Source organism: Phoca vitulina, unplaced genomic scaffold (genome assembly GCF_004348235.1).
Source record: "Phoca vitulina isolate PV1807 unplaced genomic scaffold, GSC_HSeal_1.0 scaffold43, whole genome shotgun sequence".
Taxonomy (NCBI): domain Eukaryota; kingdom Metazoa; phylum Chordata; class Mammalia; order Carnivora; family Phocidae; genus Phoca; species Phoca vitulina.
This window is the reverse complement of record NW_022589746.1, coordinates 10,498,571-10,570,659: the sequence shown is the minus strand read 5'-3', so window position 1 is coordinate 10,570,659 and position 72,089 is coordinate 10,498,571. Positions and strand designations below refer to the sequence as shown.

The 72,089-nt window shown below is 44.5% G+C and overlaps 1 protein-coding gene across 1 annotated transcript; it reads left to right on the top strand.

Annotated features, from left to right (window-relative positions):
• Positions 1-12,232: 12,232 nt before the first annotated feature.
• On the top strand, positions 12,233-38,148 carry FAS (Fas cell surface death receptor). The gene is made up of 9 exons (XM_032430357.1): positions 12,233-12,375; positions 24,653-24,818; positions 29,076-29,213; positions 30,416-30,524; positions 33,310-33,368; positions 33,523-33,591; positions 34,750-34,811; positions 35,237-35,261; positions 36,004-38,148. Exons 1-9 carry the CDS (start codon positions 12,346-12,348, stop codon positions 36,288-36,290), a joined length of 945 nt encoding a protein of 314 aa, XP_032286248.1. The 5' UTR covers positions 12,233-12,345; the 3' UTR covers positions 36,291-38,148.
• The last annotated feature ends 33,941 nt before the right edge of the window (positions 38,149-72,089 follow it).

Here is a 72,089-nt window from a genome sequence, read left to right as displayed (position 1 = left end):
GGTCCTGTGCATTAGAACACCAGCTCTACCTCTGGCCAGGAAACCTGCCAAATCCAGGGTATCCCAGGACCACCCTGTGAAGGGCAGGTGGTCAACGTGAGTCTCCTCTCCCACTAACAGAGGTTAAACTGTTCCACCCCGAAAGGCAGCTTCTCCATAAACCCTTCTACGACACCTGAAGCTAGAAGCAACCCTCAGGCTCTTGGCTCTCTTAGCAGTTTTGCCTCGCTTATAGTAATAATAACACTGGTAGGAACTGATATTCATCCAGAAATTCTGTGTCAGATACTGTGGGACATCCTTTTCATGAATCACCTATATCCTCATAGAAGCATATAAAGTACATTCTGTTGTTACCACCTCTTTACAGACGGGAAGCCAAAAGCTCAGAAAAATGAAGTAACTGCTCCATGCCCACATCCTTAATGTGTGTGGAGCCAGAAGTTGATTCCAGGGTCCATGCTGTTAGCCCATAGATTCTACCTGCCTGCCTGCATTCTTCTAGTTGACGGGACCCATATCCCCTTCATCACTGTATCCTAAATCTTTCTTCTCTCTTGCCACTGCAACGATAGTGACTTGCCCAAAAAGTCAACAAATATTTTTGAAATGAGAGCCCAGGAGAGAATCAGTCTTCAGGTGCACGCTTGGACCAGAACAGACTGGCGTGTCCCGGCTTCCTCGCTGAGGGATATGAATGTGGCAGGTAACCGTGCGAGCTCTTTGAGCACAGAATGAAAGATGAAAAAGTTGTCTCTGTAGACCTATACCTTCAGAGTTATAACCCAAGGGAAGAGCAAACTGTGGGACAAGCTCCTCTTGTCCCTCACCCTGTTTACTAAGCCACCTCTGTTTTCGTCTGGCTGCCCCACCGTTGGCACCCAGAATCCTACCATCTTCCATAAGATAACAGCAGAGAAGGACTTTAATGCAAGAGAGCAGTCAGTGAGGGGAAGCGTGGCTCCCACAGACAGAAGTATGAGGATCGGGAGCCCCGCGACCTCTGCAAACACACGTGTGCACACTGTGCTCCCCTTGTCCTGATCTACAGCCACACGAAGCAAGTCATTCCCTCTGTCTCCTCTGTTTACTGGAGGAAAAAGTAGGATGAGTGGAGGCAGGGAGAAAAAAGAAGTAAAGAATTGATGTGCATCCAACAATGCACATCAGGGAGAAAGGCATCAGTGATCCCATGTTGTTCTGTGTTCAGGAACAGGGTCCTCTGCCCGCAACACAGAAACACCAAGCACCATTCAAACCACAGATCCTTTAGCTGCTATGAATTTGGTGCTAATGCGCCACACGGGTGCAGGGGACGGGGGGAGGCAAGAGCTGAAACAAAGGGAAGGAAAAAATGGGGTCAAGAGAGTTTCCAGGCTCTGCAGCAGGGAGAGCTTTGGCAGCCCTGTGTCCTAAGGAAGCCAGGCCTTGTGATTCATCACGGACCAGATGCTTGCTGACTTCAAAGAGAGATGTTCATGGAACATGCCAGCATTCAGAAGGGATGACAGTCTGGCTAAATAATTGTTAAGAACCCTTAAAATGTAGCCTACTCATCTTGAGATGATATTAAGCTCTGGTTAGTGTAGGTGGCACTAACCCTAATTTAAAAAAAAAATGGGAAAGCACACGTGATGGTCTCAAGCTGAGGCTAATGTCTCTGTCTCTCTCTCTGTCTCTCTCTCTCTGCCTTTCTATTGTTGATGATGACACCGTTGTTTTTCTGAACACATCTGCCATCCCTAAGAGATGGGGAAGGGCAGCATAGATGTAACTGTTTTGATTTGTCTATCAAAAATCAGGACAGAGCGCCTGGGTGGCTCAGTGGGTTAAGTGTCTGCCTTCAGCTCAGGTCAGGATCCCAGGGTCCTGGGATCGAGCCCCACATCGGGCTCCCTGCTCAGAGGGGAGTCTGCTTCTCCCTCTTACTCTCCCTCTGTGCTCTCCCTCCTTCCCTCTCTCTCTCTCTCAAATTAAAAAAAAAAAAAAATCTTAAAAAAAAACCATCAGGGCAAAATTCAAACTCCATTCAATCAGAAAAGGTTAAAAATGTTTGATCTTGTAATTTGCTAGCCATCTAGTCCTGACTCCACAATCCAGTGTCAGGTGAGTCCACACAGAAACAATAAAGGCCATTTCCAGCTCTGTGTCCTTGTCACACACCTCCTCAAATGTGTACAAAGCTCCTGTAAGACTTTGGAGTCGGCCCTGGAAATATGGAATGGTAGAAGATGTGCTCCCTACCTTGAAGGAGCTTCCAACCTAATTATGAAGATGGACAGACACAGAAGAAGCACAGCACGGTTGCTAAGTCTGTGGGTTCAGAAAATGGCCAGATGGGCCCAAAAGTCCAACGTGGACCTCTTTCCACTTGAAATTTCATTTTATCTTTTATTTTGTTCACTGCTTCCAATCTAGGATGGAAAGGGAAGAGCTCAGTTTTAGACACACGAAGAGTTTGAGGTGATAAACAGAAATGGGCAAAAATTAAAAATGGCGCACTGAAAGTGTAAACGTAAGTCCGAGGGCACTAAATAAGCAGTGGGGCATCAGGCATAACCAGGCTGAAGACACAGGGAAGGAGAGAACCCCAACATGAGTGTCTGGGGAACCAAAGAAGAGAAACGTTTCCCCAGGCAAGAAGAGGTCAAAGCTGACTATTGCAACCAACCACTCTACTGTGTTGTCCGCACTGGCCTGTGGAGCCCAGGGACAGGGGCCATGCCTGTCCTGCTCACCACTATTCCTAGGGCCTGGCTCAGTCCACACCACAATATAAGCACTCATAAATTTTTATTTAATTAAGGAAGATCGTTGAGATCCAGACTTAAGCTCAAAGCCTCCATTCAAAGACTGTGGAAGATAATGGCCTCTTTTCAAGCAACTTGCTTCCTGATCAGTATCTAAAGTCAAGGGTAGCTGGGGGGCAATGATGAGTAAGAGTGGAGTAGTTCAATTCTAAATCCGTATGGATTTATCTGAAGTGGAAATTTTTAAAGAGAGAGCTACTTTTCGGAGATTCCAAATAGAAAAATCTGTCTCACTCACTCCTCAAGAGTGCTGAGAAAGTTCTAAGTTTGGAAAGGTCTCAATGGGCGGAAGCCAGTCAGGGAAGGCTCCGAGTTCTTAATTTTGCTTTATAGGAAAAGTGGGAGTTGGATTCTCAAAGTGGAGGAAGAAGGTCCTTCCAGAGGGACGGTTTGGATGACAGGGTGGGGACAGGGTGTGGGGAGGCGGACTGTGAGGAAGTCTGCCTAAGCAAAGGGCAAAATGATATACCATCAAAGTGGGAGTGGGGCCAGTTGGCAGAGAGAAAAATTACGAGCCAGGCTAGATGGTTCCAGAGAGTGTCCCAGTGACACTGGTATGTGCAGTATTCTAGGTTGTGCTTTGCAAAGCTTTCAGACTGGCTCTCTGTTAAAAGAAAAAAAAAAAAGCATGCGGCCAACTGTCTCGATCACTAAGAAGGTGGCGATACCAAGATATTGTGCAAAGAACACAGGCTTTAGAGCCAGAGCAGTTACCTGTGCATGTGAATAAGAAAAGTAATTCTCTCGTAGGTGTGGATATCAGAATTAAATGAGATCCTACACGTAATAGGGTTTGGAAGAGTGAATGCTCAGTTAGTTAGCACGTGCCGGCTCAGGAAGCAGGTGGCCCCTTGTCAGATGCAAGAAGCAATTTACTGTCTCAGTTCAGACACCAGCTCTGCAACTTACTCGCCGAGTGACCGGATCCTTTGCGGCTTGGGACCTCAATCACCGCACCTCTGCAGCGGGTCCAAGGAGACCTACCTGCCGGGATTTGTGTGGGAATTAAATGAAAGCATATTTATAAAGCCCTTAGAAGAGTACCTGGCTCATTTTAAGTGCTCTAAACATGTTAGATATTATTACAAAGTGATCAAAACCTGCATGTACATTAATATCTTTTAACATAAAAGACAATGGACTTTTAGATGAGAGATTCTATCGAGCTTAATTTTTTTGGTTTTTTTGAGATTTTATTTATTTATTTGACAGAGAGAGAGCACAAGCGGCGGGGGCTGGGGGGAAGGAGAAGCAGGCTCCCCTGATGCGGGGCTCGATCCCAGGACCCTGGGATCATGACCTGAGCTGAAGGCAGATGCTTAACTGATTCTCTTTTCTTTTCTTTCTTTCTCTCTCTCTCTCTCTTTTTTTTTTTTGAGAAGAGTAAAGATATAAAAGGCAGAGTCTGTGGCACAAACAAGATACACATCCCCACAACAGAAGTAAAGAAGGCAGAGATTCATGGAGGGGGGAATTTATGGACATTTATGGTCACATTATTCTGATTGGCTGAGGGAATCAGCAGGCTTCTGGTCAGTTTTCTTACTGTTCACAGAAATAAAAGCTCAGCCTGTTTGAAAATGAACTAGGTTTGCTTTTGTTTTTCTTGATACGAAGAACTTATTTATATAATCAAGGCAGACACGTTTCTGCTAAGTAAAAGTTTGGCCTGAGTAGTATAATATTAAGGTAAATGAAAACTGGATAGAAATACATTTATTAATTTATTATGACATCATTTAGTTTGAGATTTTCCTAAATGCCCCACCTAATACCATAAAAGAGGTACTCGAATAATAATACAACTGGCCAAAATGGTAAAAGTAGACTCAGCTTGTTTTTATCTGTAGATCAAACAACTGGATGTATGGGTGGTTTCTCTGAGCTGGCTGGTCCATCGCCAACTCAAGTCCCCCTTCCAGATGGTGTTACTGACGTCAACATGGGAGCTTGTGAGAAATACAGGATTTCACGCTCCTCTTCAGACCTACGGAATCAGAACCTGAATTTTTTAAAAAGATCTTTTATTTATTTATTTATTTGAGAGAGAGAGAGAGCAAGCATGAGGGGTAGGGGAGGGGCAGAGGGTGAAGCAGACACCCCGCTGAGCAGGGAGCCTGATCATGACCTGAGCCGAAGGCAGAGGCTTACAGGACTGAGCCACCCAGGCACCCCCAGAATCTGAATTTTTATACCACAGCCCCGTGAGTCACATTCATATTAAGATTTGGAAAGCTTTGAATTAGAGGGTGGAGTTTTAGGGCCACACAATCTTAGTTGAGTCTTTATTTCAGTACAATTTGCACAAGCAAGTGCTGTGGTTTTTAGAAGGGAAAATAGATATAAACACAGCAAAATTTCTTACTTGATTGATTTATTCAGCACAATAAAGAGTTCCCTTAGCTCACGAAATTACAGTCTTAGTAAATAAAGCCTGAAATTTAAGCAAATAAAATGATAAATGTGTGACATTTATCAACAGGAAACCATGTGTTCAAGAGAACAGCAAAACAAGTTTGACACTTCCTCAGGGAATTTATGTCTCAATCATAAGGGCACTGATGTAACTTTTTTGAAGAGGAAGTGGATTCAGCAGGGACTTTAAGGGATTTTTCTTGGGCACCTAGTAACCAGGTGACTCTGGGCAAGTTGTTACAAATTGCTCGTGTGAACTGGGATGGTCACAGGACCTAGTTCATGGGGTAGCTGGGAGGTTTGGATGAGTTAACAGGTATGCAAAGAACACGCCAAGGTCCCCAGCACTATGTGACTATTAAATGTTACTTCTGGTGATACCTCATTTTTGTTTCATTTCACAATTCCTGTCTCCCTAAACAATTCCTCCCAACCTCCCCTTTTCAGGGTTTAAGTAAAAATAAATTCGAAGAAAAATTTTAAAGAATTTTGATAAACCCCTTGGATGGCTTGGAGTTTCCAAGGGAATTTCAAAGCCGGGGGTGGGGTGGGTTGGGGAATACCTGCCTCGTATCGTTCCTCCATGGGAAAGCTGCTGTAAACATCTGTCTCCCGCAGTGTGCTATGATCAGGGAGTCAGGCTGACTCATTGTCCTTGTTGCCTGGATAAAAAAAAAGTCTCAAGAACACAGATTCGCGAAGGAGGAGGTTTGGGATGATAAAAACGCCTCTTCCAACCTCTCGTTGAAGGAGGGTTACTATCAGTCGTGTTTCATGGAGCTGGTCCTTCTCTGTCTCTAAGTAGTGCTCTTTGGATAATGATGTTGAGCAAACACTTGTCAAGCTCCAGGAAGCTGTAACGTCAGGGAGAAATTTCTAACCATTGGAAAGTGTTCTAAAATGGAATGAGCCACCTCGGGAGGCAGTGAGAGCCAGCGCTGCTGGAAGGATTCAAGCCAAGCCCGGGGCTCCAGAGCAGGGGCTGGGTTCAAATGGGAAGGACCAGTCTGGAGTCCCATTGGGTTCTCCCGCCCGAGATTCTGTGACTGCCGGTCTGAGGCTGGGAATGGGTCAGAACACCTATGAAGGACCTCAAACCTAGATTCTTGACACTAGCTCCAGATGAGATTCTGCATTGAAGTTTCAATATACCCCCACAGTTTTTGCCAACCCGCTTTGATATTTGTGTTGATTTTCACTTGGCTTTGCACTAGCAGAACTTCTAAAGGCAGATAGGGCCCAAGTTCTCTGAGCCAGACCTCTCTTGATATGTGTACATAAATCTCTGGGGTCCTCTGTCCCCTTGATCCATGCTTCTGTTCGGCCCCTTCACTCTTTTATAAGAAATCCAATCCGACCAAGCATATTGTGATTGTCCACAAAGAGAGGATCCTTCAAACAGGGCTGGATGTAGAGTCTTTCTTTGGGGAAAAAAAAAAACCTCATTGGACAAGTCTTTTCCTAAGTCATTCCTCCTGACCCCACATTGATTTCACCTCCCTGACTGCTACCTTGACCCATCTCTCCCCTCCAAAGGTCCTCACCCTCTCTGTCAATCTCCCAGTATCTTCTCATGTAAGGCTAGCCCCTCTGAACCAGCAGACTCCTACCACAGGACGGTCATGAGAGTTTCCAGAGAACCATCCTTCCTAGAAGGCACTGTGTATATGGGGGGAGGGGGTGCTCAGAAATTTAAAAACAATTTTAAATCTTATATCCATGCCTCTCTCCCTTTTGGGGGGGGCGTTTCTCCTTATCATTTTGAACTATCTTATAATAATCATTTGGGCACCTCACAAAGCAGATTATTAAGATATTTGTTCTTTTCTTCATCGATACCCATTTGGTGGAACTGAACCAGTAGATGACCCAGAGAACACAAACTGGGTGTGCGGCTTGCATTTAGCTTCTCCTGAAAACTTTGGGCTTGTCTGAATGGTCACATTATGTATAGGGAGAGAGAGAGAGAGAGAAGCATCTCTGCATCTTCAGACCAGATCTGATCAGGAAACAAAAGGACTGATACTGGTAACCGTGGGCAGGGCCCACACACCTTGTCACCTACAAATGTATTGGTGACCCACAGAGTCTGGAGTGGACCATTTGCAAATTGCAAAAATAAAAATGAAATTACAAAACGCAAGACCAGTTCCCAGGCAAATCATCAATACTCAAAAGGTTTATGTTAAATTGAGGCCGAGAGAGGTTAAATTATTAGGCAAAGCTTCTCCCAGTTAGGATTTAAATCCATGGGCCTATCCTTGTCACTATTCTGCATTCGTTGACTAAGACCGCCTTGTGCAGAAAAGCATCTACTTCTCCTTCTGTGCAAGTGATGTGCGCTCTCGACTGGCCTCCAGCCCTTCCCCCCCGCCCCCCACAAAGCTCTCTCCCCCAACACCCCACTCTCTCTCCTTCTGGCTCTGCAGGACTCACTTTCCCCTTTCCCCACCCACTGTCTCCCTTAAGCTGACTCAGCCGTTCTAACAGGGAGAGGTGGGTGCCTGGTAGAGGGTCCCCCCTATCCTCACCCCCCCTACAATGACTGCCCCTCCCCCCACACCGTGTGACACCTCCTCGGGCTCCTACGCCTCCCCTCCCTTCCAGTCTCCCGGGCAGGGCCTGAGGCCCAGACTGCGGGTCTTTTCCCAGCAGTCACCCGAGGACAGGCAGGAAGATCAAGGCAGGCAGAAGGCACTTCTGCTCCCTCAGTCAACTTCTCCAGAAGTACCTTGGCCTTACCACGGGCTGGTTTGGGAAATGATTTCTAGTGGCACACAGGCAAATATTTTATCTCAATAGTTGTCAACTTCTTTTTATGGATACCCTCTATCTGTGGTAAGGAATGCGGATTTTCCATTTATGGTAATATTACAATATAATGTTTTGGGGTCCCTATTTTGCCATGGGCTAGTTCTGGACAGCAGGAGGCGATCAGGCTTCTCAAGTGTGCTTCTAGGGTGCCCCATGGAGAAACAGCAGGAGAGGACTGTCCCCGTGTCACAAACCCACGCCTACGGAGGAGCTATTTCTCCAACCCCTTGTTGCCCACATGGTCCCTGCATCGTGGCTAGTACTCTCTAAATGTTCTTTAATCCAGTCCTCAGGTTTTTGCTCAAGAGATAGGCTAGGATGCCACGGTTCTCAGTGGGAGAACTTGGGAGCTTGAACAACATGTTTCCCACCTCTGTGGTCAAGCTTTCCGACTCTGTCCCCCCAGGCTCCAAGCACGTTGCCTTGAGCTGCACTTTCAGGCCCCTGAACACATTCCTACAGGAAGTAGTGAGGGACAGGCCCTGCAAGCCATTTAACTTGTCTTTCTTTCCATCTGAACTTTGACCCCAAATTAGCAACCTGCACACCTCATTTAGGAAGGGCGATGGGAAAGTATTAACTGGTATTCATTGAGCATGCCAGGAGCTGTGCATCTGTTATTTCTTGAACCCTGTAAGACCTAATATGTTCTCAGGGAGATGAAAATGTCTATGTGATCCGGTTCACAGATTACCTCTCTCTTCCCTCGCGCAAGAACCAAAATATATTTCCATTAATTGAGAGAAACAGCAGTTTTGTCACTTGACTGATGTGGTATTTGGGGCCCTCTACTGGTCAAAGTGCTTTGGTGGCATGGAACGTCTAGATCTTGAGCCATCCTCCAAAGGCTGCTTTAGGCCATTATCCTGATTTGCAGCTGAAAATGTAACAGTTAATTTGTAACAACTAATTTGGGTGCCAGAGGACTTCTTGTGCTGATCATAAGCTCTGATGATACGTCATTCAGGATCCTTTTAGTTGCAAGAATCTGGCTTAAGCAAACATCGAGAATGTACGGGGTTGGATAACTGGGTGCTCCAAAATCAATCCAGGATTCAGGCGACCCAACCAGGCTCCGCCTCTCAGTGTGGTTTCTGCTTGGCAGGAGTTGACTCTGCCTTCAGCCCTGGCAGGTCCACAAGCTCTCTTCACGACCACATCAGTTCCTTCTGTCACATATTCCCATTTCAAATCCAGTGGAGAGGAAAAAGGGTTTGTGTCCTCCTGTTTTCAGCAAAGGTCACAGGGTTCATGCCAACAGAATGTGATGGGCTGGTTGCCTTAACCAAATGGAGTTCCCTTCCCCCTCCCTCCTCCCACCTACATACACACACACAGGCCCAAGGATGGTTAATTTTATGTGTCAACATGGGGAGGCTACAGGACCCAACTATTTGGTACCATTCTAGATGTTTCTGGAAAGGTATTTTTAGATCCCATGAACACTTAAATCCGTAGACTGTGAGTAAAGCCACGCTCTCCATAACGTGGGTGGGCCTCATCCAATCAGTTGAAGGCCTTCCCCTGAGAAAGAGAGGGAATTCGGCCAGCAGACTGCCTTTCCATTCAAACCGCCCTTCTTCCCTGGGGCCCCAGCCTGCCAGCTTACCTTGCAGACTTTGGATTTGCCAGGCTTTATAATCACATAAACCTGTTCCTTAAAATACATCTCTCTCTCACTAGATAGATAGCTATCTCCTATTGCTTCTGTTGTTCTTGAGAACTCTGACTAATACAGTCACCCACATCAAATAGTTGAAAAGAAGAAAGAGCGGCAATTTTTCTAAAGGCAACTTGGAAGTGCTATTACTAGGAAGAAGGAGAAAACACGTAGATAAAGAATCAGGGATGCTCACTACAGTTGGGAATTATTACAACCGGCTTATTGCTATTTAGTGAGAGCAATTTGGTTGCCAACAATTTTTAAAACATCAAGCCCATGGAGAGAAAGAATAAAAGTAGTTTTGGTGGTGAAGAGGTATTGAAGGTTTTCTTTCCCCCCAGGTTTTATATTGTCAGATATGTGTTTAAGTGTTATTCAGCATGAGCTGTTGAGTAGCAAGGCTATCTTTAGAGGAGAAGAAACAAGCTTTAACCTATATGGTATGGTTTTAGTGAAACCGGGATGATTGTCCAAAACATCTCCCACATCTGGTAGAGGGCCTGAAATTCTATTATTAAAATTGTATTTCTTTGCCCCTGAAGGCTTGGAGGCCCTTAGGAATGTGTTGTTAAAATAAAAATAACCTTCAGAAATGTCCAAACGGTTTTCCCTAGAACACCAGCATTCGTGAGGTGTTCATCCAGCAGGTGTTCTTGAAAGGATCCCCTCAAGAAGACAAACAAGCAACAGTCCGTACCAAAACCCCCTCGAGGCGATACACACTAGCAGAGTAAAGGCTCTGAGAAGTCTTGGTTAAGAGACCTGTTTAAATTTTTAAAATCTAGAATATGCTAAAATCATTTGGCCATGAAACACACATCTCCCCACAAAGCACCTGTTACTATCTCATTGAAGCTGAGGGTAATTGCTGGGGCAGGGGTTAAGGGTGGGGTGGATAGGAAGAGCAAGGCCCAGGACCAAAAATACCTAAGTTTAATTCCTGGCTCTGCTATTGATTAACTAACCAACTTTGCCAATGTTGCGTAAACTTTTTTGGCCGCAGTTCTTTATTTGTAAAGTTAGTTTAATAAGCACCCACCTCCCTGGACTAAAATGATCAATATTAAGTAAGGGAGAACCATATATGAAAGTTGCTGGCTCATAATTCACACTTGGGAGATGTTGATTTTGTCAATTGTCCTCTCTCTCTCTCTTTCTCTCTCCTTCTTTCCTCCCTCCCTCTTTCTTCTTATGGTATTTTTTTTATTTCAATGAACTTTTTATTTAAAGTTTTTGCTAAGAGTCCCCTATATGCCACCTCCCACCCCCATTCACTTCTTTTGTGTCTATTCTGTGTCAGAACAGTGGCAGGAAGGGGCCTGGCCCACCAGGGTCTGCGCAGGACTTACCAACAATAAACTGCAAGGTGAGGCAGAAACAAGCAAATCCACCCCTACAAGTCTGGGCCTTAAGTGCAGTGCAAACCCTAAGGTGAGTGAAGGCCCCCAAGAGGGTGACTTACCCCAGGCTTTGGGGGCCTGAAAAAATCTTCCAAAAGAAGCTAGAGAGGAGTGAGCGGGCCAAAGGGAAGAGGCATGGAGTGTTCCTGATGGGATGAACCCAACTGGAAGGAAGAAGGAAGAGAGGCAGCTGATGGAGGCTCAGACCTTGACCAAGGTTGTAAAGAAATACTGAGTACTTCACTCCTGCCCCAGCCTGGGAACTGCTTTCAGAATCACACTTTAGCGGTGTCATTACACAAACTTCCCTTCTGCAGAATTCTTGCAAAACCATCTGAACAGACAGGTCTATTTTTCCAAAACAATAGTGGCTTTGAGCTGCGTTAACCCAAGTACTAAAGAATTACAACATTTTAAAAAACGAAAATTGGCCAGGAAATAATGAGTAACAAAGGCGGGGGGGGGGGGGGGGGGGGGGGGGGGAGTCATCGTGAACATTTAATGCGGCTGGAGCTGCGTGATGGGCCCTAACTCGCTAGCTTTGTCCTCCTCTTGAGTGATACAGGTGAAGGGATCCCCCCTCCCCAGAATCCCCAGAGCGCCGTATCTGGACCTTTCTTTGGATGACTGTCACTTGGTACAGGAGTCCGGGGCTCTCGGGGAGCCTCCAGGGGCAGCCACGACTCGCGAGCTGAGCGGGGCCGGGTCTTCCCCGCACGGTCCCAGCGAGCGGCCCAGACTCGGGCGCACGGAAGGACGCGGGGGGCGCCCCGCAGCTTCCCAGGGTGCGTGCCACCAGTGTCCGAAGGACAGCGAGCCCGCTCCCGGGGTCCTCACCTGAACCCCGCCCGCCAGCCGCCCGCGGAAACGCCTCCGCACGGGGAATGCCAGTTTGTGCAACAAAGCCTGACCGCCGCCCCCACCCCCCCACCCCCGGCCCCGCGCCGGGCTGCGCCGTCCGAGGGCGCCCCTTCCGCCCCCCCCAACCCCGCCTTCCCGGGCGCTCCCCGGCCGGGCTTCCCCCTGCGTCCCGTCCCCGGGGCCCACCGGCGGAGCCCCCGCAGGTGCTCCGAGACTTCCGGGGAGAGGGGAGAGCGGCCGGGGCGGGCCGGGCGGGGGAGCTGACTCCCGGGCCCGCGGGGCTCGGGGAGGGGCCACGCGGCTGGCACTCCTCCCGGGGCTGGTGGCCGGTCGCGCTCGCAGGCGCAGAGGCGCTGGCCCTCCGGCGGGGCGCTCCGCAGCCATGTGGGGGACCTGGGCCATCCCGTGTCTGGTGAGTCGGCTCCTGCCCGGCGCCGGCGGGCGGGTGGCGGGCCGGCCGCGGGCTGCTGGGGCTCTCCCTGCCCGCGGGGTGTGGGAGCCGCTCCCTCCCGGCGCCCCTCCCCGGGGACGGCTGTGCGGGGCGCGGGCCGGGGTGGGAGAGGAGGGGGGCTTCGCGGGCAGCGCTGCGTGTCCGGCCGCACGTCGGCGCCGGGGCGGGTGCGTGTGCGCGCCCGGGAGTTGGGGGGCGGGGGTGTTGGGGACGGAGCCCGGGGGCACCTCCGGCCGCTCCCTAGCGCACATGTTCCACTCGCTCTCAGATCTGGGGAAGAAAGCGGCCCCCGGGCAGTGGGGAAAGTTGAGGCTTCAGACCAAACCGTTTCTTTCTCGAAAAAGTTATCTTGGGGCTGAATGCGCCTCTGGAGGCTTGTTTACCTTCTTATCACCACTCAGAAAAAGAAACTGTTCTTGTTTCCCTTCCGGGAATACTTCTCCTTAAGACTGTAAGTCACTGCCTCAGGTTTGTCTCGTCTTGTTTTGCCTTCTCTTCTCGCCCTTCCTTTTCTTCTCGCCGTCTTCCTCGCTCGCACCCCTGCGGTGGCTTCTGTTCCCAGGACGCGGGGGAATCCGGGCCTCGCGGCTCGGGCGGTGGTACCTGCTCCCGGCGCGCACGCCCCCGCGCACCTGCACTTGGCCGGGAAGCCTGGGCCGCAGCCCCCGTGGGGACAGTCCCTAGCGCACAACTGTCAGCTTGGTGGCCAATCCAAGAGACTCGGTTCATTTCAGTGCCGAAGCCCCCGAGAGTCCGTGGATTTTCATTTTATGGGGACCGACCCCAAGTTCCGAGCAGCGTGATGGGACCGTGCATCAAGGCCACCTCAGGCAAATGTCACAGCAGCCGCGGGGTGAGGGAGATGCCTTCTTCATCTCCATTTCACAGTTGGCGAAATGGAGGCCAGAAAGCTCAAGTCCTTCAGCTGAGATCACACAGCTAGTGTTAAGCGGCAGAGCTGGGACTTGACTTAGACCTATTTCCAAAGTCCAGGCAAGTTTGTTGATGGCACCTGGCCTCCAGACTACACCAAAAGTTGAAAGGAAAGAGGCAGTGGTGTCAGGAACCGTCTTATGATGGGGGGGAGGGGAGAAAAAAAAATCTCACTGACTCTTTTGGAAGTAATGTGCAATAATCTGGGTTCCTTTAGAAACGCTAAGAGAAAATTTAAGATTCACAGTCGAACTATTTGTACAACTCAGACCACGCTCTTTTCGTCCTGTCCTTAACCATTGCATTATTACAGTGTTGGTTGCTTTGAAAAATCTCTCTTAGTTCTTGGGACTGAAGTACTAGTCAGTGTAGGAAAATTATCAAAGCCCAGAGGGAGTTACACTTGTTTAACTTAGCATCTTTGCCAGAGACGCATATTTAAAGCACCAAGGACACTTTGTTTTTTCTGAAAGAATGCACGCACACACACACACACGTGTGTATATGTTATTATTTGTATATACTTATTATTATAATAGCTGTAATAAGTTAAATATTTGTTTATTATGTTTATATATAATATATGGCCTAGGAGATTAATAAATTTAAGGTTTATTAAACAAAATTTATAAATGCAGACAAAATTCTTTCTTCTGAAAACAAATCTGACATAACCCTATCACTTAGATAATCACTGTCTACATTTTGTAAGGTATATTCCATTTTGCCCCTTTAACATGACTCTTAAATTTAGTTACACAGAATCCTGCCTTGCACCCACCACTTGCCCGATAGCACACCTGTACTCTTAAAGAAGTTTCCACGATGTCTGTCGTGTCATCTGGTGTGTCTCCCACAAACACTTGCTTGTGTGCCTTTGCACTTAGCAGTGCTTACTTAGTAGTAGCAAGAATAATCAAATGGGGGCGGGAGTGCTAATTACAGGGAACACAGATGCAGGTTTTGTTTGACCACGTGAGTGGGCTGCAAGTAGATGGGGGGGCACCTCATTCTCTTGTCGTCCTTGTTGTTCTGGTGCCCTTGTCTTTGTTGCCGCCTGTTGTCTCTTACCTCTGTGCTTCTCTTCTTTCTACCCCCTTGGCCTTCCTTTTTCTCTCTAGTTTCTAGCTGTTGTGTCTATGATACCTACAAGAAATGTTTGAAATCCTCAAACAACTCACAAATGTCTAAAGGAGACTTTGAAAAAGAGTCAGACCTAATATAGAAATTTGTGTGAGAAGTAGCTGTGAGCAATGCTTCCTTCCTTCTTTTCTTTCTTCTTTCTTTCCTTTCTTTCTTTCTTTCTCTTTCTTTCTTTCTTTCTTTCTCTTTCTTTCTTTCTTTCTTTCTTTCTTTCTTTCTTTCTTTCTTTCTTTTCTTACTTTCTTTCAGCGCATGGCTCTGATAGGTTTTTATTTATACTGTTGAGGTCTATGGTCAGGCAGTTACTACAAACTCAATTTCTTCTACATTTCTTAAAGCAGTTGTCTTCAATTTATGGTCAAGGGAAAGGAGAGGGAATTTGAAAAGAAACCAGTGTATTTATAACGAATCCTATGGAAGATTTTCAGTGGACAAATAAAGAACGGTTGTTTAATGTCTGATTTAATCATTTTCCTTAAACCGGCCTCAGAAACATGAAATGGGTTTTTTTAATGGGTTTTACTTCTATCACAAAGGACTTGAAAAGTTTTTAAACTGAAACAAAATTATGAAATGTAATTTAAAACAAGAACAACCTGGAGGGAAGAACACCAATTTGTAAGTGATGGCAAGATGGGGAGGCAGAAATGAAATTGACACGCGGAGCCCAGCAGGGCCACAGGGAGATGAAGAGAGTCTCCTCGTGTCCATCTCTGACATACGGTTACCACCCCTAGTGGTAAATGAGAGTTTAATTTAGAAAAAGAGGTTTCATTTCTCGCCCTAAGTTTAGAGGGGGAAAGGTGAAATAGTGAGAGGCAAAGGGGACCCAGGATTTGGAAGTAAGTCTCTCTGGGACGCTAGGCAAGTAATTTACTTCTAAATAGCTCTTACAGTGGACCTGTCAGTATCTCAAAGGAATCTCTCCGAAGGCTTCCAGAATGCTAAAGGGAAATCAGATGACTATAATACAAACGGCAGTTGGAGAAAATAGCCAACATTTAAGAGATGTTTAAAAACCTGAATAAGGAAATCCCCCACTTAAAAACCCCTAGTGAGCTAAGTGCCTTTTGGTAAATTATCTTGGGTCCCAAAAGTCCCTAAATGAGCACATGTTTTGTAATAGGTACTGAAGACTATTACCTTATGATGAAAAATAATAAAAGGGCACACAGAAAAAGTGGATCCAGAAATAAAAAGCAAGTCAAAACCAAATTTAGGACAGTGAATCTCTTTCTTCTCTTTAAATAGATATAAAGAGAAAAATTGACCAGATGATGTGAAATAAAAAGTAATTCTTGAAAAAATAAAGTCATTCCTTATTTTATCACCTAAAACAAGCATTTTGTATTTTACTTATGGCCTCTTAGTTTTGTCTACACCGGTACATAGTTGCATGTTTGTTCAGTGCTGTTTATAGTCTGCTTTCTGTCATTTCTCGGGGACACAATTTTTATTTTATAATTTTTATTGGATGCATTTACAGAGAGGGCATTTATTTAATGAACTTGAATTTCTAGAATTCTTATCATTTATTATTTTATTTATTCCTTTTTTAAATAATCTATTATTTTAAAGAAACCCATTTCTAATTGTACTGGAATCTGTCTATATATATCTTATTACCAAAAAAAAATTATTTGTAGAACCATTGTCAGTATCTTAGTGCATAGTCTTGTATTCTTTTTGCTATCTATGTGGATCTGTTCACAAAAGTGGGAAAACAGCATTTAACTACCTAGAAAGTCCTTTTCATTTTCTGGAAGACCCTTGCTTTAAAAAGAGAAATGAAGCGCCTTTAGCTTCTTAAGTAAGTCTCTTGAATTCAGTCTTAAGCAGGAACAAATAATTCAATCTACTTGCCAACCTCTATTTTCTTTGAAGTGAGATGAAAGTAGTAAAGCTCTAATTAGAAAAACTGATCATTGTAGGTTTGGTAGCTCCACCTTCGCCAGAAGGAAATGAGCTAGTTCTCCCCTTTGATCTCTTCTCTCTTCTTGTTTTGGTATGGACTTTTGTGCAACCAAGCCATTCCCATCTTGGGCATTTAGAAACAGCGGTCTATGTGGGCGAGTGGCCCAAGTTCCACTAAGTGTAAGGATGATAGTGAATTTACTGTGGATTTAGGCATTTTGAGCAAGGCCAGCCTAATAAATTAGCAAATCTGACTGCAGCTCACTGGGCAGATATCCTCAGCCCAGTGAGGCAAGCAAGCCTACTGTAGGTTTGGTTAAGCTGCAAACTGGGATAAACTTGCAAAATTAGAATAAACTTGGCCACGGAGTCATTAATGACAGACTGTCCTTTGGTCAAGTCATGCAAGATTCTAAATTTACTCACTTCTGTGTTCCGGGAGGCCATAAAAATATAAGATGTGAGAAACATCGATACTTTTTGATTTCAGAGGCCAGAGATCTTGGGAGAGAGAGAGAGAGCACGTAGGTTATGCTCTTGCCCCTTGCTGATGACTGAGCTTTGGTTTTTAGCCATCCTCACAAGAGAATCCTTGGTCAAAGTAGACTTTTTTCATATGGGTGTCTTAATAGATTTAGGCCTGATTTCAAACATTGAGCAGACAGTGCCCCAAACTATGTTTTGTTTTGGTTTTTTTTAGCCCTCATGGTATTGACACATACAGTAAATATATATGTAAGTACCTATTTTTAATATTAGTTGCCATCTAAATATTGTAGGATTTTGGTTTCTCTTGAAAAATGGGAGACCTGGGCCCACATGCCACATGGCCCCCACTCGCCTGCCCTTTGGTCCAGGTGGCCCTCTCCATTTCGACGAGCCTCTCCTCCCCTATTGCTTATGACACATGGACACCTCGGTCCTGTGCTACTTCTTTGCCCCCCACCCCCTGGGGCAGTGAAGGACTCTAGGCTCCCACTATCTGTTTTCTCCACCAAAGATGACTTCTCTTCCTTCAGGCCTATTTTTGGGAAGGGTCATTACTTCTCCACGAGAAGTCAACTTCTGATTTGCAAGTGCGGACCACAGAGGCTGTTGGTCTGTAAACCTCTTCAACTCCTCACATGTAAATATAGTGGCCTGCTGCCCTCAGATCATCCTCCAGCTGGGCTGTCTGCAACTGTGGTGAGCATCCGCAGAACTGAGGACTTGCTGAAGATGATCTCAGAGACCCTGATTCTATGTCTGTGGTGGGACCTGCACTATTTTTTTTTTCTTTAATGCATCACTACATGATTCTGAGGTCTGTCACAGTTTTGAAGACTATTTTTCTAACTCTAGCACCAAACTCAAAATCTAATCCCAGGTAGAATTTTCTAGATTCCCTCATTTTCTTTTATGTATTGCTTGATAACTCAGAGGTCTAGCCAGTCCCTTATGCCCACCTCCTCAACTCTGTCTCTCCTGGTCTCCCCAGAAACTGGCCTTAAGAAAGAAAGAAGACATTCCAGGCATAAGATTACCATGCGTATTTTTATTTACACATTTTGAAAAAAATAAGAGGGAATGGAATCTTCACTCATCTCTTTCATGTAGAAAAATTTCTTTTATTTCTCTGTATTTCAGTGTTTCAATAATGCACCTACTACGAAATGTCACTACTATTTCCTTATATTTGACACACATACAGTAGAGATGCCTTTCATAGTTGGAAATGGCCTTTTTAGAATTTCTTTCTTCTTACATGTTCTAAATAGCTAAGAGTCCAAACAGCAAGCAAGCAAGAAGAATTAGCTGAGCTTCATTTCTTCATTTATGTCCTCAGCAGCAGAGGACAGGGCTCAGTCTTGAAAAAATTCACGGACTCTTCAGGCACCTGTTAGTCATTCTTACCATTCTTGCATTTTTCACTGCCTCGTGTCTGGTTTTCTATTTTTTTTTAAATTTGCTGCTTTTACAAATTATTTTCCTGTTTGCTTCGAGCTTCAATAAGAACAGAAAAAAAAAGTGATTTTTTTTTTTTTTTTTACTTCCTTTTCAAATCCTAGCTCATCTCTCTCAAGGCAATTGATTCTTCGGTGTAATCCAAAGGTAGTCTCAACTTCTTCCAATAGTTTGCTTAATTCAGGCACTGAGATGTTACTCTCTTTGTAACTGCCACGTGAGATCTCCAGTGCTTTTGAGTCCTAGGACCGGGCGGACAACTTGTCAACCCAGGGTGAGGTACGTGGTGGGGGGCGGTCTTCAATTTCTGGGTCTGGCTCTGCCTGCTTCATTTCTTGTATTGAGTGAGCTGGTTGGCTTTGAAAAGTGACCCATCCCCGATGCAGATAACTAATGAATATCCAGTTATTCTCTCAATTCCTCATCAACTGATAGAAGGGACAAACTCTCTTGTAGCCTTGTCACCGAGTTTCAAAGGGAGCCAGTGCCGAGATTTTAGTCTAGGAAGACTTGGGTTTCTATTTGTACGTTTCAGACCCCTACCCCTGCAAGAGACTGCAGTCCCAACGGGCATCGTGGCTGTTCTCAGAAACTCAGCACCTGAATTGGAGGAAGGGAAGTGTAAACCCCACTTAGTTCCGAGCTGCAGACCAGGGGTGCAAAGTTTCCGCATCCCTTCCGTGCCAGCCAGAACCCCAGCCTTGGGGCCCTGCTGCAGCCTTCTTATACTTGGGACTGACTGCTGGTTCTCAGAGAGTACCTGCCAGACCCAAAATATGCATTTGCTTTGAAGGTTCTTTTTTTTTTTTTTTTTTAAGATTTTATTTATTTATTTGACAGAGAGAGAGAGATAGCAAGAGAGGGAACACAACCAGGGGGAGTGGGAGAGGGAGAAGCAGACTCCCCACTGAGCAAAGAGCCCAATGTGGGACTCAATCCCAGGACCCCGGAATCATGACCTGAACCAAAGGCAGACGCTTAACCGACTGAGCCACCCAGGCTCCCCATGAAAGGTTCTTTGTATAATTAACACTCAGGCTTCTTGCCAACAACTAACTGTCTGAAAACAAATTGAGTTGTTTGTGTGCCTAAATGGAATAGAAATAATTAGGAAACTAATTTACAAACCTAAAACAGAGCCCAGGTCCGGGTCAGAGGTGCCGACTTCTCCCCTGGCCTTTCCTCATTGTGGATTATTGGACAAGTCATTTCCCGTACTCTGTGCTCACCTTCCTCAACTGTAAAATAAGACAGTAAGAATTCCTCATGCAAAGCCTTCTTGTAACTATCACAAGGAGAAATACACATTAAGGAACTTTGTAACAGGCCAGGCACAGGTCCTGGGGGAAAGGGAAAACCGCCTCCGGGGCCTGGCGCTCTCACTTCACATTTTCATGGGTGAGTCAGGAGAGAGAGAAGCACATTTTCTGACTTGGAGAAAATATTAACATCCTGTAGATAACGAAAGACCCAAGATGGTCCATTTTTTAAAAATCTATCTTGCAGCTGAACAGGTGCGTCTGTTCCCTCCCCTGCTCTGACATTCCAGGAGTCCACGAGACTGTGGCATCTAGGGTTAAGGTTGGCCATGTAATCCCGCCATGCCTTCCATCGGCAAGATAGGAATGACTTGTGCGGCTCAGGAGACAGAGATCTTTATTTATCCTCACAGCTAGTTGCTAATGATGGTTTTGCTGAGGACCTGAGGTCCTTCCCCATTTTGGTCAGGCCAAGTTCTTCTGGGTATGACCCTCCTGGAAAGCCCTTTCCCGAAAGCCAGCTCTTACCCACACATTCCCTTCACCGCGGTGCGCAAACATCCTCTCATTCGGTGGCCTTCCCGGACCACGCTTTCTAACACAGCCCTGCCCCACCCTTCAAACTCTCCATGCCCCCTAAGCTTGCTTTATTGCTTTACCCAGTTCGTGTCCCTCCAGGACAGGGTGCCTATTTCTCTGGTTATTCATCTCCCTGCACGTGATGCTTCATTTCATGTGTCATCGTGAACTCAGACGTGAGCTCAGACATCGGCTCAAACGTTATCCTGGATGTTTTTGTGAAGGCGTTTTTTGTTTCTGTTTTTGTTTTTTGGTGCTGTTGTTTTTTGATGAGATCAGCATTTAAAGTGGTAGACTTAGAGTAAAGCAGATTACCCTCCCTAATGTGGGTGGGCTTCATCTAATCAGTTGAAGGCCTTAACAGCCTAGAGACTGGGCTCCCCTGAGGAAAAGGAAATTCTGCTTCCAGACTGTCTTTGGACTTGAACTGAAATTCTTCCTGACTCTCCAGCCTGGTGGCCTATCCTATAAGATTTTGGACTTGCCAAGTCTCTCCCCCAACTCTCTCTCTCTCTCTCTCACACAGACACACACCCTTTTGGTCCTGTTTCTCTAGAGAACCCTCACATATCTCACTTACATATAAACTCTATGAGAGCAGAGTCTATATCTGTTCACTGGGCTGTTCCCAGGCACCTGTCTGGCACATAGTAGGTGCCCAACAAAGTATTCACTCAATTAATTAATTTGATTAATGGATTAGTGAATATTCCCAGCAGAATATACAATTGAGGTTTCTCTGACTTTTTCATCCTTAGGATGATGGAGATGTAAAACTATTTATTCCTCATTTTTTCCCATTTGGTGATCATCTGACTTAGTTTATTCACATTTTTCAGACCTTTAATTTAATCAATTTTCTGGCCTTTTCAGCTTTTCTGAAAACAAGTTTTCTGAGCATTCAGATCATTTCATCCTTTGTGGGTTTCCTGCCTTGTCACAGTCAAATTGCCCCAGTTCCTGCCTGGACGGTTTGGGTTAAATCTTTGCATATTGCAAACTTGAGTTAATGCAACAATTACAAAACAAATACAAGCTCTATGGAGCACTGCCTGCCTCACCTTATGTAACAGCCATCACGTGCTCTTCGGACCAGCTTTCTTTTTCATACTTGAAGTGAGTTTTTGATGCTGAACTAAGTAAGAAATGTTTCCAGAAATTCAGCTCCATGAAGCAGATGTGATCAGACATGAGACAAGCTTGGTGCGGGTGTCTGCCCTTTGTGGCCAGTGATGCTCCTGTCTTTCAGCATGCTGCTGAAATTCTGGAAATTCCTCAAATTCTGGATGGATTTTGGACAGAGGATTTTGATTCCCTCTGAAAAACTTCAAAACTAAAATAAAACGAGGGAGAGTATACATTTGTCTTAGACAGCTTGAGAAGGTCGACTGGATGCAGAGTTTTCCAGAAATAGCATCAGTGTCACAATCCGCAAATATAAAATGTGCTACTGTCTTGAGCACTCGTCACCTAAGCCAGAAACTGTGGACCTGCTCATAATATTGTCTCAGGAATCCTGGATGGAATTAGAACACCAGGGAGAATAAGGCCCCCCGGGCCATAGGAGATACGTGCGCGTGCGCGCGCACAAACACACACACACACACACAGGATTCGGTGGCAACTTTCTGTGCTTTTTTTTCACTGGTCAATTTTGGCCTGCTCGATCCCTATCAATCTCTTCGGAGTTTAAACCTGTTGCATTTTCTTCAGTTTCTAGTGAGACACCAGAATTGAAAGAGGAGAACAAGTAATATCTCCCTGTTAACCCCCTCTTCACAGCAGTGGGAGTGGTGACAATAGAAAAGAATTGCTTGGGGCGCCTGGGTGGCTCAGTTGGTTAAGCGACTGCCTTCGGCTCAGGTCATGATCCTGGAGTCCCTGGATCGAGTCCCGCATCGGGCTCCCTGCTCGGCAGGGAGTCTGCTTCTCCCTCTGACCCTCCCCCCTCTCATGTGCTTGCTCTCTCATTCTCTCTCTCTCAAATAAATAAATAAATAAATCTTTAAAAAAGAAAAAAAAGGAAAAGAATTGCTTCTACTCAGTCAGGTTGCTTAGGTTCAGTTTTCCATTATCCGTTGCAAACAGGACTCACTGGTCTCTTCCAACTATGGAGAGATATTTTTTTTTTAAGATTTATTTTATTTGGGAGAGAGAGACAACATGGTGGGGAGGGGCAGAGAGAGAGAGAGAGAGAATCTCAAGCAGACTCCCTGCTGAGTGTGAAGCCCGAGGCGGGACTTGATCCCAGGACCCTGAGATCATGACCTGAGCTGAAACCAAGAGTCGGACGCTTAACCAGGCGCCCCTGGAGAGATTTTTTAATACTTTTCATATGCTGGCCATATCTGGAATGCTAGCTGGCTGGTATGTGTAATCCCTGATAGAACAACGAGATAGTTATGGAATGAGGATCCTAACGATTTGAAGGATTTTCATTTGAAAGCCCTTCCCGTCTTAGTAGTTCACACTTTGGTATGCTTTCCATCACATTATTACTTCCTAGCATGCCCAATTCAGTTACTACGCATTAGCTATTATTCTCTGATCTAGAAGAGGAGCTGATATTAACAGGATGAGAGAATTCCTTGCAGATAAAGTAAGAAGTGGGGCACTGTCACCATGAAAAGAGAGATTGATGCTAATAAAGACTTTTGTTCAAAGTTCTAAAGTTCAAAGAAACTTAATATTCCTTTCCTATTACAATCAATGTTACTTGTCTTTTGTAGTCTCAGAACCTGGCACATAGTAGGTGCTCAAGAAATGTCTGTTGGGTCGAAGAGGCACTGAAGCCAGCATATTTAGCCATTATTCCTCTGATCTGGGTACCAGTTTCAGGTGTTCTATATGTACAATTATTCATGTTGAGAGAGAGAGCATATAGCCCGTGGTAAGTTCACCTGTCTCTTGGCTGTAGGGAAAGAACACTGTGAAGGTTGTCTGGAGCCTCGGATGAGTGCTAGCTCTACATTTTGCCGGTGTGTGTCCCTGGTTAAGTGGGATATTTTCTTGATGCTTTGGTGTCATTTTCCCTCTTGGAAGGCTGAATTTTAGGGATGCATTTTTAAAGATGTCCGTCCCAGGAGGAAAAGTGGGCAGCCACATCTCCCTCAGCCCTCCCTTCATGGGGGTCCTATGGTATCCTGTGACCTGACAGGGATACAAGTTAGGGGGACAACGGGGGAAGGGCTGGAAGGGCAGGGGGAGGGACTTCCGTGGTAGTGGTTTCTACATGAAGAACACTTAGTTCCCTTGACTCAGAAGATGCCAGTATTATTACTATACCATAAAGTAGAAAAAAGTAACGTATGCAGTGAAAACTGTGAACAATGACCTTAAGAAAAATCCTCAGTACTAATAGTTTAGATTCCTCTGATGCTTAGCAATAGAATTTACATATTCCACCTAAAATGAGAGATTATTTATACTTATGGTCAGAGAGACAAAAAATAGGAAACCAGAGAAAAGAATCAATCAGAGATCATCCCCAAATGCTTCCATACATTTTAGAGGGCTCATTTTTCTAAGTAATTCTAGTCTATAACTCATGAGATAATTCTGACATGATATCACTTAGACCGATATCACTTTTACCTCCAGAAGAAAAGAACCCCAAATAGATTAAAGATTGGTTCTCCACTAAAAGAAGTTCTTTTTTTTTTTTCTGAGCAAAGGTGAAGAAAATCCCATGAGACTCATTGTATGCTTGGTTAACCAGACAGGATTTCACCGAAATTGTTTATTCTGCGGCTACCTATAAAAAGAGAAGAAATAGAACATGCTATAAGCTAAGTACCAGGTTTGGGAGAAATTATCACTTTTTATCTTCATAATAACCCTTCAAGACCGAAAGTGCTATTGGCACTTACCGGTCAGGCAACTGAGGGTCAGTTGGTTCTATAATTTGCCTCAAGTCACCGTGTTGGCAACAGAACTGGGATTCACACTGCAGTCATTTTGAAATTTCATGGTTTTGCCTACTTGACTATGTTGTTCCTCGCTAGAACTTTATGACGATAACAATAATAATAATTAGTAAATTAATAATACCATTCATGGGGCACCTATTTATTATGTGCCAGAAATCGCGCTAAGAGCTTTACGTGCATTTAATGGTCACAACAAACCCATGAAGAGGAGATGATTTCCACTTTATAGATAAAACAACAGAGACTCGGAGAATTTAAGTGACTTCACCTCAGCAACAGGGCTGGTAAGTGAGAGTCAGGGTTCGCTTTTGAGCCCAGAGCCCTGGCTCCTACTATCCACGATGCTGTTTCTGGAGTAGTTTGGACTATCACGTAATCAGCATCCTCCTTTTCCGGAGATGTGTGAGCAGAAGGACAGAGCCCCATGCTTTTAGCCTATGCAACCGCAAACATAGCCATCTGGGGCAGCTTACACCTGTGGTCCACATTGTCTAGTTGGGAAGTCAATACAATTCTCCTCATGCTTTGCTTTAACAGATACTTACCTCCATCGCTGGACCGTGGCCTAGAGGTGTTAATGCTCAAGCAACTGCTATCAACTCCAAAGTGTTGAGATTGCACAAGAACATCACCATAAGGGAGGCTGGGTGCTCGGAAGGCCTGCATCGTGGGAGCACATTCTGCTGTCAGCCATGTCCTCCTGGTATGTTCCATCAACATCCAGCAATTAGCTTGATGATCCGGGTGAGGAACAGCATACAGTAATAATGGAGAGAAGAGTTCAGTGCTTGGTTCTGCATTATAGCTTTACTGGGAAGAAAAACAGGCAGGAAATTACTTTCCCAAGACTAGTTGAGTTCAGCTTTATCCTGCTTATAGTAGAGATGAAGAAACGGAATTCACAAATGACATGTGCCCCTGAAGTGAGAGGCTTTCTCTCTTCAGCTCCATTTTTCAGGAGCCAAAGAAGACTCCTTTGTGGATATTAAAGCTTATCACAACAGAACTGATTAAAATGTATCTGCATAATCATGGAGCTCTGAAAGCGAGGGACCTGCCCCCCCCTTAAGAGATGTGTCTAGCAATTCCCTTCAGTCAGAAGGTCTCTGAGGGCTGCAAAATACATTTGCATTTTTGCAGCTGAAACTAGATGAGCTAGAAAAGCAATGGACAAAACCCAACAAATTTTTAACACCAGTATCTTGAAATGTAAACCAATTTCAGATCAGAAATCCTTCAAACACTGGCAAATTAGAAGCTTCGCAAAAGGCAGTGGTGCAAACGTCTTTTTTCAACATGGAGTAGAGCTGACTTACCATCTCATACAGATAGGACTCCCTCTGAGCTGCCTGGTGAAGTACGAGATAAAGGGAAAGCACGTGGGGTGCAGCTGTAGATGAATAGAACCGTAAAGGACTGTACACAGTAGGTTTCGTGGTGAGCATCCCAGGCTTCCAGCCCTCAATCAGCTAAACAGGCTTAGGTCCTGTTTATAAAGATTCTATCAGTCTCCCTTGGGCTCCTGTGCAGTTTTGAATAACCCTCACGGAAAATCTCCCTTATAATCCAACCCATTTATACTTAAGCCTATTTATATTTACTCTTCTCCAAAAGGAAACAGAGAATGGCTTCCTGGCCTTTTAATAACTTGCCAAACATCATCTATTTGCCTGAGGACTTAAGGTCCTTCCTCATATTTGTAAAACTTAAAATGCAAATTCAAACAAAGATAATATGCTTTGCCCTTCAAACTGTCAAGGATTTTTGTCTGTTTGCTTTTCTCTTTTCTCTTTGCTTTGTTTTATTTTCACTGAAGAAGTGCTTTCAACTCTGGTGGGTTTGCTTTTGAGATAAGAACTCTCATTAACCATAATTGGAAGGTAAATTGTTACAACCGTTTAAGAAAGAAATTTGGATACGTGGGTCAAAAACTTGAAAATGTTCATGCCTATTGATGTAGTAATAAATTTATGGGGAGGATGTCTTTAAAAATAGTCAAAGGAAAATATTGTATGCATGACGTTCCACTGTGATACTCAGTGATGTGGGATTGATTAAGTACATTTTGGAGTGTGCAAAAGTTGAATGTCTCCATCAATTCTATCATGTTTTCTCATGTATTTCTGACAAAAACCTCAATGTATAAATTCCCTGAAGGAATTTTATTTTTTTTGAGAGAGAGAGCGGGGGTGGGGGGTGGGAATAGGGAGAGAATTTCAAGCAGGCTCCACGCTGAGGAGCCCAATGCAGGGCTCGATCTTACAACCCTGAGATCATGACCTGAGCCAAAAACAAGAGTGGGATGCTTAATCGCCTGAGACACCCCAGGTGCCTCCCGCCCACGAAGGGATTTCTAACTGATCTGCCTGCTGGATTAACTGACTCTCTCTGTTCCATCTCGAAGAATCCTGGGTGGTGTCCAACGCACGCTACTGCTCTTTCTGCCCCTATTCTCTCTTGTTGAATTGTAGGCTTATCACTATTCAAATTGCTTCCGAGTCTTCATGCTCATTGGTGTTGTGATATTAATATGTAATTTAATTAATTAGTACATAAACCAATGCTGTATGAATACAGAGAAAAAGACAGATTTTACTTCTATGAAAACTCGTTTGGATGCTTGGAGGATTTCAGTCCAGGTGAGCTGCTAAAAGAATTGTTGATGAATGAGATGAGGTCAAAATAAATGGAAAAAAAACACAAAACCCTTGAAAGCCTGTCATACAAATTATTGGTATCTGTAAGGGTTTGTTTCCATCAAAAAGAAAGGAAGAGGGGCGCCTGGGTGGCTCAGTCGTTAAGCGTCTGCCTTCGGCTCAGGTCATGGTCCCGGGGTCCTGGGATCCAGCCCCGCATCGGGCTCCCTGCTCTGCGGGGAGCCTGCTTCTCCCTCTCCCACTCCCCCTGCTTGTGTTCCCTCTCTCACTGTGTCTCTCTCTGTCAAATAAATAAATAAAATCTTTAAAAAATAAAAATAAAAAAAATAAAGGAAGAAAGGAAAGAAGAGAGGGAGGGAGAAAGGGAAGGGAGCAGGGAGGGAGGAAGAGAAAGAAAAACAAGAAGGGAGGCATTTTGAATGTCACCTACGTGAGGAAGAATCTGGAATTTTTATTACTTTTTCCTACGCCACAAGACTGGCCAATAATTACAGTTACACTTCGCAAATTAAAATACTTACAGTATTTTTTTTCAATGATGGCCTACGTGAAATGACATTTTTGATTAATGGATCAAAAAGGCCTCATCACATCACCTTATCTAATCGGAAGAATTCTGTGGTACACCGCATACAGTACACACACACACACACATGCATATTACATGCACATATGCTCACATGTATGCATGGGGGTACACGCATAGGAATGCGCCAAAACAATAACCGTGGCTCTCTCAGCGTGGTTGACATACAGGTGCTTTTTATACTTCCCGAACTTTTCCAAATTCTCCACATTGAGCATGTGTACTATTACACTCAGAAACAAATGTATTGTAAAATTTTATTTTCAAGAAAACAAACACTCAGGGACGCCTGGGCGGCTCAGTCGGTTAAGCAGCGACTTGTGATTTTGGCTCAGGTCATGATCTCAGGGTCGTGGGATCGAGCCCCGCCTCGGGCTTTGCACTCAGTGGGGAATCTGCTTGAGATTCTCTCTCTCTCCCTGCCTCTCCCCCCCCGCCCACTCTCTCTTTAAATAAAAAAAATTAATTAAAAAAGAAAAGAAAACAACCACATATTTTGATAAATATTTTGATAAATTGAGGTTATGTACGTTGGAGGAGAGATAGCCTTGTGTTTACTGTCATGCCGTACGCATAGCTCTAAGCTTATTCTGCAAGGTAATTCGTTAGAGGGGCCAGTTTGTGTAGAAACCAGTATAATACGCTTGGCAAGCCAACAAAATTGTACTTTGGCTCGGTGTTCTTAAACACTGCTACGATATTGTACAGCCCCGATGCTCGATGATGCTCGGTATTTGAATTTGGTTCCGGGTTTTCACAACTTACTTTGTGTTCCTGACCCACTATCACCTTCTTTGTTGACTACAATATCATACCTGTTTCAGGTTCATCATTTGCTTATATAGTATTATGTGTTCTCAGAAAGAATGCTAGCAGGTTGTTAAGAAAGTCATGTACCCAGGGAAGAGCATAAATTATTTTTGCCGCACACATGTGTGAGGCAGATTAGACTCGGCCTATTCTTTTTAATTAGTTACACCATGAATAATGAAAGCCACAAGCCAGGCTTTCCTCTTCCCCAAGGCACTTACCACCACTTGACATCAGACATTGATCTGGGCATGACCTGCTTCTTCCCTGGAAACATGAAGCCCTTGCATACCTAGGCTTTGTCTTCCTTCCTGCAGGATCTCTGGCTCCTAGAAAGTGCCTGACATACAATAGGCATTTAATAAACACTTGTTAAATAAATGAATTTTCAAGAGAAATCATTGTTGTCAACTGCTTATGAACACCAATACAGGAACTCGCCTTATTTGACAAGGGAAGCAAATGCAAATATTATTTACAATCGTGTAGATGAAGGTAAACCACCTGATAATAAATTTTGTCATTAATATGTTCATGCCTTCCCATCAAAACGCACCCTTAATGGCAAAGGAATAGAAAGAGGAATGAATACGAACCTCTGCCCTCCCTTGCAAAGAAAGTTGCTAGAGGCATTTCTTCCAGGTCGTTCTAACCTTTTAAAATATATATATATTCCTATTGCTAATCATCCTATGTCTCCAGGCATATTCTTTGAGCTTTTGTCTTGGGAGACCTTCTGCCTGGTGACAGGATTTTTACAATAACCTTCTCTCCCGTTGTATTTATGTATCATTAGTCTGACAGTCCTGACTCCCATTTCCTTGTCATCCCTGTATATCTCCCACACAGTTGCATGTCCCTTGCATTCCTCGTGCTCCAACACTTGCTGCATTTTTCTCTCGGGCAGGCACACGGAAAGAGGGTGACTGCAAATCTCAGGAGGGTAAACCAGATTGTGCGCACTGCCAGGAAGGGGAGGAGTTCACAGACAAGGAGAATTTTTCTGATAAATGCAGAAGATGTGGAATTTGTGATGCAGAGCAAGGTAAGTGCCTTAAAAAGCAATCAGAAAGACCAATCATGGTACTCCATGATTTGGAGCATAATACATATACAATTTGAAATTGGGACGTACTCTGATGCTATGAGTCATAGAGGAAAGGACAAGATGGAGCTGGCTGGTGTGAAGCAGGACCAGGTACCGAGCTAATCACCAGTCTAGACATTTGTGGGTCAAATCTAGGCATTTCTCCCAAGATGACTAAATATGAACCTGGTGAACAGGTTCATCAGCTGCAATCAAAATTGGCAGGGATTTTTTTTTCTTGCCTTGATTGATGCTCTTGTTATAGCCAGCAAGAGCTCAGAAGCCTTCTGATACAAGGGCAGAGGAATCCAAGAGGTGTGTGGGATGCTCCCCCTCTCCCTCCTTCAGAGATCGATTTTGTCCTGATAATTCCAGCTGGGGACTTGAAGTTTTATGAACGTCCCAATCTATCGTGAGAGCCCAGATTCAAATGTAACAGAAATATTCCCAGTTTCATTTGATATCAAGAAATGCCTGGACATAAAACTTTTCTTGTCCTCATTCAGGCTCTAAAGGAATGTTTCTCAATTGTGGCGGTCCATTAGGATCACACAGGGAGCTGTTGAAAATGTCAACATTTAGTTCCCACCTCAGAGCCATTAAATCAGAATCTCTAAGTGAGGGCTTTGGCATCGGTCTGACTAAGTCTGGAGTTGGGCCTGATATTCTGCATTTCTTTCTTTCTTTTTTTTTTTTAAGATTTTATTCATTTATTTGACAGAGAGAGCAAGCATGAGCGAGGGGCAGGAGGCAGAGGGAGAAAGAAAAGCAGACTCCCTGCTGAGCAGGGAGGCCAATGCGGGGCTCGATCCCAGAACCCTGAGATCACGACCCCAGCTGAAGTCAGACGCTTCAACTTGGCGCCCCTGATATTCTGCATTTCTAACAGGCTTCCAACTGAGGCCGATGCTGTTGGTCCACAAGCCACGCCCTAAGCAGCCAGGCTCTAGAGGAACAGGGGAACTCTTTAAAGCAAAAGTGGGGTTGTGTTGGCTGCTGGACTGTCTGTCCACTTAAAACTCTGCTGGGGTCGCCTGTTTTGCTCATAAACGCTACCCGTGTTGCAAAACGTGTGCTGATTTAAGCGGTAGATCTCAAAAGCTCTGACAGCCCCTGCTCAGCAGCTGCTGTAATTAATAGTCTGCAAACTGGTTTTCTAGGCTTGGAAGTGGAGAGAAACTGTACCCCGACCCAGAATACCAAGTGCAGATGTAAACCAAACTTTTTTTGTAACGTCTCTGAATGCGAACATTGTACCCCATGCACCAGGTAAGTTTTCATCTTTCTTTGATCAAGATGCTAGATATACCTGGACAGACTGTGTCTTCCTAGGGGGAAGCAACACTGGCCGAGAGTCAAGAATTTGCGCTCTAGTCTTGCTTTGCCTCTAAGCCACTAGATAACTGTTCGTTCATTCAAACATCCAGGCTCCAAACGTTTCTTGAATACCTCCTACATGCTTGTATTCTGCATGCTGCTTACGCTAACAAGTGTCACAGGCAAGCCACATTCCTGGCATCAAAGGTCTCAGGCGAGAGGCAGAGAGAGACAAGAAAAGCAATGGTTATGGGGTCAAGCACCAGAAGAGACATGTGCTCAGGCTGTTACGAGTTCTACGGAGAAGCTTCCAGCTTTGCCTGAGGGGGCGGGTGAAGGTAGGACACATGACGGGAGTCTTGAGAGAGGAAAGAAAGAACATCCCCAGGTGTGCACACATGGACAGGACATCTCAGGCAGGGGGATAGCACCTGCAGAAATACAGACGGCCATTCCAGAGAGCAGAGTACCCGGCCAGAGTGTAGTGAGAAGGAACCAGGGCCAGATTATGAAGGACCTTGCCTTTCATGCCAAGGAGCTTGGTTTGGACCCAAAGTTAGAAAACCTGATTGTGCATCTCACTTTTCTTCTGATTGATTGGGTGATTTTGAGCAGGTTACTGAACCTCTCTGAGCATCCACTCCCTCACTCATGGGATGCAAACAGTATTCACATCTCCTATCAGCCTCATTTCTGTGAAGTGTAGACTGGGTGATATGTGTTATAAAGTAACTTTTGCTCCATAAGATATTGTATGGTACCAACATAAACATTTAGGATTATATTCATGTGCCTCTCCTTAAACTTGTATTTCACCTTGGGAAATGTTTGGGAGTTCACCTAGTTGACTTGAGAAGTAGGGACATGATGCCTATGTCTCTTATTGACTAGAAATTTAAAATTACGTGCACTTAACCTAGTCTTTCCCTTCTAGCCCCCCCATGGCTGAGAGTGCCTGATGATGGCATAAGTAGGGACTGTGCGGGAGGGACTAACGTGCTAAAATAATAATAATAATAATACATTGACCCATCAACAACATGGGTTTGAACTGTGAGTGTCCACTTATATGTGGGTTTCTTTCAATAAGTAGAGTACAGCACCGTAAATGTATTTTCTCTTCCTTATGACTTTATTTATTTTTTTTTAAAGAGAGAGAGAGAGCATGAGCAGGGTGGGGAGGTAGGGGCAGAGGGAAAGGGAGAGAGAATCCCAAGCAGGCTCCACACACAGCACAGAGCCTGACACAGGGCTCGATCTCCCGACCCTGAGACCATGACCTAAGCTGAAATCAAGAGTCAGATGCTTAACTGACTGAGCCACCCAGGTGCCCCTTTCTCGTGATTTTGAAGTAACATTTTCTTTTCTTTAGCTTAGTTCATTGAAAGAACACAGTATAGAATGCATGTAATATACAAAATGTGTTAATCGACCGTTTATGTTATCAGTAAGACTTCTGGTCAACAGTAGGCTATTAGTAGTTAAGTTTTGAGGGCATCAAAAGTTATATGAGGATATTCAACTATGCGGTGGGGGGGGGGTCAGTGCCCCAACCCCCACATCGTTCAAAGGTCCACTGTAATAATAGTTCTAAATAGCTCCTAATCTCAATTTAATTTTCTTCTCACCATAACCCTCCTTGTTATTATAATGTAATCTCCTTGTTATTGATGAGAAAATAGGCTCACGGTGGTTAAGTGACATACCCAAGCTCACAGAGTTAGGAAATGGGCTGAACCAGGCTATCATTCAGACAATCTGACAATCTGATGGTCCGAAGGAAATCCCAAGGATTTTCCTCTTGAGTGTCGTGATCACCACCTGATGCTGAGAGGGGAAGCCTCTGAGGGCTGGGTGGGTAGCTTTCTAAGCAGTATCATGGGCAGGGGCTATTATCCAGCCATTTTATTGTTCAGTGGGACTGTTTTGAAATAGCTTTTGGCAGTTTATGATTCTAAGAGCACAGCTTACTACCAATTTTAAATCTTTGTCTATTTCATCCTTTTTCCTATTTGTCAGTATTTTATTAATTTCTTTTAACTCTTGGCATTTTTTTTAAGATTTTATTTATTTATTTGAGAGTGAGAGAGAGAAAGCACAAGCGGGGGCGGGTGGGGAGGAGCTGAGGGAGATGGACAAGCAGACTCGGTGCTGAGCATAGAGCCCAATGCAGGACTTGATCCCAGGACCCTGAGATCATGACCTGAGCTGAAGGCAGACGCTTAACTGACTGAGCCACCTAGGCACCCCAACCCTTGGTATTTTATAACAAACGTAGTTACTCTTTAGGATATTTCTCATCCAAACATCCAAATTATGTTATGAATTTGTACCAGCTTTAGACGCTTATTCTAGCAATATTTGAGGGATGATGTTTCCCGGAGATGCAAAGATGAATAAAATGGTGCTGGATTTAGAGTGTGTCATTGTAGATGATCAAGGAGTCAGTCCACCAGGCTTTTTGAATTTCCTCTGTATTTTTTTAAAGATTTTATTTGTTTATTTTGAGACACACACACACACACACACACACACGCATGCATGCAAGTGGTGGGGGGAGGGGCGGGGGCAGGGGAGAGAGAATCCCAAGCAGACTCCACGCTGAGCTCGGAAACCCGATGCGGGACTTGATCTTATGACCCTGAGATCATGACCTGAGCCGAAATCAAGAGTTGAATGCTTAAACGACTGAGCCGCCCAGTTGCCCCTGTTAGTTTTTGTTTTTTGATTTTTTTAGGTGTGAACATGGAATCCTTGAGAATTGCACACCAACCAGCAACACCAAATGTAGAGAAGGTTATTATTTCTTTTTATGATTATATCCTCCTTTCTCTCATCCCTACTGTAAAATATGAAGAAAAGCCAATGTCTTTTGATTCTTTGAGAGTACTCTGTTTAATCTTAAAGATTGCTTATTTTCACATTGAATGTTCAATGTTTCTACCTACAGGATCCAGCTCCAAATTTCTGTGGTTTTGTGTCCTAATCCCGATTCTAATGTCTGCACTAATATGTTGGTGTAAGTTCTTCCTTTGTTCAAACCACTGCTGATTGAAATAACTTGGAAAGTAGTTATTCACAAGAATTCCCCTTTGTCTCCTACCCGTAAGAAAGCTCCTGCCAGGTAGGTAGGTCTATTATATTGTTAAATTCCTGCCGCTGAGTGCACCCCTGAGAGCTGATAAGAACTAGATGATATCATCCCTCGGCTACTGTTTTTGAGCAGTCATTCTGGAGCTTGGAATGGATATTCCCATCCTCCGTATGAACAAGGGTAGGTTTTCACCCCGGCAGCAGCTGAGTGGGTCAGGAATCAGAAGGAATCCTTGACTGCTCATTGAGATGGCCCCATAAAGAACACGAGAAGAAAGGATCTTCCTGGGAAAGAGTGCGGGGAACACTTGATAAGTTTATCCTCTCTGTGCCTCCTCTCCCTTGTTCAGACTCCATGATTTTTGTGTTTTTACTATTATTTCTCCATCTTAACTTAAAATACTGTGGCAATAGAACTTATGCTAGGGTTACTTAGCAAAGTCAACAGGTAAGCCCAAATTGGGCATAATCATGATGACCATAGAAAAACTCGGAGGCATCCAGTTTTTCCTTTTCCGTTGGAACCCATCACTGCTTCTCCAGATCAGGTGAAGATAAGAGGTCACCTTGCCTTTAGAGGCTACAAATACACACTCAGTGCTTAAACACGATCATCATGCTTGGAGACGTGTCCTTTCTTTCATTTATACTGACTTCAAGGCATACACGCACTGAGTGTGTATACTGTAGGGATTTGTGAGTGTATGTACTTGAATTTCTGGGCCTTGAATGCCAACTTTCCATATCCTGTGGCTTCTGAGTCCTGCCGCAGGCATGCCCCCCAATTCCATTCTGGTGACAGGGAGTAGTGGTGGCCATATGATAAGTCAGAAGCCAGCTTCAGGCTAGGCCAGTGTGTGATCATGGGATGGCCAATTAAAATGTGACACATCTCTAGAACATTTGACCTCACGGGGTGGGATTTCCAAAATCAGGACAATGCTGCCTTTTGCAGTGTTGGTCACTTTAAGTTTCAGTGAATTTCTCCTTCCTTCTCCCACTTCTCATAGTGAGAGAGTCTGTTCTCACAGGCTTCCTACAAGGCTGAGACCTGAGTCTGACAGAAATGTCTTTGATCTTCCAGGGATGTTAAGATGGCGCAGGAATAAAAAGAATGAAGACCCTGGATCCATAGCCTCAACTACTGTAGGTGTTGAAACATGCATCCGCTTTCTTAAGGAAATGGAGAAAGTAGCAATTCAGTGTTTTATTTGCTCCTTGTTTTAAAACAAACATTTATTGTGAGTGCGTGTGCATGGGTTAGAGGGGCATCAAGAACGGACGAAGATTTGGTGCCCAGCTTATAGGAAGCTCCTACACAAATAGCATGAGAATTAATTAACAAAGAATATGAGAGTGCTAAGTTGATATTCCAGCAAGGCTGGAACTTTGCACAATAAAAATTTGAATGGGAAAAGAATCCTTAATCACGTCATCTAGCTAATTTTATACATCAAGCTACTGATTGTACTTCCTTCAGTATTAAGGAAGAATTAGACAATTACATTTAGAATATTATAAATATATGTTTATTTATCTTGCTCCTTCCCTCCATTTTCTGTCTCCCCCAGGAAATGATGCCGATAAATTATGCAGGTAAGGCTTCTATCACTGTATTTCATGGAGACGGCTTCCTAGGGAGTTAACAGGCCAATTTCAGAGTAAAACAATATTGCTAATTTCAGTGATATATTGTGGGGGTCTCTTCCTTGAGCTTATAGCTCATTCTGCTCACCATCAAGGGTTTTATCAGACAGTGTGTTTGACTGCATAACTAATACTCATGGTTAAAAATAAGCCGGGGAGCAATAAAATGCCATATTCTGAGGCTTAAGAGCATTTTCCTTCACAAACAGGTGTATTATAGAATTCCTGCTTAAATTGATTTAGGGACTAAATAAACTGAATTGTAGACTTGGTTATTACTGGTGTATTCCTGGCTCTGGTGTATTCCACGATTCTATTCAGGTCTGCTTCTCTCTACCTGTGAGTCAGAGAGAAAATCATAAAGTCTTTGCCTGCCTTTTAGGTTTGTGGGTCACTGATCATCAGATGCATAAAGAACATTAGAGATGATCTTTTCCAACCCTCTTATTTTATAGCCAAGAGAAGAAGATAGAGAGATGTCATATATCTTGCCCACGTCATAGAGCAAATTACTGGGGGTCCAGGAGGGGTTGGGATTAGAACTTGGGGGGGGTTCTGTTTTCATTTTTCCCCAACCAGTTCTTCCAATCTCTAGGACTTAACCAGTATAGAAGAGAAATAAACATGGTTTTCAATAATGAGAATTTCGTTTAGCAAAACAAATTTTCAGAGACTGTCCTCTATTTTTCAGACATCGACCTAAGTAAATATATCACTAGTATTGTTGAACAAATGACAATAACTCAAGTCAGAGAATTTGTCCGGAAGAATGGTATCAACGAAGCCAAGATAGATGAGATCAAGAATGACAATCTCCAAGACACAGCGGAACAGAAAGTCCAACTCCTCCGTAATTGGTACCAACTCCACGGGAGGAGAGATGCATATTGCAATTTAATTAGAGGCCTCAGAAAAGCTAATCTTTGTGCACTAGCAGAGAGAATTCAAGAAATGATCCAGAGGGACATTACTAGCTAACTTGAAAATGGAAACTTCAAACATGAAAGTAAAAGACAGAGCTTGGCCAAAAGCGGAAAACAACTAACTCAGTCCTGAGTATATACGAGTCAACAGAAAGAAAAATTAGTGTTTGAATAAGTTCTTACTAGCTGTGGACTGTAAACATTGCTTGGCTTTTTAGAGGGTGTGCATTTCATGTGTTAGATTTGTAGAGCTAATATGTTTCATTTGTTAGATTTGTAGAGCTAATATGTTTCATTTGTTAGATTTTAATATGTTTACGGTTCTAAAGTTCTCAGGATTCGGATCTCAAGGATGTTGGGAAGACAGACCCAGTTAAAAGGATTGTCATGTTATGTGTGCAAATTGTGTGCAAAGGACAAAAGATTAGGAACACGCTCTAGTATCTAATGGGAGGGTGTGGGTATGAACGGAATTGGTGTACGTGAATACAAATGTCTACCCGCAGGTTGACTCCGTTCAATGAATCAATAGAAGCTGTGACTTTTGTTGCAATGCCACAATTACTGGAAAGGCAGCTTGGTTTCTGCATTACCTCTCCAGCTCCATGATGACTCTAGAGATTGTACCATATTTGTAAATTTTGCAACTCTGAGAGGAGAGGATCCAAGGCAAGCTTGCATGTACATCTGAATGCAGAATTTGATAAGGGTCTAATCTTTGCACAGATTCTTGGCATTTTGGTGTGAAATATTTCAATTTTGAATTCACGCAGGAAATGCAGACTGACTTATAATGCTTGGGTATTTTCTACTTGAATGCCATTTTACTGGATTGAGATAATCCACTTATTTCTCAGTTGTCCAGACACTTTCATCGGGAAAATATTAATGGGGCATTGTTGCTTCTCCGTCTCTCTGATACGTGTCTTGATTGTACATCCTCACACCCGGAAGCGCTGTCTAAGAAACATGTAATGATCCCCTAAAAACCAGGGCTGCCCGTAGAAACTTCTAGCCTGTTTTGGATAAACTAACTGCTCTTCCAGAAGGTGGCTTTGTGGCATATCAGGAACCCATGAACACACCAAAGTTGATAACATAGATTCTTATTTTGTCCTGTTCCTCGCAAAATGCTCAGTCACTCCCCATGTGTCCTCTCGTACTACAAATGCAGCTCGTACACAGCAAGGGTGAAATCATCTTCAGGTTTTAGGGATTGCCGCTTCCCTGTCGCTTCTGAGACAAACAAGCCCCTCTCCCCACTGCTCCTTCCTCACTTTTTCCATTTAAACACTTCTGGAAGTTTGTATTAAATATGAGTCTTAGTAAATACTATTTATATTTATATAGATGTAAATTGAAGACGGGTACAAACTGAGGCAGATATTTAGAACCACCTAAAGAGCTTCCACTGATGGAAGATCTCTTTTCCTTATGTTTGGAAATATAAAATATTTAATTAAAGTCACGTTTTGGGGGCGTTTCTGGTTATGTCTTTTCTGGCGGGGCCTTGCTTTTTGTTTTTGTTTCCCTGTCCTCTAACTACTGCTAAATGTAACCTGTTTATGAATCTCTAATTCTCTCTTGGGTCTCTCAGAAAGTACTTCCTTTCTAAAGCCCTCTTAGTAGTTCCATAATTCCCTCCATAGGCTGTTACTGCCAAGAACACCCCTCCCAAACAGCACCTAATTATTTGTCATGGGAGGATATATTACAACAGGATTATATGTCAGGCACTGAATGTGGATAAGAAAGTAAATATTTCAAAGGGTAGGTTTTATTGGTAAGAAAGCTAAATGGGGATTTTGAAAAATGTTCCTTCCTGCATACTTTCCATTCGGGCTACAGAGATAGACTACTGGACTATCTCTCTCTCTTTTTTTTAATTTAATTTTTTTAAGAGTTTATTTATTTGAGAGAGACAGAGAGCATGAGCAGGAGGAGGGGCAGAGGGAGAGGGAGAAGCAAGGGTGGAGGGGGAGCTGAGTGGGGAGTAGTGAGAAGCCTATCCTGGGGCTCAATCCCAGGACCCCGAGATCATGACCTGAGCCAAAGTCAGACGCTTAACTGAGCCACCCAGGCACCCCAAATTAAATGTTAATAATATATTCTATTTAACCAATTATTCCCAAAGTTTTCTCATTTGAAGATGTAATCAATATAAAAACTACTGAGATAGTTTACATTCATTTTTTTCATACGAAAACCTTCCATATCTGGTGTGTATCTTATTTATACTTAAAAGCACATCTCAGTTTGGACTAGTCAACGTTCCGAGGTTCAATATGGCTAGCGCCACTGTATCAGATAGCTCAGGTCATATCTTTGTGAGGGCAGGTCGAAAAGCCCTTGACCCCATGGCTGGTTTAGCCGGGCTACTTCCTGGGTCTGCTCATCGAGGTCTCTTCATTCTGATTGGTTGGGACGTCCACATCTTCCATCCCTATGTCAGTTTTAGGAATTATGCTGTTTACAGCGCCCGGTAGTTGGTCTTTGCCTGGCTCTTGGAGACCTAGCCCCACGTGAGCACACAGTGATTAGCCCAAGACTCCAGAGAACCGCTGTACAGATCTCTGGAGCTCTTGTTTCTGAGTAGCTCCTTCCTTCCTAGCACTCTGTACTGCAAAGCCTGGAGCCTCAGCCTCCTGAGCTCCAGTCTCTGCTCCTCAGCTCGAGGAGATGACTGTGCTCGGCTTAGGGTATCCTCCTGGGCTGGAAAGTGCCCCTGGGCGGGAAGTCTGGGGGCTTACAGGGCTCACCTCATTGGTTTCTCTCCCCTGAGAGATCACAGTCTGGGCCCCCTGTTGTCCAGTTTTCTAGTTGTAGACAGAGAGCAGAAGGGCAAGTCTGGTCCTCATTATCCTTCATGGCCAGAAGTAGAAGCTTTACTTTGCAAGGTGAAGTCCAGTTAGAGAACATCGCGTGCCCACTCAGTGAGTCCCAGCCAAGAACTCTAGGTTCCTTTGTGAGAGAGGGGGAAGCTGGAAAGGTCTTTGGTGTTGGTGTGAGGGCTCTTTCCCCCAGGGTTTCACCCGAGCATGACTGCTCACACGTCCACAATCACCTGAGCCATGTTTCTGAGTCTGAGGTGATCCCTGGGTTCCAAATCACCCTCATTCTGGCGAACCTGGTCTGGTCCTCTCTGTGGTGGGCATCCTGGGTAGGAGTGTCAGTCACGCGCTGCAGGTTTTGTAGAAGGAGAGGTCAGACCGTAGGGCGAGCCTTGCTTACTCGGTAATGATCTGGCATACACATGGAGTTCTCGAACGTCTGACTGCATCAGACGCTTTTTCACTGTTGAACCATCACGTTTCTGTACAACCATCTGGATAAGGCATATAATCAATGCAATCTGGAGAATTTTCCACCCTCACTCCCGAGTGGCGATTTATCTGGTTATAGAATTTTGTACCAGGGGACTTGCAGTTTTCCCTCAGCACTTTGAAAATACTAATCTACCGTCTTCCTATATGTATGGCTGCTGAAGAGATGTCTGTTGTGGTCTAGTGATGGCACTAAATACCACTCCTTCATAGGCAATCTTTACTTTTTAACTCTGAGAACTTTCAAAGCTTCCCCTGGCCTTGTCCTTGGCGTTCTGCGGTTTCACCATGATGAGCTTCAGTGTGGACTTATCCTCACGTAAGGAAATTTTCCATGAGAAAGAGAAGTCTGAAATGTTTCATCATTTCTAGAAAATTCCCAGCTCTTTTCTCCTTCAGAAGGGTCTCTTCTGAAACTCTTAGCATTATCTGGTGAAGTTTCTTGAATTATTCTTCACGTCTCTCCATTTTTATTTTTACTTCTTAATATAATTGTCTCTCTAGGTTGCATTTTGGGGAATTCCTCACTACTCTTTCCCAGTTAACTTTTTTTTTTTTGTACTAAGATTAGAGTATTCTACCCACTGAAGTATGTATTTTCTTGTCTGTTTTTCATTCTGAATATTTCTGATCTTTTCACATTTCCCATTGTACTTGTTCATTTCTGCTTTGCTTCATGGACAATTTATTATAATTTAACAGATCTTATCGCACCGTTTATGTCCTTGGAGATCTTACACATTGTCATTTTAAAGTCCTTTGTAGGACAGCTTTGTTATCTCCACTTTAACTGTGCTGATATCATCCATGCTGGTCTTGTAGTTTGGCTTTTCCCGTATGATTTTTGAACTTTGTAGGTTCATCTTGAATGGCAGAATTTCCCCCCTCTATTTCTCTGCATTCACCTCTCCCTGTCTAGTGGTTTTGTGGCTTCTTTCACCAGGCCTTTCAGAGTCCCCGGGGCTGGACCAGGATTTATAGAGCTGTTTGGGGAACCACACCCCTGGATGGCATTGGGGCTACTGCAATTTCAGTCATGAACCTGGGGGCGACTTGGCTCAGCCAGTTGTCATGAGGTCCTGTGTAGGTCTTCCCAGCTCCTTAGGCCCATGGCTTCACGTAATCCAACATCTCGGGCAGTGTTTGGCAATAGCTTCATGTTAGCTGTCCTTCATGAGTCAAGAAAGCTCTACCACGGTCCCTGGATTTAAGAAGGGAGCCTGGCCCCTGTATCGTGCTTCAAGAGGGGCACATGTACGCTCTCCTAAACGAGGAGCGAGCTCTGCACTTCTTCCAGGCATCGACCCAATGAGGTTTTCATATGTGCCCAGGTCATCGTCTTGCAGGGAAGGAATGATCTCACTCTTCAGCTTGGCTTTGCCTTTTTATTTTCCTTCTTAAATGCTTTATGCATCGGGGCGCCTGGGTGGCTCAGTCGTTAAGCGTCTGCCTTCGGCTCAGGTCATGATCCCAGGGTACTGGGATCGAGCCCCGCATCGGGCTCCTCGCCCCGCGGGAAGCCTGCTTCTCCCTCTCACACTCCCCTTGCTTGTGTTCCCTCTCTCGCTGTCTCTCTCTCTGTCAAATAAATAAATAAAAAAAAATCTTTAAAAAAAAAAAATGCTTTATGCATCATTGCTATTTGTTCAGATGGGGAGGGAGTGGCCCCCAAGAAATGAACTTACATTTCTTTTTTTTTTTTTAGAAGAATGAGAGCAGTTATTTTTTTTAAAGATTTTATTTATTTATTTGACAGAGAGATAGAGAGCACAAGTAGGCAGAGGGAGAAGCAGGCTCTCCGCTGAGCAGGGAGCCTGACTCAGGACTCAATCTCAGGACCCTTGGATCATGACCTGAGCCAAAGGCAGATGCTTAGCCGACTGAGCCACCCAGGTGCCCCTGAACTTATATTTCTCTAGTAATTATAAGGCCCCACATTTGTCACTAGAAGATCAGAAACAATGTTTGTTTTGTTTTACATTTGTGAGTTAAATTTGTAACTCGGGTTGATTTCAGTTCCATAGGACCCTTTGGCAGGAATCAGGAGAGAAGAACAGAGGCTGTGGGGTTTTTGCGTGGACCTGAGTATTACTATAGGGATGAATCTAGAGTCATACAGAGAGTTAAATACTGAGTTTCTCCGTAATGGTAGAAACAAACGCTTTCATCTCTTTGAGCCTCACTTTCCCCACCTATAAAATAGGAAAAAAATGTTTCAACGTTTTTGAGTCTTACGGGGATTAAATAAAGTGTGTATGAAGTACATACCACAGCGCCTGGCTCTTTACCTTGAAAGATGGTAACAAAAAACCCAGCTCAGATGCTTAATTAAGCAAAATATAAATTGATTGGCATAGAAGTTTCTGGAGGCTCAAAGATATTACTTGATATTACCATGGGGGGAGGAATTACATTGTGCAGATACTGCTGATTTGGCATTTTTTAAGTAGAATAAATCAGCTTATTATGTAAGCAAGTGAATGTAAGGGGCCTTCTGGAGTTTTTGCTGCCAACTTTAAAGTCCTACATTTAGTTTCTAGTCACCAAGCTAAGCTGCAGGCTGGAGACCTGTACCATCAATAAAGGCCAATCCGTATCTTCTCTCCTTCCGTTGGAGTGTCTGAAGGGAGAGATTGGCTTCCAGGTACCAACAGTTATCACTCCTCTTTATGTTAGTAACGAGAGGAGACAAATCTAGTGGTAACATCAGCCCCCTTGGGACACAGGTGCCTCCAGTCATCAACCGTCGGCTCTCACCTGGCCACAAACCCAGATGCACAGAGCTGGGCACTGCAGGAGCTCCCGGACCAGACAAGACCGGACCGGGAAAGCAGACACTCCCCTCCTTCTGTTCACCCTCACTTCCTCAGCTCTGCACCCAGAAGTCCTCTCTCTCTCCCACACCTCCTCCCCACCCAGATCCTTCTCTTTTTCTCTGCACCATGCTCTTGTCACGTTCCTTCCCTTCTGTCTTTCACATCCTCCGTGAGGGGGAGCCTTGCAGGTCTCCCTACTGTCCACACCCCGTCTACCACCAGTCCTGTTGGCTTGACGTCTAAGTAGCTCTGGAATCCAGCACTGCCCCGCCCTCTCCCAGGCCTCCCTCTTTCCTTGGATTATTGCAACACTTTCTTGATGGGTCTCGCTTTCACTCTTGCCCCTCCAATCCACGCTCCAACAACAGCCACCACAATTATCTTGCTTCCCTGCTTAAAATCCTCCATGACTCCCATTGCTTCTCGAATAGTCTACACTCGGATTGCAAGTCCTGTGAGATATGGGGATGTGTGCCTTTCTAGCACCCTTTCCCAACACCTTCCCCTCTCCGGTCTAAGGCCCCGGCCATGTCAAACCGTTTATTTTTCCTCAGAGCTGCTGTTTGTCTTTGCCTCTGGGTTTTTGCTCTTTCGCTTCCTCCCCATTTTGTCCCCCTACTTCCAATTTACCCCTCAGGGCTCAGCTGTAAATGCCACCTGCTATAGAATTCCACCGTGATGCTGTCTAACCCATGCACCTCCGAGGTATTCGCATATCATGCCCTCTAGATAGCTGTTTGTCTCTCCCTTGCTGGACAAGGGAGGCTGGGGCACCTGAGGATGGATCATGATCGACACAGAGTAGGTATTCATTCAATCAATATTTTTTGACTGAATCCGTGAACAAAGGAATAAATGCATATCTAGTCATTTGTGTTGGTTTGTGACTGCCTTTCGGTAGAAAAATTATAATGAGTGGCTGATCACTCACTCTCCAGAGAGGCTGACTTTTTCTTAAAAAAAAAAAAAAAAGATCACCTCATTACATTATCACATGTATCCAAGGCCCTTCGAGATGCTTCCCTCCCTCTGTATCCTTCCAGCCTCACCTCCCACTGCCTCCTCAACGCCCCCCACCCTGTTGCTCACAGCATCACTCAGTCAAAATGCTGCACCCTGCGCTCTGCCCCTGCCCCGCCGAATTCCGCTCCTCCTCAAAGCTCCAGGGAAAGCGCTAGGTCCTCCAAGGGGCGGTCACCAACTCCTCCAAAGCCTCAGGTCTCCTGAAGTCATAGTGACTGCCTTCAGGACCTCCCCTGCCACCCCGGCAGGCACCCCGAAGTATTTGACTGGCTGCGAATATGTATGCATCTGTCAGGTCCTTCGGGGCAGAAAAGGAGCCATCGAGAAGGGCTTAAGAGAGCAGACTCTGAAGACAGGGCATTTGGATCTCTGCCATTCCTGCATTTGGGACCCGGCCCCCTTGGACAAGTCAGTTAACCTCCCTGCACCCAGAGCACATAGAATGGTGTGCAGCACATGGTAAGTGCAGGACAGAGCTCTCCTCTGAGGACCTCAAGCTCCAGGGTTCCACAGGCCGCGCCCAGTACTGGTGCATCAGCAATGTCACCACGGGACCCTCGAAATGGATGCTCCAGGAGACCACACCCAAAGCCAGTGATGTTTGGCCATGCCTCGGCTGTCACACAAAGCAAGGACTTGGCTGCCAGCCCCCGGGATTCTTGGGGCCACCACTTTAGAGCTGCAGGAGAAGGGAGCGAAGTGGCCACTAGGAGGCAGTCAAAGAGTACGCCAGGGGAAGTGGTCACAGATAGAAGGATGCGTCTCCCTTCCCAGCCCCGCTCCCTGCTGCTGGAGCAAGGGTGACGAACAGCGGAGCCCTCGGCGCGGGAGACCTGTCCTAGCCACCCAGCAAGTGGCAGCCGAGGATTTCTTGTCCTCTGTGGCAACCTCCCATGCCCGCCGCCCACTGCGCTGAGTGTACAGCTCCCATTCTCAATGGCAGGAACTTTTTTTTTTAGTTTTGTTTATTTAAATAATGTCTGCACCCAGACCGAGGGGGGAAAGATGGCGGAGGAGTAGGGGACCCTATTTCAGCTGGTCCCCGGAATTGAGCTGGATATCTACCAGACCACTCTGAGCACCCACGAGACCAGCCTGAGATGTAAGAAGATCTGGATCTCTACAAACAGAATATCGCAGGCAGTTGGTTTTGAGGTAGGAAGCGGAGAGCCGTGATCCTGCGGGCAGATATCGGAGGATAAACGGCAGTGGGAGGGTGCCTGGACGTGGGGATCCTACACCGCCGGTGAGTGACAGCCTCGCGCGCTGCGGACAGGCACAGACTCGCAGACCGGTAGCGTCGGGAAAGGACTTTAGGGCAGCCCCCGGGGTGGAAAACCAGACCGGTGGGGTGCACGCGAACTGCAGCCCCCCGGACAGAAACTGGAGCGACGGTTGCGGGCAGGCGAACCGCAGCCTCCGAGACGGAAACCCGGTGCGCCGGGGTCCTGCCGGTGAACTGCAACCCCCGGGGGTGGAAACCCCAAGCGGCGGAGTCGCACGCGTGCGAATTGGGAGCGGCTGGCGGTTTTAGAAGCACAAAGGGCAGAGACGAGCTCCGACCTGGAGGCAGGACTGGGGGCGCTGCGGAGGGGCGCACAACCCAGGACACTGCAGTTTATAGCAGCACGGACAGAAACGGAGACAGTGTGGCCTGGAGAGCTCACTGAAGAACAGACTGAGGTCTCTCTGCTCTGAGGCAGAGGGTTGGAAACGGTCTCTTCTGCTCTGACTCACAGAAGAGACACGGAAAGCCGCCAGGGAAAGGCGCCAGAGAACAAAAGCCTCAAAGACTGATTCCCGCTGAGCCCATCCCCCGCCACAGGGGCGCAGGGCAACTCCGCCCAAACAGGGTTGCCTGAGTAACAGCGCGACAGGCCCCTCCCGCAGAAGACAGGCTGGGAAAACAAGAGGCCAGCAACCCTAAGGTCCCAAGAAAACAGGTGCATCTTGCTTGGGTTCTGGTCAATAATTTGGACTCTATACCTTCCCTCAAACAGCCATCAACAGAATGACTAGGAGGAGGAGCCCCCAAAACAGAAAAGACTCAGAGATTATGACTTATGCTGCAGATTTACAAATGGATGCAGATATAACCAAGATGTCGGAGATGGAATTCAGGCTAGCAATTGTGAAGACAATGGCTAGAATGGAGAAATCAATTAATGGCAACATAGAGTCTCTAAAGGCAAAAATAAAAGGGGAATTGGCAGAATTTAAAAATGCTATCAGTGAGATCCAATCCAATCTAGATAATCTAACAGCTAGGGTAACTGAGACAGAAGAGAGAATAAGCAACCTGGAAGACAATATAATAGATAAAAAGGGAAAAGAGGAGGCCAGGGAAAAACAACTCAGAATCCATGAAAATAGAATCAGAGAAATAAGTGACACCATGAGGCGTTCCAATGTCAGAATAATTAGAATCCCGGAGGGAGTGGAGAGAGAGAGAGGGCTAGAAGATGTATTTGAGCAAATCATAGCTGAGAACTTCCCTAATCTGGGGAATGAAACAAACATTCGAGTCCTAGAGGCAGAGAGGACCCCTCCTAAGATCAAGGAAAACAGGCCAACACCCCGGCATGTAATAGTAAAACTTGCAAATCTTAGAACCAAGGAAACCATCTTAAGGGCAGTTAGGGGGAAGAGATTCCTTACGTACAGAGGGAGGAACGTCAGAATAACGTCAGACCTATCCACAGAGACCTGGCAAGCCAGAAAGGTCTGGCAAGACATATTCAGGGTACTAAATGAGAAGAACACGCAGCCAAGAATACTTTATCCGGCAAGGCTTTCATTTAGAATGGATGGAGAGATGCAGAGCTTCCATGACCGGCAGAAGTTGAAAGAATATGTGACCACTAAGCCGGTCCTGAAAGAAATATTACGGGGGGTTCTATAAAAGGAGAAAGACCCCAAGAGTGATCTACAACAGAAATTTACAGGGACAATCTATAAAAACAACGTCTTCATAGGCAACATGATGACAATTAATTCATATCTTTCAATAATCACTCTCAACGTGAATGGCCTAAACGCTCCCATAAAACGGCACAGGGTTGCAGATTAGATAAAAAGACAGGACCCATCCATATGCTGTCTACAAGAGACTCATTTTGAACCTAAAGATACATCCAGACTGAAAGTGAAGGGATGGAGATCTATCTTCCCTGCCAGCGGACCTCAAAAGAAAGCTGGGGTAGCAATTCTTATATCAGACAAATTAGATTTTAAACTAAAGTCTGTAATAAGAGACACAGAAGGACACTACATCATTCTTAAAAGGTCTATCCAACAAGAAGATCTAACAATTGTAAATATCTATGCCCCCAACATGGGAGCAGCCATCTACATAAGCCAACTGTTAACCAAAATAAACAGTCATATTGATAACAATACGTTAATTGTAGGAGACCTCAATACTCCACTCTCAGCAATGGACAGATCATCTAAGCAGAAAATCAACAAGGAAACAAGAGCTTTGAATGATACATTGGACCAGATGGACCTCATAGATATTTACAGAACATTCCACCCTAAAACAACAGAATACTCATTCTTCTCGAGCGCACATGGAACTTTCTCCAGAATAGACCATATACTGGGTCACAAATCAGGTCTCAACTGATACCAAAAGATTGAGATTATTCCCTGCATATTCTCAGACCACAATGCTCTAAAACTGGAACTCAACCACAAGAAAAAATTTGGCAGAAATTCAAACACTTGGAAGCTAAAGACCACTCTGCTTAAGAATGTTTGGGTCAACCAAGAAATCAAAGAAGAACTTAAACAATTCATGGAAATCAATGAGAACGAAAACACATCGGTCCAAAACCTATGGGATACTGCAAAGGCGGTCCTAAGGGGGAAATACATAGCCATCCAAGCCTCACTCAAAAAAATAGAAAAATCCCAAATTCACCAACTAACTCTACACCTTAAAGAACTAGAGAAAAAGCAACAAACGACGCCTAAGCCACGCATTAGAAGAGAAATAATTAAAATTAGAGCAGAAATCAATGAATTAGAAACCAAAAACACAGTAGATCAGATCAATGAAACTAGAAGCTGGTTCTTTGAAAGAATTAATAAGATTGATAAACCACTGGCCAGACTTATCCAAAAGAAAAGAGAAAGGACCCAAATTAATAAAATTATGAATGAAAGGGGAGAGATCACGACTAACACCAAGGAAATAGAAACAATTATTAGAAATTATTATCAACAACTATATGCCAATAAACTGAGCAATCTGGATGAAATGGAGGCCTTCCTGGAAACCTATAAGCTGCCAAGACTGAAACAGGAAGAAATTGACAACCTGAATAGGCCAATAACCAGTAACGAGATTGAAGCAGTGATCAAAAACCTCCCAAAAAACAAGAGTCCAGGGCCTGATGGATTCCCTGGGGAATTCTACCAAACATTCAAAGAAGAAATAATACCTATTCTACTGAAGCTGTTTCAAAAAATAGAAACAGAAGGAAAACTTCCAAACTCATTCTATGAGGCCAGCATTACCTTAATCCCCAAACCAGGCAAAGACCCCATCAAAAAGGAGAATTTCAGACCGATATCCCTGATGAATATGGATTCCAAAATCCTCAACAAAATCCTAGCTAATAGGATCCAACAATACATTAAAAGGATCATCCACCACGACCAAGTGGGATTTATCCCTGGGATGCAAGGGTAGTTCAACATTTGCAAATCAATCAATGTGATAGAACACATTAATAAGAGGAGGGACAAGAACCATATGGTCCTCTCAATTGATGCAGAAAAAGCATTTGACAAAATACAACATCCTTTCCTGATTAAAACTCTCCAGAGTATAGGGATAGAGGGAACATTCCTCAAGCTCATAAAATCCGTCTATGAAAAACCCACAGCAAATATCATCCTCAATGGGGAAAAGCTGAGAGCCTTCCCCTTAAGATCAGGAACACGACAAGGGTGCCCACTCTCACCACTACTGTTCAACATAGTAGTAGAAGTCCTAGCAACAGCAATCAGACAACAAAAAGAAATAAAAGGTATTCAAATTGGCAAAGAAGAAGTCAAACTCTCTCTTTTCGCAGACGACATGATACTTTATGTGGAAAACCCAAAAGACTCCACCCCCACATTACTAGAACTCATCCAGCAATTCAGTAATGTGGCAGGATACAAAATCAATGCACAGAAATCAGTTGCTTTCTTATACACTAACAACGCAACTGTAGAAAGAGAAATTAAAGAAACGATTCCATTTACAATAGCACCAAAAACCATAAGATACCTCGGAATAAACCTAACCAAAGAGGTAAAAGATCTATACTCTAGGAACTACAAAACACTCATGAAAGAAATTGAAGAAGACACAAAAAGATGGAAAAATATTCCATGCTCATGGATCGGAAGAATAAACATTGTTAAAATGTCTATGCTACCCAGAGCAATCTATACCTTCAATGCCATCCCGATCAAAATTCCAATGACATTTTTCAAAGTGCTGGAACAAACAATCCTAAAATTTATATGGAATCAGAAAAGACCCCAAATCGCCAAGGAGATGTTGAAAAAGAAAAACAAAGCTGGGGGCATCACGTTGCCCGATTTCAAGCTATATTACAAAGCAGTGATCACCAAGACAGCATGGTACTGGCACAAAAACAGACATACAGACCAATGGAACAGAATAGAGAACCCAGATATGGACCCTCAGCTCTATGGTCATATAATCTTTGACAAAGCGGGAAAAAACATGCAATGGAAAAAAGACAGTCTCTTCAATAAATGGTGCTGGGAAAATTGGACAGCCACATGCAGAAGAATGAAACTCGACCATTCTCTAACACCAGTCACAAAGATAAACTCAAAGTGGATGAAAGACCTCAATGTGAGACAGGAATCCATCAAAATCCTAGAGGAGAACATAGGCAGTAACCTCTTTGACATCGGCCACAGCAACTTCTTTCAAGATACATCTCCAAAAGCTAGTGAAACAAAAGCAAAAATGAACTTTTGGGACTTCATCAAGATAAAAAGCTTCTGCACAGCAAAGGAAACAGTCAACAAAACAAAGAGGCAACCCACAGAATGGGAGAAGATATTTGCAAATGACACTACAGATAAAGGGCTGGTATCCAAAATCTATAAAGAACTTCTCAAACTCAACACGCAAAAAACAAATAATCAAGTCAAAAAGTGGGCAGACGAGATGAACAGACACTTCTCTGAAGAAGACATACAAATGGCTAACAGACACATGAAAAAATGTTCATCATCATTAGCCATCAGGGAAATCCAAATCAAAACCACACTGAGATACCACCTTACACCAGTTAGAATGGCAAAAATGGACAGGGAAAGAAACAACAAATGTTGGAGAGGTTGTGGAGAAAGGGGAACCCTCTTACACTGTTGGTGGGAATGCAAGTTGGTACAGCCACTTTGGAAAACAGTGTGGAGGTTCCTCAAAAATTTAAAAATAGAGCTACCCTATGACCCAGCAATTGCACTACTGGGTATTTACCCCAAAGACACAGATGTAGTGAAAAGAAGGGCCATATGCACCCCAATGTTCGTAGCAGCAATGTCCACAATAGCCAAACTGTGGAAAGAGCCAAGATGCCCTTCAACAGATGAATAAAGAAGATATGGTCCATATATACAATGGAATATTACTCAGCCATCAGAAAAGATGAATACCCAACTTTTACATCAACATGGATGGGACTGGAGGAGATTATGCTAAGTGAAATAAGTCAAGCAGAGAAAGTCAATTATCATATGGTTTCACTTATTTGTGGAACATAAGCAATAACATGGAGGACATTAGGAGAAGGAAGGGAAAAATGGGCAGGGGGAATTGGAGGGAGAGATGAACCATGAGAGACTATGGACCTGAGAAACAAACAGGGTTTTAGAGGGGAGGGGGGAGGGGGATTGGTTAGCCCAATGATGGGTATTAAGGAGGGCACGTACTGCATGGAGCACTGGGTGTTATACGAAAACAATGGATCGTGGATCACTACATCAAAAACTAATGATGTATTGTATGGTGACTAACATAACATAATAAAATTAAAAAAAAAAATGTCTGCACCCAACGTGGGGCTCGAACTCATGACCCCAAGATCAAGAGTCACCTGCTCTTCCATCTCAGCCAGCCAGGTGCCCCAAGATGGCAGGAACTTCAGGTCTGTCTCCGACACCTGGCACCCACGTCCTCCTCAGCCTGCTCCCAGCCCAGCCCATCACATTTGACAGTCTCCCCAACAAAGCTAAGAAACTCAGCTGTCCAGCATCTGATCCAAAGCCTGTCCCTCCCTGCACCTCTTCTTGGATTGCTTTGGACGTGGAATTCTCTTTTCCGTCTTCGAAGGTCAAATGCCTCGAGGCTTTGATGAAAGCCACGTGTCCAATGAAACCCTCCCCAGGGTCTGGGGCTGAAGACGCCTTTCTGACTCCGATGTTCTCAGAGCTTGAGCCCCAGCCACTTATCAGGGCTGGTAGGCTTCCTCCACTTTTGTGGAGCGGATTACTACTAGCACAGCGCCTGGCTCACTCCAACGTGAAATCTGTTTTTACAATTATCACTCTCATCGAAATTGATACACAGTGTATCAGCATAAAAGCAGGAAGGTAGGGGTTCTGTCTGACCAATCTCCCACGTGTAAGGATTTATGAAAAATTTGCTGCGCAAATGACCACACAAATTAGAGAGCCAGTCGACCCCTAATTCATCGTGGAAGCAACGTAAGGGGCAAATGACTCCTTATGGGTTTTGGGTTTTTTTTGTAATTATGATTGTGAAGTACAAGCCAGCCAATGCATTCATTGTTTTTTCCCCTAATTTTGAAGCCAGTATAGTTACTTAGAAAATTCAAGTATACAGGTAAGTGTAAGGAAGAAAGTGCAAGTTAACCCCATCTCACCGACCAGAGGTTATCGTTCATGAATCTACGGATACCTACACACACAGAGTTAAATAAAAGTGATCTACCGCATATGCTTATAACCTGGTTGTTACTCAACGATGGGTTATGGATGCTGTTCCATATTAATAAATATAAAAACATCTTTTTGAAAGTTAAAAATATATAATATCCATTTGGGCGGCGTAGCCTTCTACCACTCCGAGGTATCATGCTTTACTAAAAGACAAATGTTACATTCATTTTGCTAAAATATACGTGTTGCTTAGGCATGTGAAGACATTTACCACTACAGGTGTTACCACTTTAGTCCCTGCTTGACTCACTTAACCTTGAACTAAAGGCTTGGTTGTGGGGGGTGGTTCGCCAGGGTGGCTCAGTTGGTTAAGCGTCCAACTCTTGATTTTGGCTCAGGTCATGATCTCAGGGTTGTGGGATCGAGCCCTGCATCAGGCGCTGTGCTCTGCTTGAGATTCTCTCTCTCCTTCTGCTGTGTTCCCCGCTTGCACGCGCTCTCTCGATCTCTCAAATAAATAAATAAATCTTAAAAAAAAAAAAAAAAAAGACTTGGTGGGGAAGTGCAAGGAAACAGTTCCCCAGAACTTGGGGGTCTGCTACGGCGGTACCCTGGGAGTGAATGGAGTGTCTCCGGGTGGCTGAGGAATGGGAGATCCGGGACAAGGAGTGGAGGAGAACAGGTGGGTGCGGGAAATGGCCTTCTCTAAGTAGACATATTTGGGTCAGCCCTGCCAAGGTTTGGGTCTCTCCAACTTGAGCAAAGCAAGCCTCGGCCAAGTTCAAAGATGCAGGGTCTGGAGCTGTCCCTAGCAGAATAAGATTATTTCCACACCACTCAATGCTGGCCAACCAACTAATGAGGAAGTTATTAGAAGGAGGAAAACAAAGAAAAAGTAGTTAGAGAGGGAGGAAAGGAACTTTACTGAGTGATGACTATGCACCATGCTATATGCTTATGTGAAAAAAGCATTGACAAAATTCAACATCTACTCATGATGGAATTTCTACAAAACGGGAAATAGAAGGAAATTTCCTCAACCTGGTGAGGGATATCAAAGAAAAACTTATTACTAACATCATAGGTAGTGGGGAAGGATTAGATTTACATTATCTGGCTACTCCTGGCTACCCAGGTTCTGGGTTGGGTTGTTTTTTTTTTTTTTCCCCCAGTACCAATAAGTTTTTATTTATTCATTGTATTTTCCCCAAGGTAAACAGAGAAGGGGAAAGGGTCAGCATATGTGTTACCAGACAATAGCAAGTGGGAAAGGAAGTACCCAGCATAGCAACATCAACCATGCAATAAACACTCCTCAGAGAGGGAGTCACTCAAGCCCACAGGGGCTCAGTCTCCTGCAGGTCAGAAATGAGCCGAGTGGATCAGGGAATGAACAGATAAGTACAAGCTTTCCCACCCCTACCTCCCCTCCCCATAAATTCAAGACTTCACACAGAGCTTTGGTTTCTAGCTGTAAACATGGAGCTACATAAATAATCTTGTGGGGGTACCTGGGTGGCTCAGTCGATTAAGCGTCTGCCTTCGGCTCAGGTCATGATCTCAGTGTTCTGGGATCGAGTCCCGTATCGGGCTCCCTGCTAGGCAGGGGGGCCTGCTTCTCCCTCTCCCCCTCCTTGTGCCCCCTCTCCCTAATAAATAAAATCTTTTCGAAAATTCAGTAAAAAAATAAATAAATAAACAATCTTGTAGCCACTTGAAATAAGTTTCTTGCACCTGCACGAAAGTTCCTGAGTGACTTGAATATACATTCATCTTCCCTTTCTTGGTCTCCTGACCGTACTTTCTACATAGAAGGCCCCCCTCATTGCCTCTGCTTCTCTCTACCCTAAGAACAGAGATTAAAGTAGGTTTGCTCCATCCAAATACAAGTGTATGAGTACAAATCACATCAAGGAGTGGTCTTGACACAGGAGATTGGGAACAAGGGATGGAGCGTTCTTAGCTTCTTCAGGATTTAAATGTGTATGGGTGGGGGCCTTTTGGGGGGGAAGAGGGGATAGGGTAGGAATCAAGATTTTAGGGCAGAAGATCTGGTCCCAAATAAGAAATAGGGGAAGGGAAACACAAGAGAAAGGATTGTTCAAGACCCGCAACTTCAAGAGGGGTGACCAAGCTGTGTCCCAGGTTCTTTTGCAGGTGCAGAACTTTTTGTCAAGGATACTTTGGCTATTTTTCTCAATACAAAAAGAAGTTTATAAGTAATAAAACCCCAAAAGAATATAGAGAAGACCAACGCATTATATTTACACAAACCAGGCCACCTAGCAATCACCCAACCAGCTATTCGTGAGGTCCTACAAAGCCCAGACAGATACGATAACTAGAGGGGGGCAGCGATTGGGGGAGACAAAAACATAGAATCAGACACACATCACCCAAAGCTCTCTGTGGGCATTTGCCCCGTTTCAACACAGTGAGGCAGGTTTGTGGGGATCTCACAGCGTGTCAAAGAAACTTTCTTTTCTTCTTTAGCTCCCAGGACACTCATCACCACCACAGCCAGGCAGAAGACCGGCTCTGGGCACCACGAAGAAACCATGACTCATGGTCTCTCCAGAAGCCAACAAGAAAAGTCCAGAATTTATAAAATAGTTTCAAAATTTTAGCCTTTGCTTCAAAACCCACCCCTGGGCAGCTCAAAATGGATACAGAGATATTGTGCTTAAACCTATTGTTACCACTCATTTTTTAAACACACACACACACACACACACACACACACACCCTCTTGTGCATGGTAGGTCCAGCCGGATCCCGTGAAGGATGGATCTGGTATGCAAAGTGAGTCCCATGCCCTGGGATCAGAAGTCCGGAACAAGAATCCTCTATTACACGTATAGACAACCCTCAGCTAATCCCGGCTTCTCCTCCCACCTTTCACCCAGTGCAGACTTCCCTCGCCCTCCTGCACCACCTGTTCCTGTTCAGACCAATTTCCAGTCTTCCAGAAGAAGGAGATCAAGTCAGGGGGCAACTGAGCTCAAACCTAGTTTCCCACGAAACACTGCAGGTGGAGGGGTTTCAAGTCATTTGCCCCCCGCCCCCCCAAACATGAGCTGGGGGTTTGCCCGGCATCCGTGGACACGAGGCCACCGTACTGCGTGGTGGCCTAGATCTCCACGGGTTTGTAGCCCCTGACCCCCTTCGATCTGTGCTTCTGCACGTCCTTCCCTTTGGGGGCCTCTCACTCCCGATACAGAACACCCCACCACCCCCGACTGATACCGGGCCCTCAGCGGACTCTGGAAGGTGAGCTCCACTGGCTCACCCCCCTGCCGGCTCCGGAAGCCCTCCCGGGCAGCGTGCTCGGCGCACAGAGACATCCAGCGAGGAGGGGGCGAGGGTCTAGCGTGAGCCCCGCGCAGGGCGGTGTGGACAGGAAGCCGAACCCCGCGAGCACCGGGAGGCAGCGTGGGCTTCACTGCGCCCCGGGCGGGGTCCTCCGGAGCCTCATCCGGCAGCTGGGGGCAGCCACCTTCAAACTCTGCTTTGACGCAGAGCCCCTGGTAGTTGGCTAAACCCTGCCCGCCCCCTCCCCCCCCGCCCCCATGGTTCTGTTATCCCCACTTTATAGATGAAGGAGGCGAGGGTTTAAAAGCTCCGTGAACTCATCCAAAGTTACACAATCACTCAGGAAACCAGCAGGGTGTTGTCAAGCAAAATTGCCATCTTTCAGGATCTTGCCGGGACTGGAAAAGCGTGTCTGACGTCTCCCCACCTTGAAGTTGGGGTTTAGGGGAATAGGGTTTGGGCAGCCCCTTTGAGATCTCTGGCACCAAATAATGTCACAAAGACACCGCTTGGAAGATAGGATCGGAGCCGTCCGGATGAGGTTGTTGGGGCAGGATGAGCCTCACTGGTATGCCCAGTGAGTGAGTGAGCGAGTCAGGCGATGCCCCCCACTCTCCTCCTGTGTCCCAGGCACTGTGCGCGGCTCCGGCTTACAGACGCTGATAGTTCCTGGAGGCTCCCGTCTAGAGGCAGACATGACCGAGACAGTGCCACCGTCAGATGGCCAATCACAACTTTGACAGGTGCCGCTGGGAGAAAAGGAAGAAGGGCAGCGGGACAGGAGGGTGTGACCTCGTATGGGAGGTCAGAAAAATGACCCCTGACCTGAAATCTGGAAGAAGGAAGAGGATGTGAAAGGCTTCCATGGGCGCGATGAGCAAGAGCAGTGGGAGACAGAGGGGTGAGCAGGGCTGCTGAGCCTGGGGTGGAGCCCAGGGGTGGATGGAGGGTCCGGGGGGGGGGGGGGGGGGGTCCCTGCAGCTCTACAACAAGGCGGCAGCTTGCAAGTTTGCCATTTGAGACGGAACCAGCACTTGTGATTCCAGAACTGAGGACTGAGAATTTCCACAGCTGCCTGGGGTTGCTTAAGCAGATTTTTTGTTATCTCGGAGGTGAATTGTTTCACGTCTACCTGGCCAGATAACCCTGGCTGTTTTGGGGGTTGTCTGGATAGTTCTGTGGTCTGCATGATGCATCTGCCCAATGACAGCCCCCTATAGTGATTTCCATGGGAATTTGCAGAGATCTGCATGCTGGAATGGAGGGGGCCAGAGGGATTCCTCATCTCCGGGTACTCCTGGAAGTGGGCGTTGAGGGTCCTGTTCCTTAACACTCAGATGACACCTTGGTTTTGTCAAAAAGATTTTGTAACGATGGGTAAAAAACAAAAACAAAAAACTTTTGAATAAAAATTTTTAAATGAAGACTAAGTTTCTAGAGGTATAGGGTATGTTGGCCCCAGAAAGTGTTTCACTAGCATCCCTTGGATCTACTGGTTGTTACATGGCCCTAAAGACCTTGAGGAGTCCTGCTCTGTATGAGTAAATTAACTTTAGCTAGGAGAAGAAAAGTTCTCGGTTACAAAACCAAAGCACAAAACACCAGTCAGCTGGTCCTCCAAATGCATGAGGCCGGCTCAACACAAATCCATCCATGAAAGGTGCACCAAGGTGAGCAAGAGGAAATGATCCCTTGTTCAATAAAAAAAAAAATTTCATTTTTTTCACCTTGTTCACTTTGCTCCCAGGTGGCCACCAGATGGCACTGTTTCTCCAGTCCTAACTGGGTCTCTGCCGGTGGAAAAGATTTGTTATCCCTGTGGAAATATATCCCAGTCATTTCATAGTTTGATTCCCCCCCCCCCGCCTTTTTTTTTTTTTCCAGCGTAGGGCAAGTCAAGGATGAGATCTAAAATCAGGCAAATCCAGGTTCAAATTTTAGCCCTGCCCCAAATTAACTGTATCGCCTTGGATTTAACATCTCTTTGAGTTTCCATTTCCTTGTCTACAAAATGAAGACACATTTCACCTGCCCTTTTGGTAATTATGAAGAACAAGAAGAAAATACATCTTAACCGTTAATGTGCATAAGAATGGCCTGAGGAACATTTTTAAGATTTTATTTATTTATTTGAGACAGAGAGAGAGCACATGAGATGGGGGAGGGTCAGAGGGAGAAGCAGGCTCCCTGCCGAGCAGGGAGCCCGATGCGGGACTCGATCCAGGGACTCCAGGATCATGACCTGAGCCGAAGGCAGTCGCTTAACCAACTGAGCCACCCAGGCGCCCCTGAGGAACATTTTTAAATGCATATTTGCAGCTTCCGCTCCTAGAGATGTTTCAGTAAGTCCAGTGTTGTGCCTGGGAATCTGCATACTACCAACTACCTTCGGTAACTGTGATACCAAAAGACCGCAAGGCAAGGAACTGCCCTTTGCAAATACACACCAGTGGGAGGAGAGAGGCTAAGGCACAGAAGTTATTCTTAGCTTCCCTTATAATGGCATTTATGATTTTCTATTTTAAATAAAAGCTCGACAAAATCTCCACTGCTCACAGATTAACTAATGAGGGCAGAAATCTGTATTTTGTTCATTCTCTTAGGTTCGTAGCCAGTATCTGAAATATTTCTCTGGTGATAAACAGACCTGGGACAGCCCGTAGAGCATCTCTAGAAGTTTTACCCCATTTATTGGTTCGTTTGGGTCATAGGACTTGGCAGACTCAATAGAATTGTCTTGAGCTTTGCCTTTGGACCCCTACAGGTTCATTTTTGCTTCCAGATAAATGACCCAGTGCCTACTGGTAATGGCTGAATCATGGTTTCATTCACCCTGCAGAAGAGACAAGAAGTTTAGCAATGAAGTTGCACGAAGCCCCTGGAATTTTCTGTCACTGTGGCTAGGGAAGACCACCAGGACTTTTGACAAGTACTGGTAAGGTTTTCACAATTTCTAAGCAAAGACCCAGGCTCCCCGCTCCTCCGAGGGTGCACCCCTACCGTGCTATTGCCCCAGCAGAGAAGGTCTGATTCAAAGTGTGAAGATAGCTGGCGAGAGAGGCAGTCTGGCCCCTCGGCCGCGGCCGGGGAGGAAGAGCTCGGATTCCTTAACCACAGCACGAGGAGGTGACTCTTTCTACTCTTGTCTTAGGTAAGAGCAGACAGGGCTGTTAGCAAAGGACTGTGTTCAAACTTCACACTGGATGGAGAAAAGAAGGTGCTAGAGGATTTTGTCTCAGCAACTATTTACTGAACAACTACGATTTTTGAGCCGGGCACCATTCCAGGCTTTTCACTAAAAGGTTAATGCAATATCCCAGGACTCTGCCGTGGTAGAGCTGAGATTCCAGCAACAGGAAGCAAGAAGCAATCCATGGGCTTGATTGCACCTTGGAGGGCCCACGAAGACCATTTGCTGGATTGGCAGAACCCTGAATCCGTGCGGGAAGGGCACTCCACGCGGCGCTGTCTACACCCATCCTGCCAAGTCTGTGTAGTGCAGGTTGTACTCTGCTCTGGGGTGTTTACTCTACTCCTCCAGCTCTTGACTCTTCCTATGCATCATACCTTACTCATTTTTCCACCGAGAAAGGACTTTCTTAACAACTTGGAATTTGGAAAGTCCCTTCCTCCCCTCCACCCACGTCTGCCACCTTGCTATTAATTGAGGTGAAATTCACACAGCACAATATGGCCCATTTTGAAGTATACAATTCAGTGGCACATGGCATACTCCGTGTTGTGCCACCAACCACCTCCTTCTAGTTCCAAAACATTTCACTACTCCCAAGAAAACTTCTGCATCCATTCAGAAGCTGCTGCTCATTCTCCCCTCCCTCGAGCCTCTGGAAACCACCACTCTGTTTTCTGTCTCTGCAGGTTTAAAACTATTCCACGTCACTCATATAACATATGGTTTTATATGCCTGGCTTCGCTCACAAAAGTGCACTGCTCAGCACTACAAACATTCCAAAAAAGGTGCAGGTTTTAATCCCCGCACAGCCCAAAGAGCAGATACAGTAGCAGCAAGTTAACTGTCTGAGAGTAGCAATCTTAAAGGCTTTCCGATGTGTTCAGCGTCAGAGGGGGGGAGCATATATAATGCGGCCAGACTTGCATATCCTAGAGCTAGTTTGCTCTGGATAAAGATCCAGGATCCAGATGACAACAGTAAAAGCTTCCTTCCTGGCCATAAAAACCAGCGCTTGAATAGGGAAGTTTACCGAGATGGTCTCCCATGGGGAATGGGGATGGGGTAGAGGGTCTCAGAGGCTCGGGGGTTTGAGATGGTCTCACGCTTCCGTTTACAGAGTATTATCAACTGGTCCGTGTAAGTACCCTTTCTACTTTTATTTTCACTGGTGCATTTTATTCTCCAACTTTGAGGCATGTGTTATTACCCTCATTTTTTTTTAAGATTTATTTATTTGAGAGAAAGAGAGAGCACAAGTGGGGAGAGAGGGAGAGAGAGAATCTCAAACAGACTCCCACGCTTGATCCCAGGACCCCGAGATCATGACCTGAGCCAAAATCAAGAGTCGGTCGCTTAACAAATGAGCCACCCAGGTGCCCTAGCCCCATTTTAAGAAGAAATGGAGGTTCCAAGAAGACAAAGTTTGTGCCCATTCACGCATCTTTCTGCTGACAATGCAGACTGAGTTTTTATACCCTAGAGAGATTCCTAAGTCATGAGCAATGTCATTTGTAGGAACGCTTAGTCACACCCTCGCTGGAAGCCTAGGGAGCTTTTACTGAGTGCCAGCATGGTATGAGATCTAGTGTTAGATGAGCAGTAAATGCCCCTACCTGGAGAAGGCTCCCAACTGGCACTTAGCAAAGGTGACCAGACCAGGCTCAGTTCAGCCAGGAACCTCCTATCCCTTTACATCCACCGTGCATGTGTGCACGAGTGCGCACGTGTGGGAATTCTCTACTCCGCTTCAAATCGACAAAACGCAGTGGTTCCTAATGAGCGCTAACGTGCTGTTCTTTGTGTCCACGTGGTTCTTTCACGATTGCCCTTGACACAGTGATTGAGGCGGCAGCTAACTGGCTTTAGAAGCACGCGCCCATACACACGCATACAGAACCCTATAATGTTAGTTTGTTAATTCAAGACTGTGTGTTGAATAGGTATCCAACGATATCTCTGGTACTCAAATTCTAGGGGTACAGTAACGAGTAGGATAGACACTCCTCAGGGTGAAAATATATAACAGGAAACATCTATGGTAATTAACTAAATAATGTATTCTCTAATAAGGAATATCAAGAAAAAGTACATGTGCTATGAATTGGTATAACAGAGAAACTTAATCTAGAATGAGGTGGGGTAGAAGATCGGGAAAAGGCTTCTCAAGAAAATGACATCAAACGTGTGTCCTTCCACATCTAAATGTATCTCTATACAGATGTGAATAGCTATTCACAAAAACTTAAAGATGATTATCTCCAGGTAGTGGGCATTGGAATTATGTGGGATTATTCTTTTTCTTCCACAAAAGGTAGATTTTATTTTATTTTTTTTAAAGATTTTATTTATTTTTGTGAGAGAGAGAGGCAGAGGGAGAAGCAGACTCCCCGATGAGGGGGGAGCCCGACGCAGGACTCGATCCCAGGATCCTGAGATCATGACCTGAGCCGAAGGTGGGTGTTTAACCGACTGAGCCACCCAGGCGCCCCCACAAAAGGTATATTTTAAAGGCAGTGCCTCTGCAAATAAGGCACATACACATTTGTTGAGAGTTACAGTCAAGAAGAATCAAGTCAAATCCATCGCTGGGTGAAACCATCCTGATTTTGTATCTCTGATTTTATAGCTTTGACTTAGTAAGGAGCTATTTGATGTTCACAGAGGAACTTAGGAAATCTCAAGTTTCATTTTTCTGAGAAATGGATTGCAAAATAGCCATTACCGACTCAAAAATGGACGGTGTCCGCTGGACATGAACTGAAGCCATCACAGGAGGCTAATTTTCCTGTACCACCAGGCAGCTAGTGTCTTCTATGAAGCACCCACACTGGCCAGAGCACTCCTACCGCGTGGGTATACAAAGGAAGATACTGGCCAGAGTTTCCACTGCTTGGAAGCTTGCTATCTAGTGGGCAAAACAAGCCAGGTGCCTAAAATCACATCCTGAGGGCACATGGTCTGCATTCTCTTGTTTCTGCAAATAGCTCAGAATGTCAGGCAGAGCATTTTGACCTGTCATTTAATTTAACCTTGGTGGCAGTGAGTGTGCATGAATCACCTGGCAGGGTACATTTAAATTTTAGAGGACTGTTCTCATGCCTGCGAGTGTAACTCAGAGGCTCAGTGCAAAAATCTGAACTCCTAACATATTTCTCCAGTAATGAATTGAGGATTCTCTCCCTCTCCCTCTGCCCCTCACCTCCCCACACGCTCGAATTCTCTCTCTCTCTCTCTCTCTCAAATAGATAAATAAATCTTTTAAAATCCATGTGGAAAAAGGGTTAAAATCACCTCCTTGGACAGTAAACATTGCTGGGCACCTTCCCAAGTGCCATGTCCTCATCTGGGCACTTTACATACACCGTTTCATTCCCACAAAAAGCTGTAAACTAAGTATTCTACAAATAATGAAACCGAGGTTCAGAAAAATTAAATATTCCCTCCTCCCCAGAAAGCCCCCGTACAATCCACCCATTTAAAATGTATAGTTCATTTTTTTCCAGTAGATTCACAGAGTTGTGCAGCTATTACCATAATCTAAATTTAGAACATTTTCGTCACCTCCCCACAAAACCCATACTCATTAGCAGTGAGTCCTCATTTCCTCCCCCTCAGCCCTAGGGAAGCACTAATCGATTTCCTGTCTGTATTGTGGACATGGTACATCAGGTCAATCATGTAATATGTTGCCTCTCGTGACTGGCTGTTTTCACCTGACATATTATTTTCAAGGTTCATCATGTTGTACTATGTATTAGCACTTCATTCCTTTTTATGGATGCATGATAGTCCACTGTGTGGATGTATCACTTTATTTATCAGTTGATGAACATTTGCATTGTTCGCACTCCGGGGCGATTAGGAATAACACTGCTACGAACACGCATGCGCTAGTTTTCTGCAGACATATGTTTTCCTTTCTCTCTTTCTCTCGGGTATATACCTAGGAGTAAGCAGAATTGCTGGATTATATGGTAAACTGGTCTGCACAGCACTCTGCAGCCAAGGTTACAGTCCCAATCTCCCCACATTATCCCTAACACTTGTTACTGTCTGTCTTTTTGATTAGAGCTAGCCTAAGTGGATGTGAAGTGGTATCTCACTGCGGTTTTGATTTGCAATTCCTTAATGACTAAGAATGTTGAAAATGTTTTTATGAGTGTGTTGGCTGTTTGTACATCTTCTTTGGAGAGATGTCTATGCAAATCCACTACAATTTTTCATCTGCTTGTCTTTTTATTATTGAATCATAAGAGCTCTTTACATTGTGTGGCTGTGAGTTACTTATCAGGTACATGATCTCCAATATTTCTCCTATTATGTGGGCTGTCTTTTCACTTTCTTAACAGCATCATTTGCAGCATGAAAGTTTTTAATTTTAGTGCAGTTCACTTTGTCTGTTTCCTTCTCTTGTCATTTGTGCTTTTGATATTTTATCTAAGAACCCATTGTGTAACCCAAGGTCACAAAGACTTGTTTCTATGCTTTCCTCTAAGGATCTCATAGTTTTATATCTTGCATGTAGGTCTCTGTTCTATTTTGAGTTAATTTTGGGATATGGCGTGACAGAGGAGTCCAATTTGATATATTTGCACATGGAGATCCAGTGGTCTCAGTACCCTTTATTGAGAAAATGATTCTTTCACCTTTGAGTTGCCTTGGCACTTTTGTCAAAAATCAATTGATGATAAGTGCAAGGGTGTACATATTGTTTCTTAATTCTATTCCACCAATCTATATATTTATCCTAATGCCAGTACTACCCAACTTTATCACAGTATGTTTTGAAATAAGAAAATATGCATATTCAACATTGTTCTTCTTTTTTAAAGATTGCTTTGGCTATTTGGGGTCTTTTGTATTTCCACATAAATGTTAGTATCAGCTTGTCAATTTCTGGGGGGAAAAAGCCATGCAACTGCAAAGCCAATTTATACTTTATCTTCCTTTTCTTGTTTGATATGAGACTCAGAATATATAGATTATTGGCAGACATATATATTATTCAAGCTGCTGTGTTATTGAATAATGTTCCCATGATCAATTTTCACCAAAACATCATCAAAATGAAAACCTAACTATAGCAGTCAAAGATGGAAAAAACAAAATATCTGTAATATTACAGATTTTCGAAGCTATTGGGGCTTAATACCTTACTTAGTGCTATACTTCAAAGAGTTTTATACCATCTTGGTGACTGATCACTGCATGGGAGTTAAGGTTACTGCTTAGAATCTAACATTTGAGATAAGAAAGCTAGCTGTTTTATTTTTAAAATTTAAATAAGTTGTTTCTAACTGGTGAGATGAGGATTCCAGTCTGCTTTCAGTGAGCACTTCTTCATAACTAACATATTCAGGTGAGAAGAGTATTCCTACCAATGAAAGATCAAGGTGTACATAACTGAAACTCTTTTTTTTTTTCTTTTTAAACTATATTTTTCAGCACTCAAAGGTGTCTGGAGTCCTGTGATTTTGAATAATTACACAACAGGAAAGTTGAGAAGAATTGCATAGGTAATATTGCTTTCCTGCTAATGGAGCGCCTTATTTCCTAAATTCATCTGAGCAGTACTGACTGAATACATATGACGAGGCGGACACTGTGCCCATCTGTGGAAATGCAGTAGGGGGAGCAAAGCAGACAGGGACTCACCTCGTGATGCCAAAAGTCAGGTGGGGGAGACCTTCGTCCAAGCCTGCCAAGTTCGAGCAGAAGTTCCTCCCAAATCTCGCTGCATTCCTAGCAGAATGGCGTAGGCCAGTACACAGAACCTAGCATGTAAGATGTGTATCGGCCGTGAGGATTCGATGATGTGAATAAAGCCCCTGGATCTTACACATCCCTTCAGACTCCTTCATCTCCACCTATCTCCTGGGACCCGAGCTATCAGTACAGAACCCTAAACTCTGCTTGTGTCCCCCGTTCTGTTCCCAAGGCCAACCCGTACCTTGCCCTGAGTGTGCTCGCTCAGCCCAGACTGACCACTTGCACGCTTGGGAGTTTCTGGTTCTGGTCACCATTTCCAGCACAGAACAGCACCTATGGGGGTTTGGGATCTAGCATCCCAGGGGGGTCACTGGAAGGGCTGGATTGACACACCCAGAAGTCCAGGGGCATTATCTCCTTGTGGGGAGAAAGTTGACCATTGGGGAACATCAATCGAGAGGAATCTGGGCAGATAAATTCTCCCTCCTTCCTCTTTCCTCAAGGAATAGTTTTCTCTGGCCGCTCAAATGGAGAATACCCAAATAGATATGTGTGTGGGGCAGCCCTCTGTGTCTCTTGGCGACTTGTCATGGAGCATAGAGTGGTAGACAGCATCATTTGAGGTGACCTCACCTCCTTCCTTCCCAGGAGTTCACAGACACACTTCAGCGAAGTTCAGGTAGAAATTTTCTTGCCATTACTGTCTTTCTTGGTCTAAGCCTTTTTTCATGTAGATTGGGGTTAGGAAATGGCTAAGACCAGTGACAGAGGCAGTGATAAATTAACAGAAAACTCACTCCTTGAACAACAGCCCAATGTTCCTGGACACATCTTTGTAGATTAGGCTCTCTGGGAAACTGGAAATGGTAACACAACAAAGAAACATCCCAGCTGTCTGTTCTACCCTGCTGAGGAATGCTTTCAGCTGCAAAATTCAAGCATCCTCCCCTTTTTCTCCTATTTTCCACATCCTATCTATCACCTATGCTGGTCACTGCGACTTACTCACATGTTTTTAACCACTTCCTTGCTCTTTGTCCCATTATCAACTTCTTTGGACTCTAATCACCAATGTTCTAGACAAAATCCTCAGAAATGCTGGTCAGCCAGCCTCCGGGGTCACCCTACTTGAACCCATGCTCCAAATTGCCCCCAGAGAAATCCAAATCAAAACCTCAATGAGATACCACCTCACACCAGTCAGAATGGCTAAAATTAACAAGTCAGGAAATGACAGATGTTGGCGGGGATGCGGAGAAAGGGGAACCCTCCTACACTGTTGATGGGAATGCAAGCTGGTGCAGCCACTCTGGAAAACAGTATGGAGGTTCCTCAAAAAGTTGAAAATAGAGCGACCATATGATCCAGCAATTGCACTACTGGGTATTTACCCCAAAGATACAAAAGTAGGGACCCGAAAGGGTACGTGCACCCTAATGTTTATAGCAGCAATGTCCACAATAGCCAAACTGTGGAAAGAGCCAAGATGTCCATCAACAGATGAATGGATAAAGAAGAGGTGGTATATATATACAATGGAATATTATGCAGCCATCAAAAGGAATGAGATCTTGCCATTTGCAACGACGTGGATGGAACTGGAGGGTATTATGCTGAGCGAAATAAGTCAAACAGAGAAAGACATGTATCATATGACCTCACTGATATGAGGAATTCTTAATCTCAGGAAACAAACTGAGGGTTGCTGGAGTGGGGGGTGGGGTGGGAGGGATGGGGTGACTGGGTGATGGACACTGGGGAGGGTATGTGCTCTGGTAAGCGCTGTGAATTGTGCAAGACTGTTGAATCTCAGATCTGTACCTCTGAAACAAATAATGCAATATATGTTAAGAAAGAAAAGAAGAAGAAGAATGTAGCAGGAGGGGAAGAATGAAGGGGGGGAAATCGGAGGGGAAGAAGAACCATGAGAGATGATGGACTCTGAAAAACAAACTGAGGGTTCTAGAGGGGAGGGGGGTGGGAGGATGGGTTAGCCTGGTGATGGGTATTGAGGAGGGCACGTTCTGCATGGAGCACTGGGTGTTATGCACAAACAATGAATCATGGAACACTATATCTAAAACTAATGATGTAATGTATGGGGATTAACATAACAATAAAAAAAATTTAAAAAAAAAAAGAGAAGTGGCTGTTATACCAAAAAAAACTCATAAGGCAGTTGGGGCAAGGGAAGTTTATAATGAGCTTTTAATTTAAGATACTCTGATTACAAAGAAAAAATCAGATCCATTTCATGGGAAAGAAAATTAAATTCTCACAGAATGTAGAGGCAAAGGAAAAAAAATAATTAGGAAAAGTTAAAAGGAGATGACACATCTTTGTCATTAAAATGACTGTAGAATATACTCTGACATGAAATAGCTTTTTTAAATCCAATCGGCTAATAAAACAACCTTGGTAGGAGTCAGGGTAGCATCTAACCACATCATGTGACATATCTGAAAGAAGTTAAGAAAGATATGACCCCAGAGGAAGGGTTGAAAAAACTAACCTCTTGCGATGAATATTAACTTGGAATCTTCCATTATCTTCATAATTATCCAAAAAGAATGTGTGTGTGTGTGTGTGTTTGGGAAGGTTAGCATTTCTCTGTGTGGGGGGCTCAAAAAGACTCATCTTGGAATTATGTAGCCCTCCGTTTTGCATGCTGGTTCCAACTTTTGACTGATAGCTGCATTAAAGTTTTCAATTGTCAACCCAGAAACTGCAACCTGTTGACATGGTAACTTCAATTCACCTGGAAGGTAACATCAGTTCATCTTTTTTTTTTAAAAAAAGATTTTATTTATTTATTCATTCATGAGAGACAGAGAGAGAAGCAGGCTCCCAAGGATCAGGGAGCCCGATGTGGGACTCAATCCCAGGACCATGGGATCCTGACCACCTCAGTTCATCTTATAGGTAACCTCATCTTAACAGAATAACTCTGGTTTCTTTTCCTTCCTTCCTTCCTTCCTTCCTTCCTTCCTTCCTTCCTTCCTTCCTTCCTTCCTTCCTTCCTTCCTTCCTTTCTTCCTTCCTTCCTTTCTTCCTTCCTTCCTTTCTTCCTTCCTTCCTTCCTTCCATCCTCCCTCCCTCCCACCTTCTCCTCCTTCCTCTCTTCCTCCCTTCTTCCCTTCCTTTGTTGATAGATCTTGCCTTAGGCTTATTCATAAAATGCCACAGGAGGATACCAGCCCCATGTAGACAGCAGGCCAGGGTCACCCTAGTCCTTCGTCCTCACATCAGCAGACAGAGTCCTCTATTTGGGAGGCTTGGCGGAGGCCTGGGCACCTTCTTGAGCTGGAGCTGGAGCTGGAACTGGGCCAGAGCTACGGTGCAGCTTCAGTTTTGATCTGAGCCCCCATATTTTGGCCAGCAGAGCCCGAGATTCCTGGGATGTGAGCATGAGCTTCATGAGCATGCTGCCCAAGCTTGGGGTGGGCGATGTCGGCAAGTTCATTGAGCCTGTGGCTGACACCCTTTGCACGGTGGGCTTGACCTCTGTGGGCTTTGGGAGCTTGATAGTCTGCACACTCATGGCCTTGGTGTTGTTGGCCCGCGTCTTCCTCAGGCCCTTCTTCTGTGGCCCCTGATTGTTAACATAAGTAATTTTCAACCCTGGAAAAGTAATACTAAAGTATAAATAGAATATGAAGATTTACCATTTGTGAGTTAGGCTTAAGAATAAGTTTTGTAATCAGTGGACTAGCCTCCTAGTATTTGAATTTAAAGTGTTTGCAGAAATAGTCATACTTATGTAAAAATATATGACCAGCAGGAACCAATAAAGGGCTCCCAATGCCCAAAGGTGGAACAACTTGAGTGACAAAATAACAGAGAATTGGATTATAACCCAAAGTAGTAAATAAATAAATAAATAAATAAATACTAAAATAAATAAATAAATAAATAAATCCACGAGTCCACTGATATAACAAATGGTTGAATAAAAATAACTAGAGGAGAACAGACAACTCCTCTGTGCAGAAAAATTCCAAATAATTGGTGTAGAGGCTCCCTAATTCTTCTGTGTGAGCTGCACATGGTAACTTCCTTGCAAAGAGAAGGGTATGGAAATACGGGGGGTAAAAGTAACTTTACAGTGGAGAAACTGGACAAACACTACCTCAGCCAGGTGATCAAAGTCAACATCAAAGTCATTAAGCATGCTGATAGCATGTAACCCGGATATGACGTGATCAAAAGGGCACTTCACCTATGTGATCTTCCTTCGCCAAATCCATAAGCCCAGTCTAATCAGAAGATAGCATCAGACAAATCCCAAGTGAGGGACATCCTACAAAACACCTCACTAGCTTTCCTCAAAACTGTCAAGGTCATCAAAACACCAGGAAATCCTGATAAACTGCCACAGCCCAGAGGAGCGACTGGAGACACATAACTAAAGGTGGTATGGTGTTCTGGGCGGGATCCTGGAACCGAATAGAGACAGTAGATGAAAACTAAAGAAATATGAATAAAACATGGACTTCGGTTAATACTAATGTGTGAATATTGCTTCATTATCTATACAAATGTGCCATACTTGTTAATAATACGAGAAACTGGGCATTAGGTATATGGGAACTTCCTGCAAGATCTTCTCAGTTTTTCTGTAAATCTGTTGTAAAAAAAAAAAAAAAAAGAAAAGTTTATTTAAAAAAAAAAGTTCACTGTCCTCCAAACACAAAACTTCCAAAAATGGAAACCTCGGAGGGCAGTCCAGGTCCAGTTGCTCAAAAAAGAGGAGAACCTATGTGTGAAAAAGTTCGAGAGACATGCCCACGGAGGCTGTGCCCCCAAACTATTATGCAGAGAGCCAGTTACCTCGTTTCTTGAGTTCCTAAAGGCTTTTCTGAAGTTGAGACAGAAATACCCCTTTGAGGGTCTAAGCCTTATGTCTTGGAAGCCTTAGAGAAAGGTAAGGAAGAGAGAGAGCGAAAAATAAGGAATTATACTCTTTCTTCTTCTTGTTCTCTGGCTGGTGCATCTTACCTGTACACAACTTGTTTCTGTTAAACCGAAGTTAGAGCTTTGCTTTTCCTTTTATATTAAGACAGTTTTGTAACTGTCAGTCCAAGCTAATCTTATCCCTTTCCTCCCTCTTGCTGTGTTGCATTTAGATTTTTCTGGGGTTTGCCGCACTGTTTGATGCTGGATTTTGGATTGTGGTCCTGATGCCAAAAATTTGAGAGTGCTGTAACTGGGCAAGAATTTTGTTTCTACTTTGAAAAATGTAAATATAATACAAGACCCTATATATTTTATGTATGTTATCGTATAGATAAGGTACATATAACTATAACACAACACTGCACGATACAATACAATAATAAAGCATTTACGTACTCGCTACGTAAGTGTAACAAATATCAGCAATTTGTCATATGTGTTTCAGATACTTTAATAGAAGAAAAAGATTTTAAACTATATGCCTGGGGGAAAAACACTATAAAAATACTCATAACACAAAAATTCCATTCTAAGATTTTTTCACTGTAGCTTGAATCAAGTTGGAAGTTAAAATGTACAGCCCCAGGAAAAAAGAAATGAAAATTATAGTGCAAAGCTCTGAGAAATAAAAAATTAATAGAAATCTGTACTCTTCAAAGGAGGGACAAAATATCACACACATTTCCCCTTGCAATTTCAGGAAGTAATTTACTACAAAACAATAGGGAAAAACTAAAACACAGCCTTGGGGCTGTCTTTCCTGGAAAAATACAATTGTGCACACACACACACACACACACAAATTTGCCCCAGTGTTTAGTCTTCCTGGAACTTCTAACATCACCGAGAAGTCAAATTTACTTACTTCTAATTCCTTTGGCTCTTACTATCTAAACAACCACTACCTCTTCATTTATTATATTCCTTCATGTAGACAGCTGAATGGTCTATGTCATAACCCCACCGTGAGGTTCGGTCTCTTCACTGATCATTTTATAATTTTATATCTTTTCAGCCCAACTGGGTTGGAAATTCTTTAATAAGGGCTTGGTTGTCGTTATGATGTTGGAGCCCCGGAACCCAGTGATTTGCAAAGTTGTGCACACTGTAAATCTTCAATAAATACCTATTGCTTGATTGAGAGAACTGGTATTTTTAATGTGTAATCAGGGGTTTGTTTGCATTTTAAACTTCCCACATTAACTCAGAGCAAATGCCCTCTATCCTTGAGACCCTCACTAAAATTCTATTAATATTTGAGGGCCCAGAGGTGCCTGGGTGGCTCAGTCGTTAAGCGTCTGCCTTCAGCTCAAGTCATGATCCCAGGGTCCTGGAATCGAGCCCTGCATCGGGCTCCCTGCTCCGCCGGAAGCCTGCTTCTCCCTCTCCCTCTCCCCCTGCTTGTGTTCCCTCCCTCGCTGTGTCTCTCTGTCAAATAAATAAATAAAATCTTTAAAAATAAATAAATAAACAGAAGCCCATCTTAAGTCCGTACTTCTGAAAGAAGCCTTTTCTAACCCTCTAAACCACGGACACTGGCATTTCTAACCCATACAATTCCTTTGGGAATTCACCGTGTACTTTTGGGGGGATAATTCTTATTTTGGTTTATGCAGTGCATTGTACTTACATTTAAATTGCACTGTAACTTACATGCTCACATTTGTACGTTTTGTAACCATACTATGAGCAATTTGATGGCAGACATCCCAGGAAGCCTGCATCCTGAAGTCAGAGGCCAGCTGCTGACCCATTATGGGACCCCGATGCCGTGCCTGGAGGGGTGCCCCATAAATGTTTGTGGAACAAATAAATAACTTAAACCCTCCTATTCTCGGTTTCTTCATCTATGAAACAGCTGTAATTTATCTCACCTAGAGAAATAGTGGGAGGACCAAAAACACAATGTATCAAATGTAATCAACTATAATATGTTTATTTCAGGGCACATGTCTTTGCCTGCCTTTTTATTTGCCACAGATCGAGTGGGTTTCCTTTGTGGGGATCCCCAAGATATCTTTCTCTTTCCCTTTGAAGGGAAATAAACCCAATTCATTTTGTATTTCTTCTTTCACCGTACCCCATGTATTTCCTTCATGGTTCTTGCCGTGAGGCATAGTTTTTGGTGTGCCCATCACTGCTTGATGGTATTCTTCCCTAGACATTCAAGCACATCCGAGTCGTGTTTACTTGTGTGACTCACACTCACCTCATCCTGAGCCTAACAACCTGTTTGCACCCTCTTCTGAGAATTATCACTTCGGAGCTGCAAACGTGTGGGTTGCACTCCTGGGTCACTTGTGGAAGTCACCCGCAAGACAAAAGGACACAATCTACACTTGTAATTGTGAGATGAAGAGATTGACTTCTTCCTCCCTGGAGAGGTGTTGAAGGGACACTGGCAGGGGTAAGTGGGAAATTCCTCCGGGGAAATGGAAAGTGACTGGCTATGCGTCTAGTAACTCCTTCAGGACAGAAAGCATTTCTAAAGGACCTTCTTAAGCAGGAATTTTTTAAATATTTGAGCCCATGGGAATATTTGAGTGAGTAAAAGTCTGTTACAAATGCAGATTTCCCAGGCCCTCTTGCTGGGAGACTGATTTGTTAAGGGCAGTGCCCAGGAATCTGCATTTTAATGTCATAACGCTCCCCCTCCCCATTCTGTTGATGCTGAGGGTCCTCTGGCCCCAATTCAGGAAGGATCGTTAGACGACCAAGAGTTCTTTTCTCCAAACTGGTCAGCACCTTCCTGGGCCAGGTCAGTCTGAGAGCAACATCGAATACTACTGGGGCTGGGAGGATGATACCTTCACTGCTCAGTTGGTTGCTTTGGCAACACGAATTCTAGCAGAACAAGAAAAACAATAGATTCAGTCATTCAGATCCTTGGGAGTTTACAGGATGGGCTCGGGACTCAAAAATTCTGTCCAGTTCTGCAGGACACTTTTAGAGTGGTGTCCCAGGATATGGCCCAGAGAAAAGAAGATCCAGATGGTGAAGGATTTAGAAACCACGACTCATGTGGGAGGTGCTGAAAGACCCGAAGGCTCTGAGGCCACAGGGAGGGAGCTGTCCTCAGTTAGCCACTGCATTTCCCACATAACTTGGGTGGGTGGAGGGGCATTCATCCTGTGTGGCTCCGGGAGGCAAAATGTATTTATCCCAGCAGATTGTCCCCCCACCCCCACCCGCAGCTCAATGATTTGTCACAAACATCACTGTGATCACAATGACATCAACTTATAGAAAAAATAAATTGAAATGATGATCAAAATTTGGTTAAATCTTTGAAGCAGAGAATAATATTTTCCTCTCTAGTAATTCCAAATTACCCTTGCCCTTCCCTCTTTCTGTCTCCAGGTCTTTGCTCCCCAAGTTTTCACTCTCTTGGGTGTCTTCCCTCCTACTTCTCCACCTGGTCACCTCCCACTTATTCTCTAAGTTAGACAACTCCTCCAGGAAGCCTTCCTTGATTTCCAGGCAGAGCTAATTCTCTAAGGCATTCTTGTGGTTCTAAATGTCTTGCAAGAGAGGGGTGCCTGGGTGGCTCAGTAGTTAAGCATCTGCCTTTGGCTCAGGT

Excerpts from the sequence above, each read along its gene's own strand:
- FAS (XM_032430357.1), top strand. The coding sequence starts at position 12,346 with ATGTGGGGGACCTGGGCCATCCCGTGTCTG. Across the intron at positions 30,525-33,309 it reads CATTGTACCCCATGCACCAG|GTGTGAACATGGAATCCTTG; the intron begins GTAAGTTTTCAT and ends TGATTTTTTTAG. Across the intron at positions 33,592-34,749 it reads GTCTGCACTAATATGTTGGT|GGATGTTAAGATGGCGCAGG; the intron begins GTAAGTTCTTCC and ends TTGATCTTCCAG.